The sequence below is a fragment of the Bos indicus x Bos taurus genome, unplaced genomic scaffold (assembly GCF_003369695.1).
Source record: "Bos indicus x Bos taurus breed Angus x Brahman F1 hybrid unplaced genomic scaffold, Bos_hybrid_MaternalHap_v2.0 tig00003542_arrow_arrow_obj, whole genome shotgun sequence".
In the NCBI taxonomy this organism is placed as follows: domain Eukaryota; kingdom Metazoa; phylum Chordata; class Mammalia; order Artiodactyla; family Bovidae; genus Bos; species Bos indicus x Bos taurus.
In genome coordinates this window covers 1-52,166 of record NW_020867699.1, presented here as the reverse complement: position 1 = coordinate 52,166, position 52,166 = coordinate 1, and the positions used below count along the sequence as shown (strand labels likewise).

Here is a 52,166-nt window from a genome sequence, read left to right as displayed (position 1 = left end):
CAGTTCTTCAAGGCTTGTTTACCTTTCGCCAATTATCTAGTTTCTTTTTCCACACCTGCCCTAAGGATCCTCACCAACATGCATATGAAATTTTTTCCAAGATGGATTCTAGTCCAGAGCCCTGTGAGGGGGTCCTTGGCATCACCTATTATGGATGGTATCCCCTTCGTTTTGACCTCCAAGGAGGCTTTTGGGGTGTGCTGCAGCGTCTCCCCAGTCCCAAGGGTGAGAAATATGTGACCTCTTGATCTTTAATCAAATAGAGTTTAGCCCTGCTCTGATTGTTACCTTAAGTGTCCACAGGAACAAAGTCCAGCTACTTATGATGTTCTTGTCATTTCATCTCGAAGTGCCAACAGGAGGCTAGCTGTAAATATCTAGCCTAGAGCCCACCTGTCTCCTTCCTCAGGAAATGTAAACAGGAGTCTAATTCTAAATGTCCAGCCTAGAGCTTACCTAGATCCTACCTCAGGACCACATGGGGTTCCTGGGCACAGAGGCATATTTCTGTCCTTGTGTTTCTTGTAGGTATGACTCCAGCCTCCATGACCTTCTCTGAGTTCCAAAGTGCAGCTTCAAGCAGTTGCTAATCGTGGAAGAAATGATTGCAACTGCTTGAATGGGTTGTTCCCATTCCATGGATGGGAATGAATACCAGAGAAACCTGTATGCAGGTAAAGAAGCAACAGTTAAAAACGGACATGGAACAATGGACTGGTTCCAAATTGGGAAAGGAGTACATCAAGGCTGTGTATTGTCACCCTGCTTATTTAACTTATATGCAGAGTACATCACGTGAAATGCCAGGCTGGATGAAGCACAGCTAGAATCAAGATCACCGGGAGAAATACCAATAATCCCAGATTTGCAGGTGACACCACCCTAATGGCAGGAAGTGGAGAAAAACAAAAGAGCCTCTTGATGAAGGTGAAAGAGGAGAGTGAAAAAGTTGGGTTAAAACTCAACATTCAAAAATGAAGATCATGATATTCAGTCCCATCACTTCATGGCAAATAGATGGGGGAAACAATGGAAACAGTGATAGACTTTATTTCTTGGGCTCCAAAATCACTGCAGATGGTGACTTCAGCCATGAAATTAAAAGCTCTTGGAAGAAAAGCTATGAACAACTTAGACAGCATATCAAAAAGCAGAGACATTACTTTGCCAACAAAGGTTCCTATAGTCAAAGCTACGGTTTGTCCAGTAGTCATGTATGGATGTGAAAGTTGGACATAAAGAGGACTGAGCGCCAAAGGATTGATGCCTTTGAAAAGTGGTGTTGGAGAAGACCCTTGAGAGTACCTTGGACTGCAAGGAGATCCAACCAGTCCCTCCTAAAGGACATCAGTCCTGAAGATTCATTGGAAGGACTGATGCTGAAGCTGCAGCTCCAATACTCTGGCCACCTGATGTGAAGAACTGACTCATTGGAAAAGACCCTGATGCTGGGAAAGATCAAGGGCAGGAGGAAAAGGGGACGACAGAGGATGAGATGGCTGGATGATATCACCAACTCGATGGACATAAGTTTGAGCAAGCTCCGGGAGTTGGTAAAGGACAGAGAAGCCTGGCGTGCTACAGTCCATGGGGTCGCAAAGTATCCAACATGACTGACGACTGAATAACAACAATCATGGGAAGGAGCAGCTGAGAAACCATCTAAGGCAAGATTAAAGAGACCAGACAGTTATAAGATTAGGGGCCGACCACATGAGACCCTGCACACACCCTAATCTTGTCAGCAGCCCTCTTCCTGGAACCTTTGCCTAAAACTCACCAAACTCGCCTGGGTAGGGACTTAGTTTCAATGGCAGGAGCAAGCTCTGTCTTCCTGGACTGGCAAAGCAATAAAGCTGTTCTTTTCTCCTCCACACAAAACTCTGCCTCTGAGGTAGACTCCACACTGGTGTTCAGAGAGGCTGAGCTTTCAGCATCACTTCCTGTTAATGCGGGTGTAACAACCCAGATAGAAGGAGTTGAAGGGGTGACAACGTGATAATAGACAAGGGAGACCTCATTTCTTTTCAGGAGAAGAAGGCTGAAACTCAGTCTGGACCTAGGGCTTTGCAGAGACTTGTAGCCAGGTAGCTGACTGTCTAGTTTGATCTAAGTAGGTTTTAACTTTTAATGTGGTATTAACACATAGATACCACATTCTCTGGTGGCTCAGATGGTAAAAAAAAAAAAAAAAAAAATCTGCCTGCAATGCAGAGACCTGGGTTCGATCCCTGGGTTGAGAAGATGGGTCAGCGATCCCCTGGAGAAGGGATGGTGACCCACTCCAGTATTCTTGCCTGGAGAACTCCATGGACAGAGGAGACTGGTGGGCTACAGTCCATGGGGCTGCAAAGAGTCAGACAAGACTGAGTGACTAACACTTTCACTTTTAACACAGACAACAGGTGCTATTGGTTACCGTACATGTCTCTTCTTTTTTGTTGATGCGTGATCCAAAGCAATTTCCTTGTCTAAAAATGTTTCTAGTGACAAGAGAAGACCTTTAAAATGTAGTTTGCAGTTGCCAGCTTCCAGCAGATATTGTTTAGGTCTGATCCAGCTCAGAAACTCAAATTTTCAGCAACACAAGGACTTGTCTGGAATCACATTGTCTGAACCACAGCTACTCCATTTTGACTTTAATTGTAGTTTTCTCCTTAACGGCCACAGTAGATGTCAGCATTAGTGATGTTGGTGTTTTACTAGATATAAGAAGAGGCAAGAATTGGGGCTCATAAAAATCTTCTCCTGAAAGTACACCTGCTCCACTCTTCATACTCCCTCTTGTGGGAGAATTCTTCATCTTTTCTGTCTTCTCTGGTCTTACACTTTGGCCACTGTATGCAAAGAGCCAATTCATGGGAAAAGACGGGGGACAAAAGAAGGGAACGGCAGAGAATAAGACGATTGGATGGCATCACTGACTCAATCAATGGATGTCAATTTGAACAAACTCCAGGTGATAGTGAAGGACAAGGAAGCCTGGCAGGCTGCAGTCCATGGAGTTGCCAAATGTTGAACACGAGTTAGAAAACAACAGACAACTGCTCTGACAACTCACCAGGCTGCCTCCTGGAAACCTGTCTCTGGATTCCAGAAGGTGGCGCTAGGGCTCCAGTCTGCGGGCGCCCTCACCCAGAGCGGGGGCGGTTTTCTGAGCCCGCTTCTTGTCTATTGAATTCTTTTGGACGCTGCAGGGGGAGGATCCCACAGGGAGCCCCCGGAGAGCGGGGGCAGGTGTGAGTCCAGGGCCTGGGGCACTGAGGTGCCAGTGGAACAGGCGGAGCTAGTGGTACGGAACCCGCCTGCCAACGCAGGAGACGAAAGACACAGGTTGGATCCTTGGGTTGGGAAGATCCATGGAGGAAGGCATGGCAACCCACTTCAGTTTTCCTTCCTGAAGAATCCCACGGACAGAGGAGCCTGGCGGGCTACAGTCCGTGGGGTCGCAAAGAGTCGGACGACTGAGGTGTCTTAGCGCGGAGCACGTGCCGGCAGTAGGGAGATTCCTGGGTGTGGTTTGTCCAGAGACTCCTGTGTTGAGGGCAGTCAGTCTTTGAAATGTTTATCTTTCAAAGGTAAGAAGTTTACCAAAACCCTTCCTCTCCCTCGTCATGGGGGTCCACCCTCAGGTCTCCGGTGCTGCTGTAGAGAAACACGTGTCCCCAGGGATGTCTGCAGAACTAGGGCAGCTTTTTCTGTGGTGGGAGATCAACCCCGTGGGATGGTTCCTTGTGAGGGGGAGGGGAAAGCGTCTGCTACGCCTTGATCAGACTCCTTTTTTTTTTCTCGCCAGAATCCTACTCCCCTCCTCCCCGCAAGTGAAGGCCCCATGCATAGTCTCTTCAGTCCTGTCCCACTCTTTGCAACCCCACGGACTGTAGCCGACCAGGCTCCTCTGTCCATGGGGATTCTCCAGGCAAGAATCCTGGAGTGGGTTGCCATGTCCTCCTCCAGGGGATCTTCTCAGGGATCGAACCCATGACTCCTGTGTCTCCTGAATTAACAAGCGGGTTCTCTACCTCTGAGCCACGGGGCGAAGCCCCTAATGAAGGTTGACCTTCTCCAAATCCCCTCCCTTGCATGGAATCTCTGGGTCAGTATCGGTTCCACCACCACCGTCACCACGACCACCGCCACCACTGGCAGCATCACCATCAGAGGGGTCCGGGCAGGTTCCCTGGCTCCGCAAGTTCTGCAGCCCACAGCGAGGTCTGTCGGCCTGTGACCAGACGCACAGACGGACAAAACTCCTCCAGGGCCCCTTGGGCAGATGGAGATGTGTCCCCCACACCCACAGAGATGCTTTTCCTCCTGAGTGAATGTCTAACTCATTGTTTCTTTATTTATTGAGAGAGACTTGGTTTTTAATATTAGTTTTAGGTACACTCCATAGTGATTTGGTAGTTTTACAGATGCTGTAATATTATATGTGGACTCTCAAAAAATAATACAAATAGAATGTATATAGCAAAATAGAAACAGCCTCACCTAACTAACTTCACCTAACTAGTGGCGATTTGTGAAGAGAGAGAAGGGGGAAGGGGCAAAGTGGAGGTATGGATTAAGAGATACACATTACCATATATAAAATACATAATCAGTAAGGATATGTTGTGGAGCACAAGGAATTATAGCCATTTTTCTGTAATAACTTCCACTGGAGTATCATTTGTAAAATACCAAATCACTGTGCTGTATATTTGAAACTAGGGTTATATCAACACTACTTCAATTTTTTTAAGTTGATAGCCATTTCTACAAATTTATTTATTTTTAATTGAATACAATTCAATCTTTAAAAATGCTGGTGTAACATAGTTCACAATTGTTTACTTTTTGTTTTTAATTGTGTGGATCACAATAAACTGTGGAAAATTCTGGAAGAGATAGGAATACCAGACCACCTGACCTGCCTCTTGAGAAACCTATATGCAGGTCAGGAAGCAACAGTTAGAACTGGACATGGAACAACAGACTGGTTCCAAATAGGAAAAGGAGTACATCAAGGCTGTATATTTTCACCCTGCTTATTTAACTTATATGCAGAGTACATCATGAGAAACGCTGGGCTGGAAGAAGCACAAGCTGGAATCAAGATTGCTGGGAGAAATATCAATAACCTCAGATATGCAGATGACACCACCCTTATGGCAGAAACTGAAGAGGAACTAAAAAGCCTCTTGATGAAGGTGAAAGAGGAGAGTGAAAAAGTTGGCTTAAAGCTCAACATTCAGAAAACGAAGATTATGGCATCTGGTCCCATCACTTCATGGGAAATAGATGGGGAAACAGTGGAAACTGTGTAAAACTTTATTTTCTTGGGCTCCAAATCACTGCAGATGGTGATTGCAGCCATGAAATTAAGAGACGCTTACTCCTTGGAAGGAAGGTTATGACCAACCTAGATAGCATATTCAAAAGCAGAGACATTACTTGGCGAACAAATGTCCATCCAGTCAAGGCTATGGTTTTTCCTGTGGTCATGTATGGATGTGAGAGTTGGACTGTGAAGAAGGCTGAGTGCCGAAGAATTGATGGTTTTGAACTGTGGTGTTGGAGAAGACTCTTGAGAGTCCCTTGGACTGCGAGGAGATCCAACCAGTCCATTCTAAAGGAGATCAGTCCTGGGTGTTCTTTGGAAGGAATGATGCTGAAGCTGAAACTCCAATACTTTGGCCACCTCATATGAAGAGTTGACTCATTGGAAAAGACTCTGATGCTGGGAGGGATTGGGGGCAGGAGGAGAAGGGGACGACAGAGGATGAGATGGCTGGATGGCATCACTGACTCAATGGACATGAGTCTGAGTGAACTCTGGGAGTTGGTGATGGACAGGGAGGCCTGGTGTGCTGCGATTCATGTGGTCGCAAAGAGTCGGACACGACTGAGCGACTGAACGGAGCTGAACTGAAAGTTTCTAAGGGCTAAGAGTTGTGATTAATACATGTAATTAAAATGACTAAAATTAAAAAAGGAAACCACCTGTGTGTGCAAGGAAATGTTTCAAAAGTTATAAGGAAACCACTTCATCCTACTGCATCTGTATTTTAATTCATCTAATAACTTGTTTCTCAGTTTCTTGACGTCCATCCCTCCTTCACTCTACTGCAGTTGTTCATTCCCACAAACAAGCCTCTACTTCATTATCATCAATATCCTGAAGGTCCATAATCTCAATTTCAAGCACCTTGTTCTGCAATAACTCTTTATCATGTCTATCCAGTTTTGCCTCCTATCTTTCAGTTGCACTTGATTATATCAGTTTGTCAACCAATCATTACTTACTACTTCTTTCCCACACCTCTGACAGTGCAGGTTTTTTTCTTTTTAAATTAAGAACTTTCCTTCATCAACTCTAGTATGTAACTCTAAGAGTTTGTAACAGAAAACTGAAGAAAAACAAACATTTCCCCAAAGTTACATTATGTCCCAATAAATCTGGGGGGAAAAGGAAAATTGATCATTTCTTTCTATCTTGATGAAATGAGCCACTTTATCTGTTGTTTTCCTCCTCTTCCTAAAGTCTGCTTCATTTGATAGTAATATAGCTGCCCGGGTTCCTTCTACCACTGTTTGCAAAGGGTATCTGTTCCCTTCCCTTTACTTCCGATTTGTTTGTGTCCTAGTTTTTCAAGTGCGGCACTGGACACAATATGTAGTTAGCTGCCTTTCCTCCCCTTGTGGCGATATTTGTGTGTTTGCCAGAGAGAGCCCCAAGGAAGAGCCTCTTTAACATTTGTTTATGGTTGGTTATGCCGGGTCTTTGCCGCTGCCGCTGGGCGCTGCTCTGGCTGCGGGCACGGGCTGCTCAGTGCGGCAGCTTCTCTTGTTGCGGAGCCTGGGCCCTGGGCTTCGTGGGCTCAGGAGCTGCGGTGCGTGGGCCCAGCTGCCCGCGGCATGTGGAATTCTCCCGAACCACAGATCGAACCAGTATCCTCTGTGCTGGCAGGCCGATTCCCAACCCCTGAGCCCCCAGGGAAGTCCCGAGGAAGAACTTCGGGGATGCAGGTGGATATTTTATTTCTTCCTCCAGTTGCTGACTACTTTGTTGTATATTCTGTGTGAAATGTCATCTTGCTGCACACTTTACGAAGCAGGCGCTATTTTCTATGTATGTTACCCTTTGAAAAGAGTACTTAAAAAATTAGACAACTTTAAGGTTGTTCGTCCACTAGCAATAAATATAGGTCCCTAAATGCATTTCACCTTCACACCTCACAGAAGCTCAAAGTGCCCTGTGAACCTGCAGATCCTCCAGTACATGGAGGGACTCCACACAGCAGCTGTTTCCTGTGGTTAAGACCATTCATCACTAGGGGTGTTTTTGTCAAGAGTCTGCGAGGCGGAGGCTGGTGGCTATGGCTCATTGTTCTCCTCCAAGCTGTGTCAGATCCCGTATCCAAAGTATATGGCAAGTCCTAGTAGGGAGATGAGACAGTGAGGGGGAAAAGCAGGCACTCTCCGCACTCTCAAGTGCCCAACAGGCCTCCGTTACGGCATCTGACACAGTGATGGGGAGAGGTGGTAGGAAGAGGGTTGGATTCAGTCACTCAAGAGGCCTCTTTATCCCAGAAAGCTACTTACCAATGGCATTCCAGATGCCAAACAGGGCCCAGGTCCCAGAGGTCGTCTGCATCATCAGGTAAACATTCACGAAGATGCTGACCAGTGGGAGGACAGGCAGAGCAGGGACCTGTGGGCAGAGTCAGTTCATCCCTTGACACAGCCCAGACGTCTGAAAGGGAGACCCTGACCCACATGTGGGCAGAGAGACTCCAGTCCTGTTCCAGCTGGGCATTCGGTGCCCACTCAGCCAGTGTATGCAAAGCACTGAGTGTAGATCAGGGAAGGGTCCACTGGTTTCAGCAATTCCCCCTCTCTCCTGGTCCAGCGAAGGATGTTTAGACCTCAAAGCACACAACTTCATTCACTCAAGGTGGACACTCTGGGCATGTAAGTTCACCTATCTTGAAGTGAAGAGGACTGGGGCTCTGGGGCTGCCTCCAGATGATGACCGTCACCCCAGTGATGAGCAGCAGCAGCAGCACAGCCACTGTTGTGAGCATGGGGTCTCCAGAGAACACCTGGCTGGGCCACTGGGCCAAGATCACACTCAGGACGGTCAGCAGGGGAACTGCAAGGATCAAGGTGGAGGAGAACAGGCTGGACTCCAGAAGCCAAAGACGTCAGGACCTCAGGTCACACCCCTCCCCAGGCTGCCCACATCAGAAAGGGACATCGTATCTCCAAGACTTCTCAACTGACAAAATACACACTCCTACCCTATCCTGTCAGTTTCAGAATATGACTAAAGGAAATCCCACTGCTCACCAAGCAGGAAGGCACAAAGTCTAGGAATGTGGCCAGGAAAGAGGGCACATATGGAGAGAAAGTTCCCTGTAATGCTTGAGAGATGTGGCTCCCAATCAGACTGTCAAAGGCGATGCTGCAGGCCTTGGACACACAGGCAGCGGCTGCAGAAGCAGAAAGAATATTCATTCACAAAACTACCTGATCCCCTACCATGTGGCATGGGCTTCCCAAGGGGAACTAGTGGTAAAAAAACTCACCTGCCCATGCAGGAGACATAAGAGAAGTAAGTTCAATCCCTGGGTCGGGAAGAACCCCTGGAGAAGGGCATGACAACCCACTCCAGTATTCTTGCCTGGAGAATTCCATGGACAAAGGAGCCTAGTGGGCTACAGTTCATGGAGTCTCAAAGAGTTGGACACAACTGAATCACCTTAGCACGCACGCACCCACCATGTGACATAGGATGTGTTTTTTTAAAAAATAGATAAAGTACTTAACCACAGAGAGTTATCTCTTCTTGGGGTGGCAAGAGCAGACCCAGGTAACTCACAAAATAGGTCAACTATTCAATATACTAGGTGAAAATAAATATTATGCAAGAAAAGAACACAGGGAAATAGAAACTGGGGTACTGGGAGATGAGAGTTGAAAAGGAAGTCTTAAAGGAAAATCCTGCAAAGACAACAGCTGAGCAAAGACTTGAAAATGGTGAAAGGATGAGCTGTGGGCCAAGCCTCCCTCTCACCCACACCCTAGGTTCCCTTTCCTTCTGGGTTCGTGGCCCATCATTAAAGGAAAACAGGATAGAGCTGAGTAGAACGAAGTCGTGGGGTTTTCCTGCCGCTATTATCCCCTTCCCCCTGCAAGTCCAATAACAAAGTACCTATGAATGAACGAAGACCCCCCTCAATCTCGCTTCCTGATCTTAAGCCCCACACCTCCCCCCACCCCCCATCCTCTCATCAACAACTTAGGACAGGATGAGGTTCCAGCTAGTGATGAAGGCACACAGCTGACCCGTGGTGACATAATTGTAGAGATACACAGAACCGGAATGTGGTACCCGGGCCACCAGCTCCACATAGCCGAGCCCAGACAACAGAGATGACAGGGCGGCCATCAAGAAGCAGATGCTGATCGCCGGCCCAGCTGTGTATGTGGCCGCGGCACCAGCCACGATGTACACGCCAGCTCCCAGGCTGCTGCCCACACCCAAGGCCACAAGGTCCAGAGTGTTCAGACATCAGGCCACACATCTCTCAGACCCCTCCCTGGGCTCCAGCTGCCACCGGTGAACCAGCTTCTGACCAAACTAGTGAACATCCTGACACTGCATTCTAGACCCAGTTGAGGCTCCGATCTGCTGAGAAAACAACACAGCAAGCCATCAACAGTGTCCACCTGCCCTTGGCCCTAGGAGGGCAATTCCAAGAAGTGATGGAGTGATGGGGAGCAGGTGGTAAGAGGACGCATTGAACAAGTTCTCCATCTCTGAGATTTGGTTTCTTAAACATAAATGAAACTCTTTATATGTTTCAAAGTTACTGGCAGGGTTGTTTGAAGAGAAGCAAGACAGAGGAGACTATGTCACTCTAAAATGTGCCACTTTGGTAGGTAGAGTGTCTTGTACGTGCGTGCATGCTAAGTCACTAAGTTGTGTCCAACTCTTTGCGACTGTATGGACTGTAGCCCACCAGGCTCCTCTGTCCATGAGCTGAAGGCGATTCAGACCCTATGGGCTGCAGCCTCAAGAAAAATTCCTTGCCTCTCAACTGATGAAAATAATTCATCTTATGGTGCCTATGTCAGGAAGAGAGCTACTACCAGAGAGAACTTCTTGTCTTAGAAAGATGTCAGCTAAGAGAGGCAAACATCTGTCAATCAATCCAAGTGGGGTTGATCTCAGGGAGAGAGAGACAGCCCTGAGCAAGCGGTGGCTTGAAGCGAAGTCTACGTTCTCTGCTCAGGAATTGGACCTGGGAAGCCTGGATGAAAACCAGCAAGCCCAGCCGCTCATCCACCAGGGGCTAGAGGCTAGAAACAAGATTCCCCTGACTTCTGCCCCCACTGAAAAATGTGTTTTCACACAGGCAAACACCATTTAAAAAAATTAAAATGACAAAAGCAGTTTATTATTAGAGACACAACAAGCAGGGGAACACACAGAGAAACAGTTTATTTAGGACAGAAGCGAGGCAGAGTTACACACCTGGAGAGAAAGGGTGTGGGCGTCCCCCCTAGTATGGAGGGGCCCCATAAAAAGCAGGTAAATCATTCATACAGGGCAGCTCCTCCAGGTTTGTTTGACTTTGTTCAATTATCTGGTTTCTTTTTCCACACCTGACCTGCCCTAGGACCCTCCCTAAAACTCCTGTGCAACATTTCTTCCAAGATGGATTCTAGTCCAGAGCCATATGAAGGAGGTCCTTAGCATCCGTCTCCTATTAGGGGGTGACACTCCCTCTTTTTAACTCCCAAGGAACCTTTCTGTGCACGTGCAGTGTCTCCTTTGCCCCAAGCGTGGGAAACATGTGACCTCGTGACCTTTTAATCAGTGTTAAGCCATGCTATAATTGTAGTCTTAAAGTGTTCCCAGGAGGCAATGTGCAGCTATTTACTCTCTTCCTGTTATTTCTGTCTTAAAGTGTGAACAGGAGGCTGATTGTAAATATCCAGCATAGAGCCCACCCTCCTCCTTCCCCAGGAAAGGTAGACAGGAGGCTGTTGAGAAATGCCGAGCCTTGACCCATGTATCTCCTGTCTCACTTGGGAGGCCACTCTGGTTCGACGCTTTGACAGAGCTGTGCTAGAGTCTGTCCCTCCCTACAAATTCCATCTCATTTTGACCCAAACCAGATTTTCATTTCGTTCAGCAAGCAGTGAAACAGGAAGGTCTCAGGTTCAGGACCCTTGGCGTAAACCTGTGATCCAAGCTCTCTAACCACCAGGTCTCTTAAATAATCACACCTGTCAAGGAGAGGAGGGAATAATGATAACTATTTTCCTGTATCGTTCAGGAAAGGAAGACAAAGGTGGTGTGCATTTTGTGCAAAATCGGACAAGCTGGTATGTAGTGGAGCTGGATTTGAACCCATAGACATGGCTGATTTCAGGTTCATTGAACACGTAGGTTCCTTCACACCATCTCTGGTATAACTCCTCAAGAGTCTCTAAATTCCCAAAAGACTTCTCATGGCCAAAAAGCCAAGTCAAAGATCTGCCATCAGATTTCGCTAAGTGGATTTCTTTCTACTAGAGATCTCCAAAATATTTTGAAATTCCTGCACGTGTCCACAGATAGTCCATTTCATTTACCCATTAAGGCTGTTCATAATCTGATTTCTGAAGTGACCAGCCTGAGACAAAAGAAAAATGTTTTTTTTTTTCTTTCTTTTTTTTAATTATCACCCTGCTTATTTTTTTTTAATAGGTGTAAATTACCGAAGTGTTGTAAATCATATGTAGCTTCAGGATAACAGCTGCTTTATGTCTGAAAAAATAGTAATTAGAAGACAATCATAATATGTCAGACAAAAGTCATAAAATTATAATCATATTTAGCATTTCATTTGTAGGTATTAGTCACTCTGCTGCTGCTGCTGCTGCTAAGTTGCTTCAGTTGTGTCCGACTCTGTGCTACCCCATAGACGGCAGCTCACCAGGCTCCCCCATCCCTGGGATTCTCCAGGCAAGAACACTGGAGTGGGTTGCCATTTCCTTCTCTAATGCATGAAAGTGGAAAGTGAAAGTGAAGTCACTCAGTTGTGTCTGACTCTTCATGACCCCATGGACTGCAGCCTACCAGGCTCCTCCATCCATGTGATTTTCTAGGCAAGAGTACTGGAGTGGGGTACCATTTCCTCCTCCAGGGGATCTTCCAGACCCAGGGATCAAGCTCAAGTCTCCTGCATTGAAGACAGGTTCTTACCATCTGAGCCACCAGGGAAGCCCAGCAGTTCATTTAATGCTGTGTAATTAATTTCTGTTACATTTGAGTCCAGTTTTTCTATTAGTTCTGTTGACCTGGACTGATGATTAAGGATGACAGTGATAGTGAGAGTTTCAAGAAGTTTGTTAGGTTTTTGTTAAGGCTGGTATGATTTGTCCAGTGAGGTGAGTACCTTGACTACTGGATATTGTGGAAAGCATACCCCAAGTGGAAAACATTGATTTTTTTTTTTACAATTTTCTTTTCATTGTGAAGGCATCAATCCTGCCGCCAGGAAAGGCTTAAACCCATCATATAAAATGAGATTTGCCAGGGAGCCAGGAAAAGCCAGGCAGTCCTCTCCAGTGTCTCAGAGCCCTGAATGTTTAATCAACAGCCATTGTTTACCCATTTTAAATCCCCTCAATTAGAAGTAGACTGTTGCCATGTTCTTAACTGGTAGCTCAGATGGTAAAAACCTGCCTGCAATGCAGGAGACTCATGTTCAATCCCTGGATTTGGAAGATCCCCTAGAGAAGGAAATGGCAGCCCACTCCAGTATTCTTGCCTGGAGAATCCCGTGGGCAGAGGAACCTGGCGGGCTACAGTCTATGGGGTCTCAAAGTCAGACAAAACTAAGACTAACACTTTCACTTTCAGTTGCTATGCTACAAGGATATCAAGGTAGCAAAATTCTGACAATAAAAGTTAAGTTTTGTAGAAGCAGAATGAACTTTATCTACATGTGCCATAATCTTCAGAGATCACTGTGAAATACTCCTTATTTTCTCAACCAAAGTAATGAAAGATCTCAAAAGCAAATACAAATCACTTAGACCCAAAGAGTTCACACAGTCTGTTATCAAAAGCAGCACTCCAAGAAAACATTGTTGTCTTAATAGACAGAGAAAACCATACTCCAGTGTGGCAACAGCTTACTGTTAATAACAACATCTGTTTACCTAATTAATTTTAATTCAATTTTAGAAAGCCCTCTCTATAGATCTTGAAGAGGTAACACTTTTGGAAACACTTTCATCAGAGTGAAATCACAACTACATATTAAAAGAGACTTCGCAAGTCATATTTAAAGTCTGACTATAAACTTTCCTGCTGAGTCCAGGGGTAAATAATCCACCTGAAAATGCAGTTGGATCCCTGAACCAGAAGCTTCCACATGCTGTCATGCAATGAAGCCTATGCTAATATTTTATTTCTTCCTCTAGTTGTCAGTAACATCATAGTACTTTCTTTGTGAAGATTAATCTTACTACACACCTATGAATCATGCAATTTTCTGTATGCATATTAAGCTTTAAAACGTTTACTTAAAAATTATACAATAGCAAAGTCATTGCATCCACTGGCAATAAATATAGGGCACTAAATGCTTTCCATTTTCACGGTCCATAGAGGCTCAAAGTGCACCTTGAACCAGCAGATACCTCCAGTATATGGAGGGGGTCCACACAGCATCTATTTCCTGTGGCTAAGATGCTTCATCATTAGGGGTGTTTTAGTCCGGAGTCTGGGAGATGGAGGTCGGTGGCTGTGGCTGTGGCTGTGTTCTCCTTCAACTGTGTCGGATCCCATATCCAAAGCATATGGCAAATCCTAGTAGGGAAATGAGACAGAAGAAAAACAGGGGCTCTCCTCATTTATGAATGCCTAGTAAGCCTCCTATTATGGCATCTGACACAGTATAGGGGGGAGGTGGTTAGAAGAGAATTGGGTTCAGTCACTCAAGAAGCCTCTTCACCCCAGAAAGTCACTCACCAATCACATTCCAGACGCCAAAGAGGGCCCAGGTCCCAGAGGTCATCTGCATCATCAGGTAAATGTTCAGAAAGATGCTCACCAGTGGGAGGACAGGCAGAGCAGGGACCTGTGGGCAGAGTCAGTTCATCCCTGAACGCACCCTAGACGTCTGAAAAGGAGACCCTATGCAACGTGCGCGGGACAAGTTCAGTCCAATTCAGGCTGTGTGCTCAGTGCCTATTGAGCCTGGTTTGTAAAGCACTGAGTGTGGATCAGGGAAGAGTCCATAGGTTTCAGCAACTCCTCTTCTTCTCTGGTCCAGCAAAGGATGTTTAGACCTCAAAGCATGCAGACCTGCTTCACGAAAGGTGGACAGTTTGAACACATAGGTCACATACCCTGAACGTAAGAGGACTGGGGCTCTGGGGCTGCCTCCAGATGATGACCATGACCCCAGTGATGAGCAGCAGCAGCACAGCCACTGTTGTGAGCCCGGGGTCTCCAGAGAACACCTGGGTGGGCCACTGGGCCAGGATCCGGCTCAGGATGGTCAGCAGGAGAACTGCAAGGGTCAAGGAGGAGGAGAACAGGCTGGACCAGGAAGACAGATGTCAGGACCTCGGGTCACACCCCTTCCTGAAACCACCAACATCAGGAAGGGCCATGATATCCCCCAGACTCCTCAACTGACAAAATACACACTCTCACTCCATCCTGTTAATTTCAGAACATGAATAAAGGGAAACCCCACTGCTCACCAAGCAGGAAGGCACATCCAGAGACAATCTGGCCAGATTTCCACGTGGGGATGGTGCTGGTAGGGAACCACAGACTCTTTAGAATGTTTGAGATTCCTGCTTCAGGTTCAGATTCCAAAAGACTTCCTTCAACTACAGGTTCCATCTCAGTTTCTTCTTCCATTTTCTCATTCTTACTTAAATTCTGGTCTGGCTGGTACCTGAATTAGAGGTTTAAAGGCAATATTAACATCAGCCACTATTCACACAACATAAGATTGTCTATTCCACTTCTTTCTTCTCTTGAACAATCAGAAGGCAGTATGACACAGACCAGGATGACCTCCCCATCATCCCCATGACCCCAAGCCCCCCGATCAAGGTGTAGTGGGGTCTCACCTGAGAACAAGGACCGAGAAAGACACCATGGAGTAAGCGAGCAGAGACGCAACTGCCATGAGGTTTGCAATGTCGCTGAACTCAGAGTAATGCCATGATCCCTAGAATGGGGGAGCAAAAACGGCAGGGTTGGGATTAAGAAACCACGGGAACTGCACTTAAGGGAAATGGATCAAAGAAGAATTGAGTTTTCTTTATTCACCTGCAAGGCTTCCAGAAGACATGATGGCCATGACAGGGATTTCTTTGTGACCACAGACCTTGGCAAGTGTCCGGAAAAGGAGCCCATCCTCTGCCATTGTACAGATTAACCGAGACATGGGGAACATGTCACCCAGGAGGCTGGGAGAGAAAGTGGAGACACGTGTGAGGATGTGGAGAAGCAGGGGAGACCAGGGCATGCGCTCCCTAGTTTGGAGCAAGATGTCTTTCCCTCTTGTCTCTCAGTCCCAGGGGCTGGGGTGCATGAGCATCTGACAGTAGATGGGGAGAAACCCGTGACACTGACCTGGACATAAGAGCACAGAGGACACCAACAGCCACGACATGTCTGGCAGGGCCCCAGCCAACGTGGAGAAAAGCCTCGGGCAAGGGGCTGTAGTGATGAATCTGGTAGTAGGGCACCGTGAGGGTGAGTGCTGCTGAGACAGCAAAATATGCCAAAAAGCACATGAGGAGTGAGAAGAGGGAGATGGAGCGCTGAGGCTTTAGGTCTCCTCTCTCTGCAAAAGGGGTAGAAGCAGCAGGTCACGAAAATACCATGGGGTGAAAACACAGAATTGCCTTCTCTCTTGGGCTTCCAAAAGCAGGCTAACCTTCTCCCAACCTCTATGCCCAACGGCAGCTCAAACTCTGTCCAAACCCTGATGGGACACACGGTTACCACCTTACCTGTAGTGGTAATGGCAGCAAAACCGACAAATGCATAGAAACACGTAGCTGCTCCTTGGACAACCCCCTCAAAGTCAAAAGGCACAAATCCTCCAGCACCTGGAGGGCCCAAGCTGTGGCGGGAGAAGAAGCAAGAAAGAATATGGGTAAGGTGGGTTAAGCCATCATTTCTGGACTCTTCCCTCAATACCACAAGCTCTGTACTCCAGGAAACCCACCATCCGGATCCACCAGCCTTGGTCTCTTTAGTCCCTGCCAAATTCTCAGCTCTGACTCCCTTACACACACACACACACACACACACACACACACACACACACACATTAATATGACCAAGGGTATGCTCCTAACCTATACGTGAATACAGCTGTGGTCAATGTGTAGTCCCGATTTGTAAGCTTCCAGTTGGCAGGTCTCCCTTAATGAAGCCAGAGACGATGGTGAAGCTGAGAACCAAAATGTTGATGCCCGTGAACACTCTGTAAACCCGGGCTGACTCAGGAACTCCTAGAGCGAGTAGTACTGTAGGAGAGATGGAGTATGAAACATGCACAGTAACTAAGTCCATAGAGACAGAGAGTAGCCTCAGGGGCTGGCAGTTGTGGGGGTGGGGTGGATGGACCATGACTACTCAGTGGATACAGGGTGTCTTTCAAGGGAGATGAACATGTTTGAAACTCGATGCAGATGATGGCTGAACAACATTGTGAATGTACTAGTGCTCCGAATTGTCCCTTTTAAGATAGTTAATTTTTTTCTTATGATTTTTTAAAGTATTCATTTTATTTATATTTGGCTGTGCTGAGTCTTTGCTGCGGCATAACAGAATCTTTAGTTGTGGCTTGTGAACTCTCAGTTGTGTCAAGTGGGATCTTAGTTCCCTGACCAGAGGTGGAACCTTGGTCCCCTGCACTGGGAGCAAGGAGTCTTGGCCACTGGACCACCATGGAGGCCCTAATAGCCCATTTCTTATTGTGGCGATCATCTCACATAGGCAGGTCTATCACGTCATCACTGTGGGATTTCCCTGGTGGTCCAGGGGTTGGGAGTCTGCCAGCCAATGTAGGGGACACAGGTTCCGTCCCTGGTCCAGTGAAATTCCACGTGCCACAAAACAACTAAGCCCATGTGTTGTAACTACTGATCCACAGCTCTAGAGCCCATGCTCTGCAACATGAGAAGCTGCCAAAATGAGAAGCCTGTGTATCGCAACAAAGAATAACCCATGCTCTCTGCAACTAGAGAAAACCTGTGAGCAACAACGAAGACCTAGAACAGCCAAAAACACAACATTGTACACTTGAAACTTATTGTGCTGTATATCATTTATATCTCAGTAAAGCTGGGGGGAAATAACAAAATGATAAATTTATGCTATGTGAATTTCCCCTGAAATTAAAAAAAAAAAAATCTTTGGTCTCAGTATCAAGAAAGAAATATGGGGGCTGTCCTAAGATGGTGGAGGAATAGGACAGGGCGACCACTTTCTCGCCCACAAATTCATCAAAAGAACATTTAAACGTTGAGTAAAATCTACAAAACAACTTCTGATTGCTGGCAGAGGACATCAGGCACCCCGAAAAGCAGCCCATTGTCTTCGAAAGGAGGTAGGAAAAATATAAAAGACAAAAAAAAAAAAAAAAAAGAGAGAGAGACAAAAGAGGTAGGGATGGAACTCCATCCCAGGAAGGGAGTCTTAAAAAGAGAGAAGTTTCCAAACACCAGGAAACACTCTCACTGCCGAGTCTGTGCCGAGCCTTGGAAGCACAGAGGGCAACATAATAGGGAGGAAAAATAAGTAAACAATTAAAACCCACAGATTACAAGCCCAGCAGTAACTCCGCCAGCGGAGAAGCAGTGCAGACGCCTGCGCCCACCACTAGCAAGTGGGGGCTGGGCAGGGAGGTGCGGGCTGCATTGCTTAGAGTAAGGATCGGGCCTGAATGTCCCCGAGGGTAGTCAGAGCGAACTAATTTGGGCTAGCAAACCAGACTGTGGGATAGCTACCATGTGAAAAGCCCTAAGACACTGCCAGGCCCTTGCACAGAACAAAGGGTGGAACAGAACTAGCCGGCTGCAGACCATCCCCCTCCGGTGACAGGCGGCCAGAGCCGGAAGGGGGCAATCTCAGCCCCAGAGAGACATTATCTACCAAACTGCAAGCAGGCTTCTTTGCTTACTAGACCTCTTGGGGTTCTGGACAGTCATCCGCCTGAGAAGGTGGGCCGGTTGTACACCCAGAAAACCAAGTGGCAGGGACGGGAGAGGCGGTAAGTTGCAGTGATTGCGCTTGCCAAACACCTCATCATCCGAGCTGCTCGGAGCTGGGAAGGGCACAAAACGCAGGCCCAATGGAGTCTGAGCCTCTGAGGACTACCTGAGTGCCTGAACCAGAGCGGCTTAGACCTGGGAGGTGCATGCAGCCCAGGGCCGGCCTCGGGCGGTTCCTGGAGGAGCAACCTAGAGCCTGAGCTGTGTGGGCAGGGAGGGTGCACCTGCTGTGAGCGGGAGCAGGCGCAGTTTGGTTGAGACACTACGAGCACACGCCAGTGTTATTTGTTTGCAGCGTCCCTCCCTCCCACAGCGCGACTGAACAAGTGAGCCTAAAAAGTGTCCACCACCGCCCCTTTGTATCAGGGCGGAAATCAGGCACTGAAGAGACCAGCAAACAGAAGCTAAAACCGAGGGAACTGCCTTGGAAGTGACAGGTGCAATAGATTAAAACCCTGTAGTTAGTGCTAACTACATAGGGAGCGGCCTACAGATCTTGAGAAATATAAGCCAGACCAAGAAACTATCCGAAAGTGAACTGACCCCACACTGCCCACAACAACACCAGACAAAGTTCTAGATATATTTTTATGATCATTCTTTTCTTTTTCTTTTCTTCTTTTTTTTAAACTTTTTAAAAATTTTAAGTCCTCTATTACTCCTTTAATTTTCATTTTTATAACCTACTATTACTTAAAAAAAAAGACTATTTTTTAAAGCGAACTTCATATATATATATATTTTAATAACTTTTGTGACTTTGTTTTTTTTTTCTTCTTCTTCTTTTCTTTAATATTGTATTTTTGAAAATCCAACCTCTACTCTAGAATTTTAATCTTTGCTTTTTGGTATTTGTTATCAATTTTGTACCTTTAAGAACCCAATCTTCAGTACCTATTTTTACTTGGGAGCGAGATTACTGGCTTGACTGCTGTCTCCCTCTTTGGACTCTCCTTTCTCTCCACTAGGTCACCTCTGTCTCCTCCCTCCCCCTTCTCTTCCCTACCCAACTCTCTGAATCTCTGTGTATTCCAGACAGTGGAGGACACTTAGGGATCTGATTCCTGGCTGGATCTGTCTCTCTCCTTTTCATTCCCCCCTTTTATCCTCCTGGCCACCTCTGTCTCCTTTCTCCCTCTTCTCTTCTCTGTATAACTCCATGAACATCTTTGAGTGGTCCAGACTGTGGAGCGCACATAAGGAAGTGATTACTGGCTAGCTTGCTCTCTCTTCTTTTGATTTTACCTCATCTCATTCGGGTCACCTCTAACTCCCTCCTCCCTCTTCTCTTTTCCATGTAACTCTGTGAACCTCTCTGGGTGTCCCTCACTGTGGAGAAACTTTTCATCTTTAACCTAGATGTTTTATCAATGGTGCTGTATAGAAGGAGAAGTCTTGAGACTACTGTAAACATAAGACTGAAAACCAGAGGCAGGAGGCTTAAGTCCAAATCCTAAGATCATAGAACACCTGACTCCAGGGAACATTAAGCAATAGGAGCTCATCAAACGCCTCTATACCTACATTGAAACCAAGCACCACCCAAGGGCCAACAGGTTCCAGAGCAAGACATACCACGCAAATTCTCCAGCAACACAGGAACACAGCCCTGAGCTTCAATATACAGGCTGCCCAAAGTTACCCCAAATCCATTGACATCTCATAACTCATTACTAGACACTTCATTGCACTCCAGAGAGAAGAAATCCAGCTCCATCCACCAGAACACCAACACAAGCTTCCCTAACCAAGAAACCTTGACAAGCCACCTATACAACCCCACCCACAGCGAGGAAACTCCATAATAAAGAGAACTCCACAAACTGCCAGAATACAGAAAGGCTACCCCAAACTCAGCAATATAAACAATATGAAGAGACAGAGGAATACCTAGCAGGTAAAGGAACAGGATAAATGCTCACCAAACCAAACAAGAGGAAGAGATAGGGAATCTACCTGATAAAGAATTCTGAATAATGATAGTGAAAATGATCCAAAATCTTGAAATAAAAATGGAATCACAGATAAATAGCCTGGAGGCAAGGATTGAGAAGATGCAAGAAAGGTTTAACAAGGACCTAGAAGAAATAAAAAAGAGTCAATATATAATGAATAATGGAATAAATGAGATCAAAAACACTCTGGAGGCAACAAATAGTAGAATAATGGAGGCAGAAGATAGGATTAGTGAAATAGAAGATAGAATGGTAGAAATAAATGAATCAGAGAGGAAAAAAAATGAATTAAAAGAAATGAGGGCAATCTCAGAGACCTCAAGGACAACATTAAATGCTACAACATTCGAGTCATGGGAGTCCCAGAAGAAGACAAAAGGAAAGACCATGAGAAAATACTTAAGGAGATAATAGTTGAAAACTTCCCTAAAATGGGGAAGGAAATAATCATCGAAGTCCAAGAAACCCAGAGAGTCCCAAACAGGATAAGCCCAAGGCAAAACACCCCAAGACACATATTAATCAAATTAACAAAGATCAAACACAAAGAACAAATATTAAAAGCAGCAAGGGAAAAACAACAAATAACACGCAAGGGGATTCCCATAAGGATAACAGCTGACCTTTCAATAGAAACTCTTCAGGCCAGGAGGGAATGACAAGACATACTTAAAGTGATGAAAGAAAATAACCTACAGCCCAGATTACTGTACCCAGCAAGGATCTCATTCAAATATGAAGGAGAAATCAAAAGCTTTACAGACCAGCAAAAGCTGAGAGAATTCAGCACCACCAAACCAGCTCTCTAACAAATGCTAAAGGATATTCTCTAGACAGGAAACACAAAAATGGTGTATAAACTCGAACCCAAAACAATAAAGTAAATGGCAACTGGATCATACTTATCAGTAATTACCTTAAACGTAAATGGGTTGAATGCCCCAACCAAAAGACAAAGACTGGCTGAATGGATGCAAAAACAAGACCCCTACATATGTTGTCTACAAGAGACCCACCTCAAAACAGGGGACACATACAGACTGAAAGTGAAGGGCTGGAAAAAGATATTCCATGCAAATAGAGATCAAAAGAAAGCAGGAGTAGCAATACTCATACCAGATAAAATAGACTTTAAAACAAAGGCTGTGAAAAGAGACAAAGAAGGACATTACCTAATGATCAAAGGACTAATCCAAGAAGAAGATATAACAATTATAAATATATATGCACCCAACATAGGAGCACCACAATGTGTAAGACAAATGCTAACAAGTATGAAAGGAGAAATTAACAATAACACAATAATAGTGGGAGACTTTAATACCCCACTCACACCTATGGATAGATCAACTAAACAGTAAATTAACAAAGAAACACAAACTTTAAATGATATAATAGACCAGTTAGACTCAATGGATATCTTTGGACCTTTCACCCCAAAACAATGAATTTCACCTTTTTCTCAAGCGCACATGGAAACTTCTCCAGGATAGATCACATCCTGGGCCATAAATCTAGCCTTGGTAAATTCAAAAAAACTGAAATCATTCCAAGCATCTTTTCTGACCACAATGCAGTAAGATTAGATCTCAGTTACAGGAGAAAAACTATTAAAATTCCAACATATGGAGGCTGAAAAACATGCTGCTGAATAACCAACAAATCACAGAAGAAATCAAAAAATAAATCAAAATATGCATAGAAATGAATGAAAATGAAAACACAACAACCCACAACCTGTGGGACACTGTAAAAGCAGTGCTAAGGGGAAAGTTCATAGCAATACAGGCATACCTCAAGAAACAAGAAAAAAGTCAAATAAATAACCTAACTCTACACCTAAAGCAACTAGAAAAGGAAGAAATCAAGGACCCCAGGGTTAGTAGAAGGAAAGAAATCTTAAAAATTAGGGCAGAAATAAATGCAAAAGAAACAAAGGAGACCATAGCAAAAATCAACAAAACCAAAAGCTGGTTCTTTGAAAGGATAAATAAAATTGACAAACCAGTAGCCAGATTCATCAAGAAACAAAGGGAGAAAAATCAAATCAATAAAATTAGAAATGAAAATGAAGAGATCACAACAGACAACACAGAAATACAAAGAATCATAAGAGACTACTATCAGCAATTATATGCCAATAAAATGGACAACGTGGAAGAAATGGACAAATTCTTAGAAAGTACAACTTTCCAAAACTGAACCAGGAAGAAATAGAAAATCTTAACAGACCCATCACAAGCACGGAAATTGAAACTGTAATCAGAAATCTTCCAGCAAATAAAAACCCAGGTCCAGACGGCTTCACAGCTGAATTCTACCAAAAATTTAGAGAAGAGCTAATACCTATCCTACTCAAACTCTTCCAGAAAATTGCAGAGGAAGGTAAACTTCCAAACTCATTCTATGAGGCCACCATCACCCTAATACCAAAACCTGACAAAGATGCCACAAAAAAAGAAAACTACAGGCCAATATCACTGATGAACATAGATGCAAAAATCCTTAATAAAATTCTAGCAATCAGAATCCAACAACACGTTAAAGATATTATACACCATGACCAAGTGGGCTTTATCCCAGGGGTGAAAGGATTCTTCAATATCTGCAAATCAATCAATGTGATACACCACATTAACAAATTGAAAAATAAAAGCCATATGATTATCTTAATAGATGCAGAGAAAGCCTTTGACAAAATTCAATATCCGTTTATGATAAAACCTCTCCAGAAAGCAGGAATAGAAGGAACATACCTCAACATAATAAAAGCTGTATATGACAAACCCACAGCAAACATTATCCTCAATGGGGAAAAATTGTAAGCATTTCCCCTAAAGTCAGGAACAAGACAAGGGTGCCCACTCTCAACCACTAGTACTCAACATACTTTTGCAAGTTTTGGTCACAGCAATCAGAGCAGAAAAAGAAATAAAAGGAATCCAAATTGGAAAAGAAGAAGTAAAACTCTCACTGTTTGCAGATGACATGATCCTCTACATAGAAAACCATAAAGACTCCACCAGAAAATTACTAGAGCTAATCAATGAATATAGTAAAGTTGCAGGATATAAAATCAACACACAGAAATCCCTTGCATTCCTATACACTAATAATGAGAAAATAGAAAGAGAAATTAAGGAAACAATTCCATTCACCATTGCAACAAAAAGAATAAAATACTTAGGAATAAGTCTGCCTAAAGAAACTAAAGACCTATATATAGAAAACTATAAAACACTGATGAAAGAAATCAAAGAGGACACAAATAGATGGAGAAATATACCATGCTCATGGATTGGAAGAATCAATATAGTGAAAATGAGGACACTACCCAAAGCAATCTATAAATTCAATGCAATCCCTATCAAGCTACTAACGGTATTTTTCACAGAGCTAGAACAAATAATTTCAAAATTTGTATGGAAATACAAAAGCCCTTGAATAGCCAAAGCAATCTTGAGAAAGAAGAATGGAACTGGAGGAATCACCCTGCCTGACTTCAGGCTCTACTACAAAGCCACAGTCATCAAGACAGTATGGTACTGGCACAAAGACAGAAATATAGATCAATGGAACAAAATAGAAAGCCCAGAGATAAACCCACACACCTATGGACACCATATCTTTGACAAAAGAGGCAAGAATATCCAATGGATTAAAGACAATCTCTTTAACAAGTGGTGCTGGGAAAACTGGTCAACCACTTGTAAAAGAATGAAACTAGAGCACTTTCTAACACCACACACAAAAATAAACTCAAAAATGGATTAAAGATCTAAAAGTAAGACCAGAAACTATAAAACTCTTGGAGGAGAACATAGGCAAAACACTCTCCAACACACATCACAGCAGGATCCTCTATGACCCACCTCCCAGAATATTGGAAATAAAAGCAAAAATAAACAATGGGATCTAATTAAAATTAAAAGCTTCTGCACAACAAAAGAAACTATAAGCAAGGTGAAAAGACAGCCTTCAGAATGGGAGAAAATAATAGCAAATGAAGCAACTGACAAACAACTAATCTCAAAAATATACAAGCAACTCCTACAGCTCAATTCCAGAAAAATAAACGACCCAATCAAAAAATGGGTCAAAGAACTAAATAGAAATTTCTCCAAAGAAGACACACAGATGGCTAACAAACACATGAAAAGATGCTCAACATCACTCATTATCAGAGAAATGCAAATCCAAACCACAATGAGGTACCATTTCACACCAGTCAGAATGGCTGCGATCCAAAAGTCTACAAGCAATAAATGCTGGAGAGGATGTGGAGAAAAGGGAACCCTCGTACACTGTTGGTGGGAATGCAAACTAGTACAGCCATTATGGAGAACAGTGTGGAGATTCCTTAAAAAACTGGAAATAGAACTGCCATACGACCCAGGAATCCCACTGCTGGACATACACACTGAGGAAACCAGAATTGAAAAGAACACGTGTACCCCAATGTTCATTGCAGCACTGTTTATAATAGCCAGGACATGGAAGCAAAATAGATGTCCATCAGCAGATGAATGGATAAGAAAGCTGTGGTACATATACACAATGGAGTATTACTCAGCCATTAAAAAGAATACATTTGAATCAGTTCTAATGAGGTGGATGAAACTGGAGCCTATTATACAGAGTGAAGTAAGCCAGAAAGAAAAACACCAGTACAGTATACTAACGCATATATATGGAATTTAGAAGGATGGTAATGACAACCCTGTATACGAGACAGCAAAAGAGACACAGATGTATAGAACAGTCTTTTGGACTCTGTTGCGGGGGGGATGATTTGGGATAAGGACATTAAAACATGTATAATATCATATAAGAAATGAATCGCCAGTCTAGGTTCGAAGCAGGATACAAGAAGCTTGGGGCTGGTGCACTGGGATGACCCAGAGGGATGGTATGGGGACGGAGGTGGGAGAGGGGTTCGGGATGGGGAACACGTGTACACCCATTGCAGATGCATGTTGATGTATGGCAAAACCAATACAATATTGTAAAGTAAAAATAAATAAATAATAATAAAAAAAGAAGGAAATATGTCTCCCCAAGAAAAAGAAATGCAAAAAAGCAAAATGGCTGTCTGAAGAGGCCTTACAAATAGCTGTGAAAAAAAGAGAAGCAAAAAGCAAAGGAGAAAAGGAAAGATATACCCATTTGAATGCAGAGTTCCAAAGAACAGCAAGGAGAGATAAGAAAGTCTTCCTCAGTGATCAATGCAAAGAAATAGAGAAAAAACGATAGAATGGGAAAGACTAGAGATCTCTCCAAGAAAATTAGAGATAAGATGGGCTCAATAAAGGACAGAAATGGTATAGACCTGACAGAAGCAGAAAATATTAAGAAGATGTGCCAAGAATACACAGAAGAACTATACAAAAAAGACCTTCATGACCCAGATAATCATGATGGTACGATGACTCACCTAGAGCCAGACATCCTGGAATGTGAAGTCAAGTGGGCCTTAGGAAGCATCATTACGAACAAAGCTAGTGGAGGTGATGGAATTCCAGTTGAGCTATTCCAAATCCTGAAAGATGATGCTGTGAAAGTCCGCACTCAATATGCTGGCAAATTTGAAAAACTCAGCAGTTTTCCACAGGGTTGGAAAAGGTCAGTTTTCACTCCAATCCCAAAGAAAGGCAATGCCAAAGAATATTCAAACTACCACACAATTGCACTCATCTCACATGCTAGTATAGTAATGCTCAAAAGTCTCCAAGCCAGGCTTCAACAATACATGAACCATGAACTTCCAGATGTTCAAGCTGTATTGTGAAAAGGCAGAGGAACAAGAGATCAAATTGCCAACATCCACTGGATCATTGAAAAAGCAAGAGAGTTCCAGAAATATATCTATTTCTGCTTTATTGACTATGCCAAACCCTTTGTGTGGATGACAATAAACTGTGGAAAATTCTGAAAGAGATGGGAATACCAGACCACTTGACTTGCCTCTTGAGAAACCTGTATGCAAGTCAGGAAGCAACAGTGAGAACTGGACATGGAACAAGAGACTGGTTCCAAATAGGAAAAGGAGTACGTCAAGGCTGTATACTGTCACCCTGCTTATTTAACTTATATGCAGAGTACATCATGAGAAACACTGGGCTGGAGGAAGCACAAGCTGAAATCAAGATTGCCGGGAGAAATATCAATAACCTCAGATATGCAGATGACACCACACTTATGGCAGAAAGTGAAGAAGAACTAAAGAGTTTCTTGATGAAAGTGAAAGAGGAGAGTGAAAAAGTTGGCTTAAAGCTCAACATTCAGAAAACTAAGATCATGGCATCTGGTCCCATCACTTCATGGCAAATAGATGGGGAAACAGTGGAAAGAGTGGCTGACTTTATGCTTTTGGGCTCCAAAATCACTGCAGATGGTGACTGCAGCCATGAAATTAAAAGACGTTTACTCAGTGGAAGGAAAGTTATGACCAACCTAGACAGCATATTAAAAAGCAGAGACATTACTTTGCCAACAAAGGTCCATCTAGACAAAGCTATGGTTTTTCCAGTGGTCATGTATGGATATGAGAGTTGGACTATAAAGAAAGCTGAGCACCGAAGAGTTGATGCTTTTGAACTATGGTGTTGGAGAAGACTCTTGAGAGTCCCTTGGACTGCAAGGAGATCCAATCAGTCCATCCTAAAGGAAATCAGTCCTAAATATTCATTGGAAGGACTGATGCTGAAGCTGAAGCTCCAATACTTTGGCCACTTGATGCGAAGAGCTGACTCATTTGAAAAGACCGTGATGCTGGGAAAGATTGAAGGCAGGAGGAGAAATGGACAACAGAGGATGAGATGGTTGGATGGCATCACCGACTCAAAGGACATGAGTTTGAGTAAGCTCTGGGAGTTGGTGATGGACAGGGAGCCCTGGTGTGCTCCAGTCCCTGGAGTTGCAAAGAGTTGGACACAACTGAGCAACTGAACTGAACGGAACTGAAGAAAATGATTCTCACCTGGGAGTAAATTTTATTCCCCCAATATTTGGCATGGTCTGGAGACATTCAGTTGTCAGAATTTGGGGAGTGGGTTTCACTGGTATCTAGTGAGCAAAGGCCAGGGACCACTAAGCATCCAACAATGATTTTTTAAAGCATCCTGAAATGCACAGACCAGCCCCTCCTACCAAGGAATGAACCGGCTCACATTGTCAAGAGGGCCAAGAGTGGGAAACAACCGTCCAGGTCTTGCCTTCATGTCTCTCATAGCACAGACAGTCCTTTCCAGTCCTAGTCCCCACCCCCAAGTCTTTCCCAACCTCAGCTCCCCCTCCATACCCTACTCAGTCCATCTTTTTTTAAAAAGTATTTTATTTAGTTAGTAATTTGGCTGAGTTGGGTCTTAGCTGTGGGATCTTTTGTTGTGAGACAAACATCGAAGTTTGGGAATCAGTGGATAAAGAATCCGCCTGCAACGCAGGAAATGCAGGAGATGTGGATTCACTTCCTGGGTCAGGAAGATCCCCTGGAGAAGGAAATCGCAACCCACTCCAGTGTTCTTGCCTGGATAATCCCACAGACAAAGGAGTCTATTGGACTATAGTCCAAAGGGTCGGATGTGACTGAGCAACTACACACACACACACAGACACACACACAGATTCTCTAGTTGTAGTGTGCGGGCTAAGGACTTGGGCATAGTTGTTCTGTGGCACATGGGGTCTTAGCTCCCTGACCAGGGATTGAACCTGTGTCCCCACATTGCAAGGCGGATTCTTAACCACTGGACCACCAGGGGAGTCCTCTCATCCCATCTTATATCTGACCCCTGACTCACCTGCAAGCAGCAGCACCAGGCCCAGTGCGAAAATGTCTGCATAAATGGCCAGGAAGTAGGGCATATGCAGAGGGACAGTTCTCTCCAATGCCTGAGAGATGAGGTCCCCAATGAGGCTGTCAAAGGCGTACATCCAGGCCCTGGCTGTACACGCAGTGGCTGCAGCAGCAGAAGAACAAACATTCACAGACAAAACTGAACACCTAGTAAGTGCCAATGGATGTATTTTGGAGGAAAAAATAGGCAAAACATAATCTCAAAGATTTTTTTCCATGGGGTGGTGAGAGCAGACTGTGATGACTCACAAAATAGGTCCACTATTTAATACATTAGGAGATCAGTGTTTCACAAGGAAAGAAAACAGGGAAGTTGGATAAGGAGGGATAAAAGATGAGGTATAAAATATCAAGTGGCAACCCTCCCCCCCAAAAAAATCACTCACAGGCAACAGCTGAGCAAAGAGTCCAATATAATGAGGTGATGAGCCTGTGGGACACGCCTCCCTCCCACCCATGCCATTTCCTTTCCTTCTTATTCTTAGTCCAATTATTTAAGGAAAGCAGGGGAGAGCTGAATAGAATGAAGTTGTGGGGTTTTCCAGCTACTGTTACCCACTTCCCCTAACAAGTCAGGTAACAAAGAGCCCATGAATAAGACCACAATCCCATCTCCCAGTTTCCTGACCTTAGCCCCCACACCTTTCCCCCACACCTGTCGCCTGGTCCCATCACCTCACCAATTAAAAATAACAGTATGATGTTCCAGCCAACGATGAAGGCCCAGAGCTGCCCCATCGTGACGTAGCTGCAGACATACGCAGAAGAGGAGCGTGGTACCCGGGCGTCAAACTCCACATAGCAGAGCCTCGACAGCAGAGAAGACAGGCCGGCCACCAAGAAGCAGATGACAATCGCTGGTCCAGCTACGTACTTGGCCACTGCACCAACCACGATGTACAGGCCGGCTCCCAGGTTTCTGCCCACACCCAAGAACACCAGTTCTATGGCACTCAGATGAATCTTGAGACCGTCAGATTCCTTTATGGTGTCTTCCCCTCGCCTGTGGACCAGCTTCTGACCAAACTGACGAACACACTGATGCACCATCCTAGACATAGTTGAGGAGGCTATGATCTGCTGAGAAAACAAGACACAGAGTCATCCAGATTGCTTATCCATCCTAGACCCTAGGAGTTAAAGTCCGTGAAGTACTGGAGTGATGAGGGGCAGGTGGTAAAAGGACACACTGGGCAAGTTATCCATCTCTGAGCCTAGGTTTCTTCAAACATAAAGAAGCCTCTTAATGTGCAAGAGTGTTTAAAGAGAAGTGATGGGGAGCAGAATCAGTTCAGTCGCTCAGTCGTGTCCAACTCTTTGCAACCCCAGGGACTGCAGCATGCCAGGCCTCCCTGTCCATCACCAACTCTCAGAGCTTACTCAAACTCATGTCCATCGAGTCAGTGATGCCATCCAACCATCTCATCCTCTGTTGTACCTTTCTCCTCCTGCCTTAAATCTTTCCCAGCATCAGGGTCTTTTCTAGTGGGAGCAGAATACATCTTCTCAAATATGCCCCTTTGACGGGTTGACTGTTTTGAGCTGAAGGCAGTGAAGACCCAGCAGACTCAGGAGAAGCTCCTTGCCTCTCCCTTAACTGCTCAAAATAATGTAGATTAAGGGACCTACACCAGAAAGAGAGCTATTACCAAAGACTACATTTTATTTCTAAAAGGATTATTTGTCTGGAGTGGCAAACATTTGTTTATCAAGCATTTGTTTTTTTTTGTTGTTGTTGTTGTTGTCATTCAGCCACTCAGTTGTGTCCGACTCTTTGTGACCCCAAGAACTGCAGCACACGAGGCTCTTCTGTCCTTCACTGTCTCCCACAGTTTGCTCAAACTCACTTTCATTGAGTCGAAGTTGTCATCTAACCATCTCATCCTCTATCTTACCCCTCTCCTTCGGCCCTCAATCTTTCCCAGAAGCAGGGTATTTTCCAGTGAGTTGGCTCTTCACATCAGGTGGCCAAAGTATTGGAGCTTCAGCTCCAGCATCTGTCCTTCCAATTAATATTCAGGGTGGATTTCCTTTAGGATGGACTGGTTGGATCTCCTTGCCATCCAATGGACTCTCAAGAATCTTCCAAGTATTTTCTCTTTCCATCTTCCTGTGGGTTCTCTTCCTCCCATTTGAAGCCCCAGATCCCTACAACTCCCTTCTCCTTAGGTCAGGGGAGGATATGAGCCTCAATTGTTTGAATGTCTTTGAGTCTCAGAACTTTTATGGGGCTCCCCTATGCAGCAAATTGAATCTCGTAATCTGTCTTTTTTCTTTTTTTGGCTGCACTGGGTCTTAGTTGCAGCACGCAAGATCTTTTGTTGAGGCAGGTGAACTCAGTTGCGGCATACGGGGTCTAGTTCCCCAATCAGGGATCGAACCCAGGCCCCCTGCAATGGGAGCATGGAGTCTTGGCCACTGAACCACCAGGGAAGTGCCTGTTTGCCTGTCTTATGTCAATTTAATTATTAGACAAGTCAAAGAGTGTAGAAAAAGAAATTTCTGCCTCTACAGAAGCAAAACCTTTCAGCATAGTGCCTGGTTCACAGTATCTGCTTAACGGGTATTATCTGACTGGATAAGAACCCTGATTTCTTGGTTTTAAGCAAAATCAACCAGTTCTGCCATTTCAAATCCAGCTCTGCTATTTATTAGCTTGTTGCTATTGCACGTGCTATATACCATCTTTGACCTGCTTTTCTCTATACCACTGGGAAAACTGTCATTAGGATTGTTTCCTTCTATCCTAGATAGGGATGAAGTGACTAAGGGGCTTGGTGATCAAAATCACAGACTCCACATGTTTCCATGATGAAGATTCTAAAACCTGGTAGCTTCCTGTTTTGTTGCCTGCAGAGTGACATGGAATAGGGACTCTGCTTTGGGGCAGAAGGAGATGGAATTTGTAGGGAGGGACAGACTCAAGCCCAGCTCAGTCAAAGCATCACAGCAGAGTGGCCTCCCAACTAACTGCCTGGAGGGATGAGGGACTAACCTTTACTCTGAATCAGGAATGACAGGACTCTGTTTCCTGCTGCTTTGGGGTGTGAAATGTCCCCTCACTACACTGCTCTGCAGGGCTAGGCTGACCCAGTGACCACAAGTCACCACCAGGGGGCTTCCACCCCTGATACTCTGAAGTCCAAGTTTAGCATTTTGGTTCAGAGCAAGCATTCAGAGAGCCAGGACACTGATTAGAATCTTGGCTCCTTGAACACTACTGTGCCTTTGAACAGGTCATATACTTCTCTGGACCTATGTTTCCTTCTTGCTCAAATGCTGCTGACAAACCCTTGAGCACTGTGAGTAGGAATGTAAGGGTTTCTAGAAAATCTAAAAATGGAATTACCGCATGATCCAGCAATTTCACTGCTGTGTGGTCACCCAAAAGAACTATAAATAGGATCTCAAGGAGATATTTGCACACCTATATTCATATCAGCATTATTCACAATAGCTGAAAGTTGGAAGCAACCCAGATGTCCAACCTCAAAGAAATGGATAAACGTGATGAAGTCTATACATGCATTGAAAATACAGCTTCATTTTCTAAATTTAGTTATGAGTCAGGTATTATAAAACTCACTGGTTTATAATCAACAGTTTTAATAAGTAAAAGTTTAGAAGACTTCCTTTCCATTTGCCCCTTCAGTCTCAGGAATTAGAGATTATTAGATTAAATAAGAGTAACATACTTGAGAGCACTGGTCTTAGACACAGGGAAAGTCTTGTTCTTCTAGCAGGACATGTTCTCTCAGTGTCACAATTCTGAAAGAAAAAAAAAAGTATTTTAAAAGCTAGCTTTGTCTAATTGCAGATATAAAAAGAACCAGGTTTTTGTCCGTTTGTTTTTGTTCAGAGAGGTTGTTTTTGTTGTTTGTTTCCCCCAATTGCAAAAAGTTTTATCTTAGCCAGTTTTCTCTGGAGTCCAGAGAATTTTGTGGCCACACCATAATAAAATGTCATCTTTCTTTTCTCTAGTCAAAGTTTTATAGCTAAAACTTAGACCAGATAGTACTCAAATTGGCCCAGATAAGAATGGCAGACTGGCTGAGAAAATGCTGTCCCACAGGGATCGTCCCTCTGGGGAAATGGGGTCTTAGTTTGATTAGATGAGGGGGAATGAGATGGCAGAGGAGCAGGTGGGTGTGGAGTTCATCTCTCTCCAGAGATACATCAGGAAGACACCTTCAGACACAGGAGATCTTGCAGAACGGCAGCTGAGAGCAGGCAGGAGCCACTGGAGAAGACTATATAGAACCACACAAAACTCGGTAGGGTGAAGGAAGTGGGGGGAAAGAGGAGAGTCAGTAGGACTGGACCTACCCTTGGAGGGTGGGGGGACTGAAGCAGGGGTCTGGTCCCTACGTGGGTGCCCTTGGAGGCTGAGGAAACTGTTCAGGGGACAGAGGAGAAGCACTTGAGGCTGAGAGTTAAGCAGCTGATATGTGAGAGTCTGAATGGAATGAGAATCACTGAGACAATCCTTGCCGCAGCCATATGTTCCCCGGGGAGAGGGATGCAGGGACGCAAGTCTCCTGGAAGGTGCAGGGCTGGGAGCTGGAGCGCAGGGATTGTGGAGCGATTCGGGGTGAGCTCAGCTATTGACTGCGGGGGAGAAGCCCGAGGGGACGTGAGGGAGGAGGTGGCAGTAGGAAATGCCTGTGCAGGAAACTCGGGCAGCCGTGGAGGCAGGGCGATCCTGCAGAGTCACTCACAGGCGGTGGAGCCATCGCTGTGGCCTCTCTGTCCCCACAAGTCAGCCGTGGACAGTGGAAGGCCCCAGAGACAGGCTGGCCTGTTACTGCCTTAACGGGGGAGGGAGCCGGGAGCAATAGAGAAGGATCGGCCACAGAGGCGCTCTGACTGCAGCTGCCAGAGGTGAGAATGACACCCTGAGAGGGCCAGAGCTCCCTCGGCTGAGACAGCTGGGGTCCCTGCACACTCGGAGCTCCCAGAGTTCTCACGATCCGAGCAGCTGTTCCACCTCCATGCTGGATCCTCACTGGGGCAGAGCTGCTGCCAGAGGCTAGAAAAAGCCCTAATAGCACGGTATCTCCTGTGACAACAGCCCCTTTGTACTCAGCATTGCCAGGGTCCCAGTGATCCGAGCAGCTGTGCCACCTCCATGCTGTATCCCCACTGAGGCAGAGCTGCCAGAGGCTAGAAAAGCCCCTTTCCTGTGGCCCTAGCTGCCAGTTCTGCTGAGCACCTGGTGCTCCAGGCCCTGCCACCCCAGCAGCTGTACCCGCCTCACCCCGTCCTCCCTGGGGCAGACCCATGCCTCCAGGGCAGCCTCAGGAACAAAGCCCTGTGGACGACTCACAGGCAGAGGTGGAGACAAAGCTACAGCTGATACCCAGGGGCAGTGCAGCTAAGGAAGAGAACTCAGAACCTTCCCACCTGCTGCACAAGTTGCAGATTGAATCCACTTGATCAAGGAGGCAGACTCTGTGTCTCTGAATATATGAAAGGACACGGAGCACTCCCGCAGAAGAACCCATGCCAGCTCTGGCAGCTGTGGACCTTGGAGGCAAGAACAGGCAGGAGAGGACCAGATTAGAATCTGAGCTGCCCACGCAGCAGGGCCAGAGACCAGCGCAGTGTTGGAGGGCTCACAGGGAGGCGAGGTGCATGGAGACTCCCAGGGAGGGAAAGGACGCTGACAGCTAAGATCCAAGGAAAACATTTATTATTTTTATATTTTGACTTGTTCTCTAGTTGCTTCTGGATTTTTTCCCCCCTACTCTGTTGCTGTAGTAGTTGATGTTATTAGTACTGTTAAATCTACTTAAGTTTTTGAGAATTTTTTACCCCGCAGGGAGAATTTTTTTATCACACTTTTTATTTCCTGTTTATACTTCTGCCTCTATGTTGGTGTTCTGTGGTTCTTTGGGGTTTTCCTTTTAAATTCTTAAAGTTTTAAATTTTATTATTATTATTTTTCTACATTTATTCTTTGGCTTTTCTTACTGCTATTTTCCTGTTGTCCCTATTCCTTAATATACATAAATCTTTGTCTACCTCTACTTAATTTTGCTTCTTCCTTCTTCCTCTTCTTTCTTTTTCTCACCATATTTGTTTTGTTTCCGTTGCTTTATTCCCCAGTTGGCACCTTGATTTGGTTTTATTTTCCAGTTTGTGCTGTAGTTAATTTTGTTTTTCACTGGTGGCTGTCATTTTTGGTTCCCTTTGCTTGCCGGGTCCATCTCTTGTACTTTATTTAGTTTTTGACTGTTTGGGTTTTGTTTATGGGTGTATATGTCTGTGTGTGTGTATTCCATTGTTTTCATTTGGCAGATCAGAACAATCTGAAGGAGTAAGGGAACTTGCAGGAGTGGGGAAAGCTTGATTTCCCCCCTGAGATTTGGAGGAAGATTGAAGGGGATCGTTTAGAATGTAGGGGAGTTAACCTCCATCCATGTTCCCATACTTTGGCAATGTAGATCTAATTGTAGGATAGTATTATAAGCAAGAGACCAAATTTTTTCATGCCCTAACTTAAATAAAGGCCAGGCAATATTACAGCAAAGCCTAGTTTTCCTTTTCTCAGCCTCTCTGGCTTAGAAAGGGGATTCTCCATGTTGAGCAACCTGCAACCAAGAACCGCGCTCTTAGAAATAAAGTCCTGTGTTCCAGAAACATTCCTTGTATTAGTAGGAGTGTTAGTGTTAGTCGTGCAGTCGTGCCTGACCCTCTGCAACCCCATGGACCGTAGCCCACCAGGCTGCTCTCTCCATGGGGATTCTCCAGGCGAGAATACTGGAGCGGGTTGCCTTTCCCTTCTCCAGGGGATCTTCCCGATCCAGGGATAGAACTTGAGTCTTTGCCTCTCAGAGAAATTCTTTGCTGTTTGAGCTACCAGGGAAGCCAGAAACATTCCTAAGGGGCACCTGATGGTGGCTCAGAGTGTTTTCTGGATTTCCCTCAAACCCTGTGCTTGGTGGGATTTTCAGTGTCCTCTGCTCTACCTTTGATCCCTGACCAGACATCGCTGGTGGACCAGTCTCTCCCATGAGGCACTGCCAAGACTTTCCTTGGAGACATCTTTTGCACCAATGAGGTCTGCTGGAACGTGGCCCACCCAGCAGGCTGTCCCTTGCCCGGAGTGAGGGGGGACTTGCTGGAGGACCTGAGAGCCTGGAGGCAGGAGGATTCCCAGAGGGGATTTGTGGGCACCGGGCATGGTTGGAGATTAAACAGCAGGAGCACCCCAAGTCTATCACCCTGTTTGTCTGGTGTCTGGGGTAAAACTGAAGGGGACATAAAGTTTAGGGGAGAAAGTAATCTTGCTTCTCGAGTAAAGTAGGAAAGGAAATCACAGGAAAACAAAATTAGAGAAAGGCAGTGTTTGTGCTGGCTGCTCGGGGAGAAATACGTTAGAAGACAGTGGGGCCTGGGGGATAAAGTGTGGGTGTAGCAGGGAGCGATTTGTTGGAGGTGGTGGGAGGTGACCTACGGCTCCCAGCACCTTGCTCGCGACCCTGATGAAGGCGGCGGACATGCTGGGGGTGTAGTTTAGCTGAGCGAGAGAGAGGGAGAGAGGAAAGAGGAAAACCAGAACTTGGGCTCCTTCACCGAGCGGATCTAGACTGAAACCTGTGGGTCTTGGAAAGAGAACAAAACAGAGAGTGAGAGCAAGTTCTCATGGAGAGAGAGAGAGACTCAGAAGTCTCCAGCCAACAGTTTAGGATGACCTGAGGTTTACCTTGAAATCCCAGATTTCAGCACCAATGATCTCGGAGAGAGTGTCAGCCGTGAGCGGTGGTTTGAAGCCAGAGCCCCGTTCTCTGCCCAGGAATTGGACTCGGAAGGGCCTGGATGAATGGCAGGAAATCTAGCTGCAGCCGCTCGTCCTCCAGGGGCTAGAGGCTCAAAACAAGGTTCCCCCAGCCTTTGCCCTCATTTAAAAATGCATTTCTCAAGAAGGCAAAAGCTGTAAAAACAAGAACAGGTAGAATGTGTACTATAGACACTCAGCCCAACAAGCAGGTGGGCACATAGTTTGTTCAGTTAAGACGGAAGCAAGGCAGTCACACACCCAGAAGGAAAGGGTGTGGGGGGGTCCCCCGCCCCATGAGGAGGAGCTCCGTGGACACGCAGGTAAATCGTTCACACGGGGCAGTCCTTCCCGGTCTCTGCAGCCTTTGGCCAGTTTCCTGGTCTCTGTTTCCACACTGGACTGCCCTCAGTTACCGAAGACTGAGACTCTCTGTACACCGATGCCAAATCAACCCCCAAGACAATTGTGGGGGGAGTAGAAGAGGAGAGCTTTCTTATTTACCAGGCAAAGGGAGACACACCAGGCTTCGGCCTCGAAAGAGTGATGTGTTCAACCCCAGGGAATTTAATCAGGGCTTTTACAACTGTGGGTCCAAGGTGAGGTCCCTGAAAAGATTGCAGGGTGAGCAGGGCTTGCACTCCCTTAATCTCATCTCGGGGGATCTGCGGTCTTTGGTGGTAGGCTCTCCCAGTTTTGATGACCTTCTCTGGACCCTTTAATCTCAGGTGGTTCTGGGGCTGCTCCTCCCTCCATCAGCAACTGCGCGAATCTGCCCTTTGGAACGCATGGAAGGTCATCACGGCCGGAGTCTTGCCTACAAGAAACGGGGGACAGAAAGGCCTCTGTGCCTGGGAGCCCCACTGGGCAGAGGCAGAGAACAGACTCGTGGGGAAGGAGAGGGTGGGGCGAATTGAGAGTCGCACTGACATACATACACCTCTGTGTATAAACCACAGAGCTAACGGGAAATCGCTGTATAACACAGGGGGCTCAGCCTGGTGCTCTGTGATGACCTAAAGGGGTGGGTTGGGGGAAGGGAGGGAAGCTCAAGGGGGAGGGATGTATAATTATGACTAAGTTGAGTTGTTGTATGGCAGAAACCAGCACAATATTGTAAAGCAACTATCCTCCATTTTAAAAATAAATTAAGCAGAAAGAGTTCTATGGGACTCTCACACATAACAAATCAAATTTGTTAATTTGTCTCATGTCAAATTAATTATTAGATCAGTGAAAGAACCTAGAAAGCAAAGTTTTCTGCTTCTTCAGAAGCAAAAGATTCCAGTACAGTCCCGGGCACATGCAGTAGCTGCTTAATCGGTAAAAGCTGAGTGGATAAAAATGATGATTTTTTAATTGAAATCCACCTGCTCTGCTGGCTCACATCCAAGCTCCTGCTCCTCTCAGCTGGTCTGATTTTGCACAAAGTACCTACTGTCTCTGTCTTGCTGTCCTGTGTAATTCAGTGGAGGTTTTTATTGTCATTATTCCCTGCCTTCTTGGATCAGGACGAAGTGTCTTTTAAGGGGCTTGCTGATCAGAGAACTCAGACTCCACACATTTCTTCACCAAGGATCCTGAAACTTGGAAGCTTTCTGTTGCATTGTTTGCAGACTAACATCAAATTGGAACTGCTTTGGGGCAGAATGAAATGGAATTTGTAAGGAGGGACAGACTCTAGCCCAGCTCAGTCAAATCAGCAAACCAGAGTGACCTCTTTTTTTCTTTTCTCTTAAAAAAAAAACAAAAAAACCCTTTTTATTTTGTATTGGGGTATAGCCGATTAAGAATGTTGTGATAGTTTCAGGTGAAAAGCAAAGGGACTCAGCCATACATATTCATGTATCCATTCTCCCCCAATGCCCCCCACACACACCAGAGTGGCCTGTCTCTGATTTACTTCACTCTGTGTGACAGGACCTGGTAGATATTAATGCAAATATATGGAATCTTAAAAAAAAAAACAGTATTGATGAATCTATTTACAGGTTAGGAATGGAGGAGCAAATGTAGAAAACGGACTTGTGGACACAGGGCAGGGAGGGGTGGGGAACAAATTGAAATCGTAGCATTGAAATATACACGACCGTGTGTAACATAGACAGCTAGTGGGAAGCTGCTGTATAGCACAGGGAGCTCAGCTGGGGGCTCTGTGATGACCTAGAGGGTGGGATGCGGGAGGGAGGGAGGGGGGCGGTTAAAGAGGGATGGGATAAATGTAAATATATGGCTAATTCACATTGTTGTACAGCAGAAGCCAACACAACATTGTAAAGCAATTATATTCAAAAAAAAAAAAACGCTACCTGGAGGGCGAGAAGCCTCATCTACATTCTGAGTCAGAAATGGCAGGACGCTGTGTCCTGCCCTTTGAGGCATGAAATATGCCTCACTACAGGGCCCTGAAAGGCTAGACTAACCCAGTTACAGAAGTCACCTGCCAGGTGGCTTCCATGCTGTTACTCCAAAGTCCAAGTTTAGCATTTTGGTTCAGAGCAAGCACTCAAAGAGGCAGGCAGCTCTGGTTAGAATCTTGGTTCCGCCAACACCTTGTGCCTTTGAGGAAGCCATTTAGTTTTCTGGACCCGTGTTTTCTTCTTCTTTAGATTCTGCTGATGAGCCCTTGTGCCTGTCAAATGGCACACCTGTTCTGGATAACGTATGGTAGTTGCTCCAAAGTTAAAAATAATTTGCAATAGTCTAGCAATTCCACTTCAGCAAGTACACCCAAAAGAAATGAAAATAGATTCTCAAAGAGATAGCTGTACACTCAGGGTCATAGCAGCATTATCCATAGGATCTGAAAGCGTATCCGACTGTTTGCGACCCCATTGACTGTAGCCTGCCAGACTCCTCTATCCGCAGGATTCTTCTGGCAAGTTGGAAAGTTGAAAGTTGGAAGCAACACAAATATCCACCCAGGAAGAAATGAATAAACACAAGGAGGTCTATACCCACAGTGGAATATCACTAAGCCTTAAAAAGGCAGGACCTTCTGATGCATGCTACAGTGTGGAGGTGCTTTGAGGACATTATGCTGAGTGACTTAAGCCAGTCACAAAAATACAAATATCGCATGATTCCACTTCTGTGAAGTACTGAAAAGAGTCAAAGCTGTGGAGACAAATGTAGAATGGTGGTTGCCAGGGGCTGAGGTAAAGGGGGAACTGGGGAGTTATCGTTCAATGGGGACACAGGTGAAAGTGTTCCAGGGACTGGGTGCACAATCATGTAAACATCCTTAACATTTTTGGACTGTACACTTAAAACGGTTAAGTTGGTTAATGTTATGTTATGTGTATTTTACCATCATTTAAAAAAATTGCTGCCCATGATAAGTAATAGAACGAGCTTCACACAGTTACTGGATGTAGTAAACCCAAAGAGGACTGAATATAAGTCAGCAAGCATTTGGTCCTCCACACAAACCTAAATCTGTGGGTGTTCAAGTCCCTTAGAGTTACCCCAATATCTGCAGAAGAGGACGAACGCATAGATTCCAAGGGCCAGAAGAATACAGGAGCCTAAAATCAGTGTCCACATCATAACCCCTACTTAAGGGTAATTAATCCCTAGTATTATTTGAACATGAGTAAAATTGTCCTAGAGTCTCACAGCACTGATCTAATCTCCCCCACCTTTCCTTACACACGTGCACACAGACACAGCACAGACACTTTCATCTAGAAAACAGGTCTCTCCACCCTCCGCCTGGAGCTGGAATGATCCCCTGCACTCTGGGGTTGCAGGGGTCTCTTTGGGAGGATGTGAACTCAACGCCCAGTCTCCTACAGAAGAGGGTGACCCTAGATTTACTGGATCCTTGGAGCAGAGGCTGGAGCACTGGGTCAGTCAGGGAGTCTGAGGGTAAGCCGTGCGGGGCTGGAGCTGAGACATCTCCAAGAACAGAAGCGGGGAGTCCTGAACACAGAAGACAATCCTCACCCCTGGCTTGTTGGGGTGAGATTGGAGTCGGGGGGAAACACCTGCAGTGTAGCTATCAGCCCCGACTCTTCTGTGGTTACCATCCGTGGGTAGTTCTGAAATGGTCTTTATTGTGGTAAAACATGTGTAACGTAAAATTTACCATTTTAACCATTTTAAGTGTCCAGTTCAAAACTGTTAAGGACAAAAAAAAAGTGTTAAGGACATTCATAGTTTGTACAACCAATCTCTTGAACTTTTTTTCATCTTGCAAAACTGAAACTGTATACATTAAACAAAAATTCCCTCTTCCTCTGCTGCAGTTCCTGGCAATCACCATTCTACTCTATTAATCTAACCCCTCTAGGTACTTCACTTAAGTGGAAACCTTCGGTCTTTGTCATTTCCCATGGAAATGCCTTCTCTTAGTAATGGCCACAAGGTTCATCCATGTTGTAGCTTATTGGAAGCATAATATCTTTATTTTTGATGGCACATCTGCTTGATTTTTTATGTATTTTTTTTGCAATCTTTCATTGGTGCTCTCACATTTGAAGGAGCAGACTCGTCCTTCAGTCTGTGGTGTTTCCCTCGAGCTGGAGTATTCTGTTTGACAGTGGTGTTAATTCCTGGAGTTTCCTGTCTTTCTCTCCCTACACCTGCTCCACTTTCCTTGCTCCCTCTTGTGGGAGAATTCTTAAGTGTTTCTGTCTGGTCTGCGACCCTAAAAGAAATCAGTCCTGAATATTCATTGGAAAAACTGATGCTGAAGCTAAAGATGCAATACTTTGGCTGCCTAATGAGAAGAACTGACTTATTGGAAAAGACCCTGTGGCTGCATGATGACTGCAGCCATGAAAGTAAAAGACGCTTGTTCCTTGGGAGGAAAGTTATGACCAACCTAGACAGCATATTAAAAAGCAGAGACATTACTTTGCTGACAAAAGTACTTCTAGTCAGAGCTATGGTTTTTCCAGTAGTCAAGTATGGATGTGAGAGTTGGACTATAAAGAAAGCTGAGCACCGAAGAATTGATGCTTTTGAACTGTGGTGTTGGAGAAGACTCTAGAGAGTCCCTTGGACTGCAAGGAGCTCCAACCAGTCCATCCTAAAGGAAATCAGTCCTGAATATTCATTGGAAGGACTGATGCTGAAGCTCAAAGTCCAATACTTTAGCACCTGATGCGAAGAGCTCACTTGTTGGAAAAGACCCTGGTGCTGGGAAGATTGAAGGCAGGAGGAGAAGGGGATGACAGATGGTTGCATGCATCACCGACTCGATTGACATGAGTCTGATTAAGCTCCGGGAGTTGGTGATGGACAGGGATGCCTGGCGTGCTGCAGTCCATGGGGTCGCAGAGTCAGACAGGACTGAGCGACTGAACTGAACTGCTCTTATAACTCACCAGGCTGCCTCCTGTCTTTGGATTTCCAGAAGGTGGTGCTAGACCTCAAGTCTGAGGGCACCCTCGCCCGTAGCAGGGGCTGGTTTTCTGAGCCTGCTCCTTCCCTACCAGAGCACCCATGGGCGCTGCAGGAGGAGGGTCACACAAGGAGACCCCAGAGAGGGGGGGGGGGGCGCCGGCGCGGGGGCGCGGTGGGTCTTGCACCCGGGGCACTGAGGGTGCCCGGGGACCCAGGGGGGAGGTTCCGGAGTGTGGTGCTCCCAGAGGCTTGTCAGTGAACTGCCTGTGGGGAGCGGTCACTTTCTTGCCCTTCTCAGTGTTTATCAGCCTCTTTACCAAAACCCTTCCTCAAAACCCTTCCTCTCCCTCGTCATGGGGGTTCCCCCTCAGGTCTCCGGTGCTGCTGTAGAGAAATAGGTGTCCCCAGGTATGTCCCGCAGAATTAGACCAGCTTTTTCTGTGGTGGGACATCAACCCCATGGGATGTTTCCTTGTGAGGGGGAGGGGAAAGCTTCTGCTATGTAAGCCTTGGTCAGACTCCTTTGGGTTTTGTTTGTTTGTTTGTTTTACCTTCAGAATCCTCGCCTCCTCAGTGAAGACTGCATGCCTAATCAGTCTCTTCAGTCTTGTCCGACTCTTTGCAACCGCATGGACCCTAGCCCACCAGATTCCTCTGTCCATGGGATTCTCCAGGCAAGAATCCTGGAGTGGGTTGCCATGTCCTCCTCCAAGGGATCTTTCCAACCCAGGGGTTGAACCCATGACTCCCGTGTCTCCGGCATTGACAGGCAGATTCTCTACCGCTGAGCCATGGGGGAAGCCCCTAGTGAAGGTTGCTGCTGCTGCTGCTAAGTCGCTTCAATCAGGTCCGACTCGGTGCGACCCCATAGACGGCAGTTCACCAGGCTTCCCAGTCCCTGAGATTCTCCAGGCAAGAACACTGGAGTGGGTTGCCATTTCCTTCTCCAATGCGTGAAAGTGAAACGTGAAAGTGAAGTCGTTCAGTCGTGTCCGATTCTTAGCGACCCCATGGACTGCAGCCTACCAGGCTCCTCCATCCATGGGATTTTCCAGGCAAGAGTACTGGGGTGGGGTGCCATTGCCTTCTCCAAGTGAAGGTTGACCTGCAAATCCCCTCCCTTGCATGGAATCTCTAGGTCAGTACCTGGGTTTCCACCACCACCATCACCATGACCACCACCACCACTGGCAGCATCACCATCAGAGGAGTCTGGGCAGGTTCCCTGGCTCTGCAGGTTCTGCAGCCCGTAGCGAGGTCTGTCGGCCTGTGACCCAGACGCACAACAGAAAAGACTCCTCCAGGGCTCCTTGGGCAGATGGAGCTGTGTCCCCCATACCCACAGAGGTGCTTTTCCTCCTGAGTGGATGTCTAACTCACTGTTTATTTATTCAAATAGACTTGGTTTATATTACTTTTAGGTAGACTGCCTAGTGATTTTGGTATTTTTACAGATGCTGTATAATATTATGTGTAGATCTGAAAAAATAATATAAATGAATGTATATAGCAAACAGAAACAGCCTCACCAATTCAGAAAACTGACAAGTGGCGATCTGTGAAGAGAGGGAAGGGGGAAGGGACAAATTGAGGGTATGGGATTAAAAGACACAAGGCAGGAGGAGAAGGGGATGACAGAGGAGATGGTTGGATGGCATCACCAACTCGGTGGACATGAGCTTGAGTAAGCTCCGAGTGTTGGTGATGGACAGGGAGGCCAAGCATGCTGGAGTCAGTGGGGTCGCAAAGAGTCAGACACGACTGAGTGACTGAACTGAATACATAATCAGTAAGGATATGTTTGGAGCACAAAGAAATATAGCCATTATCTTGTATAACTTCTACTGGAGTATCATCTATAAAAATACCAAATCACTGTGCTGTATATTTGAAATTAATGTTATATGGTAAACCAATGACACTTTGATTTTTTTAAGTTAATAGCATTTTTTTATTTAAAAATATTTCATTTTAATTGGAGATACTTCAATTTTTTTAAAAAAAGTACTGGTATAACAAATAGTTCACAATTGTTTACTTCTTGTTTCTCAATACAAACTAAAGTTTCTAAGGGTTAAGAATTCTGATTAATATGTGTAATTAAAATGACTGAGATTACTAAGGCAAACATCTCTGCATGCAAGCAAATATTTCAAAGTTATCAGGAAACCCACTGAGACTTATAGATCTGAGTCCCCTCTTTGTCTTATGCTCTCTACCTGACCTGGCTAACATGAATCTACTGACCATTTGTTTTTCCATCTTCATGTGAATTGCCTTCCTTCCCTTTCAAGTCCCAGACCACTACCCCCAACACTCCCTTTAGTCTTTAACTGAAGACGGTATGGAAGGGAAAGGATTTGGTTATCCTGGCAAGTTGCTCAGTTTTCTTTGGTCTCTCCCCTTTATTGTTGTTCAGTCGCTCAGTCCAGAGACTGCAGCATGCCGGGCTTCCCTGTCCATCACCAACTCCCAGAGTTTGCTCAAAGTCATGTCCATTGAGTTTGGTGATGACATCCAACCATCCCATCCTCTGTCATCCCCTTTTCCTCCTGCCCTTGATCTTTCCCAGCATCAAGGTCATTTCCAATGAGTCGGCTCTTCCCATCAGGTGGCCAAAGTATTGGAGTTTCAGCTTCAATATCAGTCCTTCCAATGAATATTTAGGACTGATTTCCTTTAGGATGGACTGGCTGGATCTCCTTGCAGTCCAAGGGACTCTCAAGCATCGTCTCCAACACCACAGTTCAAAAGCATCAATTCTTCAGTGCTGAGCTTTCTTTATAGTCCAACTCTCACATCCAACATGACTACTGGAAAAAGCATAGCTTTGACTATATGGACCTTTGTCGGCAAAGTGATATCTCTTTTTTAATTCACTGTGAAGCCTTGTCATAGCTTTTCTTCCAAGGAGCAAGTGTCTTAATTTCATGGCTGCAGTCACTGTCTGCAGTGATTTTGGAGCCCAAGAAAATAAAATCTGCCATTTTTTCCATTGTTTCCCCATCTATTTGCCATGAAGTGATGGGACTGGATGCTGTGATCTTCATTTTTTGAATGTTGAGTTGTAAGCCAGCTTTTTCACTCTCCTCTTTCACCTTCATCACATTGTTGAGCTATCACTTGATTTTTGTCCCATTAAGCTATCTCATGTTAATTTAATCCTTAGACTGGCCAGAATAACCTGGAAGTGTTGATTCAATTTCTCATCAAGGCTCTTTTATGGGCGGTGTTCTGTGTTGCCTCTTATAGCACATTAATAGCACAGGATATCTGGTTGGCCCACAGCAGTAAGCGAAGAACAGAATCAGGTGATGTCAACCCCTTCCAACAAAGTTTCACCGGACAGTTTCAATCTCCATTAATTTCTTCCTAAGCCTGTACTGTCATGAGAACTAGCAAGGCAGTGATATTTATAACTCTGTTCATCCACCTCCATCTGTATTTTAATTCATCTAATATCTTGCTGCTCAGTTTCTTGACCTGTATCCCTCCTTCACTATTGCAGATGCTCATTCCCACAAACAACCCTCTAGTTCATTATTATCAATATCTTGAATGTGCATAATCTCGGTGTCAGACACTCTGTTCTAACCTGTCTATCCTTTTTCATTTCCTGTCTTTTAGTTTCACAAAATTGTAATCATTTATCAATAAATCATTACTTACTACTTCTTTCCCTCACCTTCGACAATGCAGGTGTTTTTTTGTTTTTCCAATTAAGAACTTTCCATCATCAACTCTACTGTGTAACTCCAGGAGTCTGTGACAGAAAAGTAAAGAGAAATAGTCATTTACAAAAGATTAGACTATGTCTCCATAAAGCTGGGGAAAAGAGAAAAGTGATCATTTTACCATGATGACATGATCCACTTTGTCTGTTATCTTCTCCTTTTCTTAGAGTCTACTTTGTCTGATGTAATATAGCCGCCTTAGCTTTCTTGTGTCACTGTTTGCAAGTGGATCTGCTCCCTTCCTTTTACTTCCAGCTTACCTCTGTCCTATATTTCAAGGGCAGCACTGGACACAGTATACAGTTACCTGCCTTTCCTCCCCAGACAGCCATCTGTGCATTTTTGCTAAAAAGAAGCACGAGGAGGAGCTTTGTATGTGCAGGTTAATATTTTATTTCTTTCTCCAGTAGCTGCTTCCATTGTTATACATTCTTTGTGAAATATCATCTTGCTGCACACTTACAAATCATGCCCTTTTTGTATGTGTATTGGGGTCTGAAAAGAATATTTAAAAATTATACATCATTACAGTCACTTATCCACTGGCAATAAATATAGGCCCCTAAATGCATTTCGTGGTGCAGGAGCAGTGAGCAGCAGAGGTGTGGCACAGGAGAGGCGAACAATCAGAGGAGATACCCCGCTTCTAAGGACAGGAGTGGCGGCCGTGAGCAGATACCCCACCTCCAAGGTAAGGAGCAGCGGCTGCGCTTTGCTGGAGCAACTGTGAAGAGATACCCCATGTCCAAGCAGATGACACCGCCCTTATGGCAGAAAGTGAACAAGAACTAAAAAGCCTCTTGATGAAAGTGAAAGAGGAGAGTGAAAAAGTTGGCTTAAAGCTCAACATTCAGAAAACTAAGATCATGGCATCTGGTCCCATCACTTTATGGCAAGTAGATGGGAAAACAGTGAAAACAGTGACTGACTTTATTATTTTGGGCTCCAAATCACTGCAGATGGTGACTTCAGCCATGAATTAAAAGGCACTTACTCAGTGGAAGGAGAGTTATGACCCAACTAGACAGCATATTAAAAAGCAGAGACATTATTTTGCCAACAAAGGTCCATCTAGTCAAGGCTATGGTTTTTCCAGTAGTCATGTATGGATGTGAGAGTTGGACTATAAAGAAAGCTGAGTGCTGAAGCATTGATGCTTTTGAACTGTGGTACTGGAGAAGACTCTAGAGAGTCCCTTGGACTGTAAGGAGATCCAACCAGTCCATCCTAAAAGGGAACAGGCCTAGCTGTTCATTGGAAGAATTTATGTTGAAGCTGAAACTCCAATACTTTGGCCACTTGATGTGAAGAGCTGACCTATTTGAAAACACCATGATGCTGGGAAAGATTGAGGGCAGGAGGAGAAGGGGACAAGAGAGGATAAGATGGTTGCATGGCATCACTGACTCAATGAACATGAGTTTGGGTAAACTCCAGGTGTTGGTGATGGACAGGGAGGCCTGGTGTGCTGCAGTTATGGGGTTGCAAAGAGTAGGACATGACTGAGCAACTAAACTGAAGGCAAGAAAAACCCAAGTAAGATGGTAGGTGTTGAGAGAGGGCATCAGAGGGCAGACAGACTGAAACCACAATCACAGAAAACTAGCCAATCTGATCACATGGACCACAGCCTTGTCTAACTCAGTGAAACTAGGCCATACCCTGTGGGGCCACCCAAGACGGACGAGTCATGGTTGAGAGGTCTGACAGAATGTGGTCCACTGGTGAAGGGAATGGCAAACCACTTCAGTATTCTTGCCTTGAGAACCCCTTGAACAGTATGAAAAGGCCAAAAGATAGGACACTGAAAGATGAACTCCCCAGGTCGGGAGGTGCCCAATGTGCTACTGGAGATCAGAGGAGAAATAAATTCAGAAAGAATGAAGGGATGGAGCCAAAGCAAAAACAACACCAAGTTGTGGATGGGACTGGTGATAGAAGCAAGGTCCGATGCTATAAAGAGCAATATTACATAGGAACCTGTAATGTTAGGTCCATGAATCAAGGCAAATTGGAAGTGGTCAAACAGGAGATGGAAAGAGTGAACGTTGACATTCTAGGAATCAGCAAGCTAAAATGGACTGGAATGGGTGAATTTAACTCAGATGACCATTATATCTCCTACTGTGGGCAGGAATCCCTTAGAAGAAATGGAGTAGCCATCACGGTCAACAAGAGAGTCTGAAATGCAGTACTTGGATGCAATCTCAAAAACGATAAAATGATCTGTTTGTTTCCAATGCAAACCATTCAATATCATGGTAATCCAAGTCTATGCCCTGACCAGTAATGCTGAAGAAGCTGAAGTTGAACGGATCTATGAAGACCTACAAGACCTTTTAGAACTAACACACCCAAAAGATGTCCTTTTCATTATAGAGGACTGGAATGCAAAAGTAGGAAGTCAAGAAATACTTGGAGTAACAGGCAAATTTGGCCTTGGAGTACAGAATGAGGCAGGGCAAAGGTTAATCGAGTTTTGCCAAAAGAATGCACTGGTCATAGCAAACACCCTCTTCCAACAACACAAGAGAAGACTCTGCACATGGACATCACCAGATGGCCAACACCGAAAGCAGATTGATTATATTCTTTGCAGCCAAAGATGGAGAAGCTCTATACAGTCAGCAAAAACATGACCAAGAGCTGACTGTGGCTCAGATCATGAACTCCTTATTGCCAAATTCAGACTGAAGTTGAAGAAAGTGGGGAAAACCACTAAATCATTCAGGTATAACCTAAATTAAATCCCTATGATTAGACAGTGGAAGTGAGAAATAGATTTAAGGGACTAGATCTGATAGGCAGAGTTCCTGATGAACTATGGACAGAGGTTTGTGACACTGTACAGGAGACAGGGATCGAGACCATCCCCATGGAAAAGAAATGCCAAAAAGCAAAATGGCTGCCTGAAGAGGCCTTACAAATAGCTGTAAAAAGTAGAGAAGTGAGGAGCAAAGGAGAAAAGGAAAGATATACTCATTTGAAGCAGAGTTCCAAAGAATACCAAGGAGGGGTAAGAAAGCCTTCCTCAGTGATCAGTGCAAAGAAATAGAGGGAAACAATACAATGGTAAAGACTAGAGATCTCTTCAAGAAAATTAGAGACACCAAGGGAGCATTTCATGCAAAGATGGGTTCAATAAAGGACAGAAATGGTATGGACCTAACAGAAGCAGAAGATGTTAAGAAGAGGTGGTAAGAATACACAGAAAAACTGTACAAAAAAGATCTTCATGACCCAGATAATCACGATGGTGTGATCACTCACCTAGATCCAGATGTCCTGGAATATGAAGTCAAGTGGGCCTTAGGAAGCATCACTATGAACAAAGCTAGCAGAGGTGATGGAATTCCAGTGGAGCTATTTCAAATCCTGAAAGATGATGCTGTGAAAGTGCTGCACAATATGCCAGCAAATTTGGAAAACTCAGTAATGGCCACAGGACTGGAAAAGGTCAGTTTTCATTCCAATCCCAAAGAAAGGCAATGCCAAAGAATGTTCAAACTACTGCACAATTGCACTCATCTCACACAATAGTGAAGTAATGCTCAAAATTCTGCAAGCCAGGCTTCAGCAAAACATGAACCGCGAACTTCCAGATGTTCAAGCTGGTTTAAGAAAAGGTAGAGGAACTGGAGATCAAATTGCCAACATCTGGTGGATCACTGAAAAAGCAAGAGAGTTCCAGAAAAACATCTATTTCTGCTTTATTGACTATGCTGAAGCCTTGACGGTGTGGATCACAATAAACTGTGGAAAATTCTGAAAGAGATGGGAATAGCAGGCCACCTGATCTGCCTCTTGAGAAACCTGTATGCAGGTCAGGAAGCAACAGTTAGAACTGGAAATGGAACAACAGACTGGTTCCAAATAGGGAAACGAGTATGTCAAGGCTGTATATTGTCACCCTGGTTATTTAACTTCTATGCAGAGTACATCATGAGAAACGCTGGGCTGGAAGAAGCACAAGCTGGAATTAAGATTGCTGGGAGAAATATCAATAACCTCAGATATGCAGATCACACCACCGTTAGGTAGAAATTGAAGAAGAACTAAAAAGCCTCTTGATGAAAGTGAAAGAGGAGAGTGAAAAAGTTGGCTTAAAGCTCAACATTCAGAAAACGAAGATCATGGCATCTGGTCCCGTCACTTCATGGCAAATAGATGGGCAAACAATGGAAACAGTGACTGACTTTATTTTTTTGGGCTCCAGAATCACTGCAGATGGTGATTGCAGCCATGAAATTAAAAGATGCTTACTCCTTGGAATGAAATTATGACCAACCTAGACAGAATATTAAAAAGCAGAAACATTATTTGATCAACAAAGGTCCATCTAGTCAAGGCTATGGTTTTTCCAGTAGTCATGTATGGATGAGAGAATTGGACTATAAAGAAAGCTAACGCAGAAGAATTGATGCTTTTGAACTGTGGTGTTGGAGAATATTCTCAAGAGTCCCTTGGATTGCAAAGGACATCCAACCAATCCATCCTAAAGGAGATCAGTCCTGGGTCTTCATTGGAAGGAGTAATGTTGAAGCTGAAACTGCAATACTTTGGCCACCTTATTCGAAGAGCTGACTTATTTGAAAAGACCCTGATGCTAGGAAAGATTGAGGGCAGGAGGAGAAGGGGACGACAGAAGATGATATGGTTGCATGGCATCACCGACTCAATGGACATGAGTTTGGGTAGACTCTGGGAGTTGGTGATGGACAGGGAAGCCTGGTGTGCTGCAGTTCATAAGTCGGAAGAGTCGGACATGACTGAGCGACTGAACTGAACTGAACTGAAATGCATTGCACCTTCAAGTCCATAGAGCCTTAAAATGCCCCTTTAACCAGAAGATTCCTCTAGCATATGAAGAGATTCTACATGGCATTTATGTCCTGTGGTTAAGATGATTCAGCAGCAGGGATGCTTGAGTGAAGAGTTTGGGAGGTGGAGGCTGTTGCTTCTAGTTCTCCTCCAGGCTATGTCGGATCCCATAGCCAAAGTATATGGCAAATCCTAGTAGGGAAATGAGATGATGAGAAGGGAAAGTAGGTACTCTCCTTACTGATACACAGTCGTGTACATGCTCGTGTGCATGCTCAGTCCCTCAGTCGTGACTGACTCTTTTGTGACCCCATGGACCATAGCCCTCCAGGCTCCTCTGTCCATGAGATTCTCCAATGAAGCGTACTGGAGTGGGCTGCTATTTCCTCCTCCAGGGGATCCTCCTGACCCAGGGATCGAGCCCATGTCTCTTACATTTCCTGCATTGGCAGGTGGATTTTTTACCACTGAGACACCAGGGAACCCCACACTTGCTCACTAGGTCTCCTATGAGGGTATCTGACACAGAATAGGGGAGTGATGTTAGGAAGAGGATGGGGATCAGTCAACTGAGAGATCTCTTAATCCCAGAAAATCACTTACCAATGGCATTCCAGACACTGAATTGGATCCAGGCCCCCAGAAGTCATCTGCATCATCAGATAAACGTTCAGAAAGATGCTCACCAGTGGGAGGACAGGCAGAGCAGGGACCTGTGGGCAGAGTCAGTTCATCCCTGAACACAGCCCAGATGTTGGAAAAGGAGCCTGCAACCCACATGTGGGCAGGAAGACTCCAGTCCTATTGAAGCTGTGTGTTCAGTGCCTACTGAAACTGGGTATGTGAAGCACTGAGTGTGGATCAGGGAAGGGTCCATTGATTTAAGCAATTTCCTATCTTCCCACGTTCAGTAAAAGGGTGTTTAGACCTCAAAACAGATAGCACTTCATTCACTCAAGGTGGATAGTTGGGCACAAAAGGTCACCTACTTTTAAAAAATTAATTAACGAATTAATTTGGCTGTGTCAGAACTGATTGTGGCCCAAAGGCTTCTCTAGTTGTGGGTCATGGGCTTATTTGCCCTGCAGCATATTGGGTATTTTGTTCCCCCACAAGGAATCCAACCTACATCCCCTGCATGGCTAGGTATATTTTTAACCACTGGACCACCAGGGAAGTCCCTCACCTACCCTGAATGGAAGAGAGGGGGCTCTGGCGCTGCCTCCAGATGATGATCGTGACCCCAATGATGAGCAGCAGCAGCAGCACAGCCACTGTTGTGAGCACGGGTCTCCAGAGAACAACTGGCTGGGCCACTGGGCCAGGATCAGGCTCAGGATGATCAGCAGGAGAACTGCAAGGGTCAAGGTGGAGGAAAACAGGCTGGACCCAGAAAACAAAGATATCAGGACCTCGGGCCACACCCTCCCCAGGCTGCCCACATCAGGAAGGGGCATCATTTTCTACTACTTCGTAACTGAAAAAGACACATATTTCCAGCCTGTCCTGTCAATTTCAGAATACCACCAAAGAGAAGTCCCATTGCTCACCAAGCAGGAAAGGCACATCCATAGACAATCTGGCCAGATTTCCGGGTGGGGATGGTGCTGGTAGGGAACCACAGACTCTTCAGAATGTTTGAGTTTCCTGCTTCAGATACAAGCTCTGAAATGTTTTCTTCAACTTTAAGTTTCATCTCAATTTCCTCTCTGTTTTCTCCTTGCTGAACTTCTGATCCGGCTGGTACCTGAGTGAGAGGATATAAGGCAATATTAACAACAGACCATATACTCATCCATCATCAGAGTTTAATCCAACTCTTTCCCGACTTCAGCAGAGCAGGACATAAAGCTAGAGAATCTTAGGTCCCCTTGAGTCCACGACCCCCAGCCAAGGTGTAGCGGAATCTCACCTGAGGGCAAGCACAGAGAGAGCCACCAGGGAGTAAGCAAGCAGGGTCCCGATTGATAGGAGGTCCACCAGATCACTGAACTTGAAGAGTAACGCCATGACGCTAGGATGAGGGCACAGACAAGGTGGGGAAGGGAGTGAGAAACAGCCGGAAATATCAAAGGTAAGGAAATGATCAAACAAGGGATGGGTTTTGTTTATTCACCTGCAAGGTTTCCAGAAGACATGATGGCCATGACAGGGGTGCCTGTGTGGGCATGGATCTGGGCAAGTCCCCGAAAAAGGAGGAGTCCGTCCTCTGCCATCACGTATATCACTGAGGCATGGGGAACATATCACCTAGGAGACTGGAAAGGAAATGGAAATGTAGATAAGGACATGGAGAGACAGGAAGGGAGGACCGGGGCTTCCATGATGTAGTCTACCCGGTGCCAGGTGTCCTTCCTTCTCGTCTCTCA

General features: G+C 45.2%; 1 protein-coding gene across 1 annotated transcript; it reads right to left on the bottom strand.

Annotated features, from left to right (window-relative positions):
- Nucleotides 1-12,837: 12,837 nt before the first annotated feature.
- Nucleotides 12,838-36,196, bottom strand: LOC113889129 (cationic amino acid transporter 3-like). The gene is given in 16 exon segments (XM_027535956.1): nucleotides 12,838-13,858; nucleotides 14,021-14,129; nucleotides 14,401-14,564; nucleotides 14,761-14,960; nucleotides 15,139-15,222; nucleotides 15,224-15,239; nucleotides 15,341-15,480; nucleotides 15,647-15,860; nucleotides 16,030-16,142; nucleotides 16,381-16,438; nucleotides 16,441-16,551; nucleotides 28,055-28,213; nucleotides 28,791-29,190; nucleotides 31,806-31,878; nucleotides 33,514-33,636; nucleotides 35,819-36,196. Coding segments are annotated over 13 exon segments (1,788 nt in total). The 5' UTR covers nucleotides 29,170-29,190; nucleotides 31,806-31,878; nucleotides 33,514-33,636; nucleotides 35,819-36,196; the 3' UTR covers nucleotides 12,838-13,817.
- Between the last annotated feature and the right edge of the window lie 15,970 nt (nucleotides 36,197-52,166).